Source organism: Sarcophilus harrisii, chromosome 1, assembly GCF_902635505.1.
Source record: "Sarcophilus harrisii chromosome 1, mSarHar1.11, whole genome shotgun sequence".
In the NCBI taxonomy this organism is placed as follows: domain Eukaryota; kingdom Metazoa; phylum Chordata; class Mammalia; order Dasyuromorphia; family Dasyuridae; genus Sarcophilus; species Sarcophilus harrisii.
In genome coordinates this window covers 656,027,835-656,099,923 of record NC_045426.1, presented here as the reverse complement: position 1 = coordinate 656,099,923, position 72,089 = coordinate 656,027,835, and the positions used below count along the sequence as shown (strand labels likewise).

The 72,089-nt window shown below is 37.9% G+C and overlaps 2 protein-coding genes across 7 annotated transcripts; one reads left to right on the top strand and one right to left on the bottom strand.

Annotated features, from left to right (window-relative positions):
- Nucleotides 1-19,116: 19,116 nt before the first annotated feature.
- LOC100931727 (zinc finger protein 260-like) lies at nt 19,117-35,247 on the bottom strand. Of its 3 annotated transcripts, none has more exons than XM_031947866.1 (6): nt 35,092-35,247; nt 32,851-33,260; nt 27,052-27,134; nt 25,448-25,574; nt 24,502-24,603; nt 19,117-23,741 (listed from the first exon to the last, which is right to left on the bottom strand). In XM_031947866.1, the coding sequence occupies exons 2-6, from the start codon at nt 33,206-33,208 to the stop codon at nt 21,577-21,579; spliced, it is 2,835 nt and encodes a 944-aa protein (XP_031803726.1). In that variant the 5' UTR covers nt 33,209-33,260; nt 35,092-35,247; the 3' UTR covers nt 19,117-21,576. The 3 variants fall into 3 exon arrangements, with proteins under 3 accessions (XP_031803726.1, XP_023352559.1, XP_023352560.1); XM_023496791.2 differs by having other exon boundaries at nt 32,851-33,257; XM_023496792.2 differs by lacking the exons at nt 32,851-33,260; nt 35,092-35,247 and having other exon boundaries at nt 25,448-25,570; nt 27,052-27,111.
- Nucleotides 35,248-35,258: 11 nt separating this feature from the next.
- On the top strand, nt 35,259-63,737 carry LOC100931464 (zinc finger protein 501). Of its 4 annotated transcripts, none has more exons than XM_031947869.1 (5): nt 35,259-35,341; nt 51,094-51,188; nt 57,412-57,538; nt 58,461-58,550; nt 59,188-63,737. In XM_031947869.1, the coding sequence occupies exons 2-5, from the start codon at nt 51,156-51,158 to the stop codon at nt 60,426-60,428; spliced, it is 1,491 nt and encodes a 496-aa protein (XP_031803729.1). In that variant the 5' UTR covers nt 35,259-35,341; nt 51,094-51,155; the 3' UTR covers nt 60,429-63,737. The 4 variants fall into 4 exon arrangements, with proteins under 4 accessions (XP_031803729.1, XP_031803728.1, XP_023352557.1 ...); XM_023496789.2 differs by lacking the exon at nt 35,259-35,341 and adding an exon at nt 37,933-37,988; XM_031947867.1 differs by lacking the exon at nt 35,259-35,341 and adding an exon at nt 39,265-40,087.
- Nucleotides 63,738-72,089: the final 8,352 nt, after the last annotated feature.

The window sequence follows — 72,089 nt, the reverse complement described above, 5'->3', positions numbered from 1 at the left end:
TTTTTTTTAAAAAACAGAAGTATTAGTATAAACACCTTTAATCAGGGGGTGATGGGATAGTACCTCCTAGCTTCACTTTAGCTCTCCCTTCTGACCTGAAATCCCAACCCTCCTGCAAGTGCCAGTCCCACTGCTTCTGCACTCTAGTCCAGGGCTAACTCTGTAGCACAGCTGGGTCCAACACTTTCAATCAGCTGAGGTTCCCTCAGTCTTCCCTCAAACCCCCACACCACACACAGTCCTGTAGGTGAAAGTTTCTGTGGTTCCTGCTGAAGCTCCAGCCAAGCCCAGCTACCCCAGGGATCCCTACTTGGTGTTTTTAAGGAACTAGTCTGGAGATGTTTAATCCCCAGACTGAGGTCTTTCTTGGATCTTCTGGGGTTGTATCAGGAGGACTTCATTTTGTCTCGAATCTTTTTGATTTTTCACCAGTCTAAGTTTGCCTGAGGCACAAATTTGTTCTATTTGTGAAGGAAATATGGAGAGCTTCAAATTTACTAATCTACTCCGCCATTCCCCAGAATCCTCCTCTTGAGACAAGATAAATCCTTTACAAATTCTCTCTGTTCCTTATGAAAGTAGCTTGTGACATAGTAGAGAGAGTGCTTGGCCTGGAGTCAAGAAAATCTGATATCAAATCTGGCCTTAGATACTTATTGGCTTTGATACATGGGACAAGTCATATAATTACTATTTGTTTCAGTTTCCTGTAAAATGATAATGATAATAATATCTACCTTCCAGAATTGTTTTGGAGCTAAAAAGTGTAACCCTAATACCTCATTTCTTTATCTCTGTCTTTTGCTACCACAAAGCAAAAGAAGTAAAACATAAATTTGGCTTTTAAAAAAAAATGCCTGGGGCATGCATAGCTAAGATGGCAGAGAGGAGACACATCTTCTGAGCTCTCCCCATATTCCTCAAATTAACAGCAAACTAAGCCTCTGGACTGGTTTTGGAGTGACAGAACCCACAAATATTTGAAGTATAACAAATTTCCAGAGAAAATAATTTGGAAGATCTTCAGAATAATTCTATTTCAATCAACACAGAGGGAGGTGGGCCTAGCACCAGCAGCCATTGGAAAACCTGAGCACAGGCAGAACAGAGATCCAGGGCAGTGTGGGCTCCATGCACTGGGGAATCTACTGGGAGGAATCTACAGCAGTGTTGACTACTCTGTCTTGTTTGCAAGCCAATAGATTAGCAGATCATCTGTAAGACATCCAACACAAATACAAAAGGCAAATAATGAGCCCTTAAACCCCAGATGGCCATGTCCACTCAGCACCAAAAGTTAGTCAGCACTTACCCAGTATAGCCACTGTTGCTTGTAGAAGAAGTTTGGACAATCTATCTTTTGTCCTAAAAGCAGACTTAAATCTTAAAAAAAAAAATGAGCAAAACAGCAAAAAGAACTCTGATAATAGTTTTTTAATGGAGAAAGAAAAGAACAGATTTCAAACCCTGATGACAATAAAGGCAGATCGTTTCTAGATGAAGCCCCAAAAGATGATATAAATTTATCCCCATCTCATAAAGTTCTCTTATGAAGAATTCAAAAATCTTAAAAGAGAGAAGAAAAATGGGGAAAAGAAATGAGAATTTTGCAAGAGAGTTTAGAACAGGAAACAGAGAAATTATCTGAAGAAAATTTACAAAACGGATTTAGCAAAATGAAAAAGGCATATAATTCCTTACAAAATACATTTGATAAAATGGGAAAAGAAAACAACTTCTTGAAAAACAGAATTTGTGAATTGGAAAAAAATTGGTAGAACAAAACAAATCATTTAAAAATTGGCCGTAAGGAGCTAAAAAAAAAAAAAAAAAAAAGGTAACTGAAGAAAATAACTCACTAAAAATTAGGACTGAACAGATGGAAATGAATGATTCAATGAGAAATCAAGAAGTAGTCAAAAAAAAAATGAAAAAATACAAGGAAATGTAAAATACCTTATTGGAAAAACAACTGACCTGGAAAATAGATCTAGGAGAGGCAATCTAAGGATTATTGGACTTCCTGAAAACCATGATTGAAAAAAAGAGCCTAGACATTATCTTTCAGGAAATCATCAAGGAAAACTACCTTGATGTCCTAGAATCAGAATGTAAAATAGTCATTGAAAGAATTCATTGATTACCTCCTGAAAGAGATCCCAAAAATGAAAACTCAAAGGAATATCAGCTGAATTTCAGAATTATTGAACCAAAGAAAAAATATTGCAAACAGCCAGAAAGAAAGAATACAAATATTGAGGAGCCACAATCAGGATTATCCAAGACCTAGCAGCTTTCACCTTAAAGGATTAAAGGTCCTGGAATCTGATATTCTGAAAGGCAAAGGAACATGGATTGGAGCCAAGAATTGACTCTCCAGCTAAATTGAGCATTATCTCTTCAGGGAAGAAGATGGACATTCAATGATACAGGTAAATTTCATTTATTTCTGATAAAAAGACCAGAGTTGAACAAAAAAAATTGATCTCCAAATACAGAACTCAAGAGAAGCATAAAAAGGTAAAAAGGAAAGAACTCTTGAGAATTTATCTCTGCTGTGGGTATATTTAGAAAGTGCAGGTATAATTTGATTTTACTATGACAATATAAAAAAGAAACTAGAGGTGAAAAGGGGATTGTATTGGAAAAAAAGAGGAAAATAGAAGTAAAATGAGGGAAATTACATATCACAAAGAGGCAAGGAAGACCTCTTATATTTGAAGGAAAGAAGGGAGGGGGATGAACATTTTGTGAATCTTTACTCTCATCAGATTTGGCTCAAAGAGAGAATATTAGACATATTTGGCTTCACAGAGAAACTTATCTTACCTTATAAGGAAGTGGGAGAGGAAAGGGGAAAGAAAAAGAGGAGGCTAATAGAAGGGAAAACAGAAATAGTAGGGGAAAGCTATAAAAAAAAGGGGGAGGGACTGTAAAGGGGGAAGGCTGTTGAGGGAGGTGGTAGTCAGAAGCAAAATTCTGGAGAGGAGGGAAAGGGGGTATTATGATATGGGAGCCATCTGCCAGTGGCTGCTGGAGGTCTAACTCAGACCTGTAGAATGGATCTCTTCATGTGAGAGGATAATGATGATACAAGGAGACTGAGAGGGAGTTGCTATTCTCTGACTTCTCCACTGAGAGGCAGTTCCATTATCTGACCTCTATTCCCTTCCCTCTTGCCTTCAATTTATTTCATTCCCAATCCACAAGTAACATCTTCCAAAGGCTGCTTTGCAACTCCTTCAAGTTTATGATTCACAGTTGTGGAGGCTCTCAGAGAACTGACCTGCCCCTTTACTTAGGCTTGGTCCTTAACAGGGGGAAAAGAAAGAGAAAAGCATAACTTGGGGTAAATAAGATGATGGGAAATACAGTATTAGTCATTTTAACTGTGAATGTGAATAGCATGAACTCTCCCATAAAACATAAGCAGATAGCAGACTGGATTAAAAGCCAGAATCCTACAATATGTTGTTTACAAGAAACACATTTAAAGCAGAGTAATACATTTAGAGTAATGGTAAAAAGCTGGAGCAAAATCTATTACGCTTCAGGTGAAGTAAAAAGTAAGCAGGGTATCGATTCTGATCTCAGATCAAGCAAAAGCAAAAATAGATCTAATTAAAAGAGATAAGGAGAGCACCAGCCCTGAAGTCAGGAGTATCTGAGTTCAAATCAGGCTTCAGACATTTAACACTTCCTGGCTGTGTGACCCTGGGCAAGTCACTTAACCCCAATTGCAAGAAAGAAAGAAAGAAAGAAAGATAAGGAAGGAAACTGTATCTTGCTAAAGGGTACCATAGATAATGAAGTAATATCAATACAAAACACGTATGCACCAAGGGATAGAGCATCCAAATTCTAAGAGGAGAAGTTAAGAGAACTGCAAGAAGAAATACACAGTAAAACTATACTAGTGGGGGATCTCAACCTTGTTCTCTCAGAACTAGACAAATTGAACCACAAAATGAATAACAAAAAAGTTAAGAAGATAAATAGAATTTTAGAAAACTTAGGTATTATAGATCTTTGGAGAAAATTGAATGGAGACAGAAAGTAATAAACTTTTTTCTCAGTGGTTCATGGAACCTATATAAAAATTGGACATATGTTAGGGTATAAATACCTCAAAATCAAATGCAAAATCAAAAAAGAAAGGCAGAGGTAGTAAATGCATTTTTTTTTCAGATCATGATGCAATAAAAGACCAGGGGAAAAACAGACCAAAAATTAATTGGAAACTAAATAATCTAATTCTAAAGAATGAATGGGTGAAACAACAAATCATAGACACAATAACTTCATCCAAGAGAATGACTGTAGCCTCCCAGTTAGAGATTAGTTACCAGTCATGCCTAATTCCCAGGCCTTCAGACAATCCCTGACCACTGTCTCGTTAAGTGGTTCTTTACCAATCTCACCCCAATCAGAGGTCTTCAGAGATCTCTGGCCACTGCCTCAAAGCATCCAAGGACAGCTGCATGCAAGCCCAAGAGCTTTATTCCACATGTTCATATCCTGCTCTCTCCTGCACTCTTATTGACCTCTTGCTGACTTCTAGTGAAGTCCCTTGAACTCCACCTACTTCCTGTTCCCCACTCCTTATATAGGGTGTATGAGGTCTCACACACATAGCCAATTAGAGAAGGAGACACCTCCCGTTGATGATGCGATCTCAATGTGACCAGAGCTTCCGCTCATGAGGCAGTCTACACTATTCACAGAAACCACATCCAGGGATCTCAGGCTTCAAGGCCTTTGTACTTCCTAATTACACTGTGGGAGTTTCCTCTTTGGACCCTTACAAATGACAACAATAAGACAACATATCAAAATCTGTGGGGTGCAGCCAAAGCAGTATTATTAGGGGAAATTTTATATCTCTGGACGCTTACTTGCATAAAATAGAGAAAGAGAAGAACCAATGAATTAGACTTGCAACTAAAAAAAGCTAGAAAAAGAACAAATTAAAAATCTCCAATTAAATACCAAATTTGAAATTCTGAAAACAAAAGGACAGATGAATAAAATTGAAAGTAAGAAAACAATTGAATTAATAAATAAAACTAAGAGTTGGTTTTATGAAAAGACCAACAATACAGATAAATCTTTAGTTAATTTGATTAGAAAAAGGAAAGAAGAAAATCAAATTGTTGGTTCTCAAAAATGAAAAGGGAGAACTTTCCACCAATGAAAAGGAAATTCAAGCAATAATTAGAAGTTATTTTGCTCAACTATATGTCAATAGATTTGATAACCTAAGTGAAATGGGAGGAATACCCACAAAAATATAGATTGCTTTGAAAATTAGAACTGGGCAATAGACCTATCTTTAATTGACACCCATAATTACTATATACAATCAGGAGACCAAGTTTTAAATGGCAGCCGCTGAAGTCCTTTTTCATAAGCATTCCTTAATGACCACTTGGCTTTCTGAGACAAGAAACTAACATAGCAATCTTGTAGATAGCTATGAAAGACCAAGAAATAACAAAATAGATTATAAAGAATGAGGAAACAGAACAGAATGTAAAACCTAAGAAAAATGACAGATCTGGAGAATAGATCAAGAAGAGAAAATATAACATTAATTGGACTGTCAGAAATTTCTGACCAAAAAGAATACCTTGATACAATGATGCAGGAAATAATCCAGGAAAATTGTCCTGGAGTCACAGAACATGAGGGAAAAGTAGAAATAGAAAAAATCCACCAATCACCACCTCAAAGAGATCCTTTGTAGAAAACATACACAAATATTACTACCAAATTTTGAAACTCCCAGATCAAAGAGAAAATTTTTCAAGAAACAAAGGAAAAACCCAATTCAAATACAAATGTATGGAGCTACAATTGGGATTGTATAGGACTTATCAGCAGTCACAATAAAAGACTGTAGGTCCTGGAATCACATCTACTGACAAGCAAAAGTACTAGGCTTGTGGCCAAAAATATATCCAGCAAAATTACCTATAATTTTGAATGAAAAAAAAAAAAAAGACTTTCAATGAACTAGCAGAATTTCAGGACTTTCTGAACTTAACAGAAAATTTAACATATAAGAGCTAATATCAAAGATCAATTTTAAGGAGCTTAACATGGACAAACTGTTTGAACATGGACAAATTGTTTTTTTTTTTACATAGGAAATATACACTGTATGTTTAAGATTCATGTCAACAATACAGTAGCTCAAAAGAAAGAGTAGCACAGCTAAGGTAAAAATAGTAATCATGTTATACAAATGAGGTGCAGAGGAAGAATAGACACAAAGGCATTAGAGTGGGGAGAAGGGCTTGTAGTTCTGAAAAACTCACATTGGGACATGTGACACTACACTAGACAACACTACATATAAATCATGAAGAATATAATACCTTCAAAAATCTATAAAGAAATAAGGGGGGAGGAATGGACAGATGGGGAAACAAAGGGAAGACAAGACAGGGATTCTTGGGTGAGGGGAGGTTAAGTAATAGCCAGGCAAGTTATGGAGCAGAATTTAATTGAAAGAGTCAGAAGGAATAGGAAAGACAAGTGTGTGTATGTAAGGTGTGTGTGGGACATGGCTTTTTGCTGGAGTCTATTCTCCCCATCATTCCCCCCTTAAATAAGTGGAACTCAAAATCTTTTGGAGCCCATGGCTAAAGAGCTTCCTGCTGAGAGTGGGCATACAGATGTTTCTGCCTTATGAGTCCCACCAGAAGGGGTAATGAATTCAAGGGTCCCGAAAGCTGAAAAAAGTAGTAAGCACTGGGTCCTGAGTCTTAGGGTTAGAAATAGGACAGTATCAGTATTACTCATTGTTCAAGGTGAATCAGCTAGAATCTAGAAGAAACATGTCTACTAGAAGTGGAAAATGAGAGGGACAATAAAAGAGTGTTTAGGTGGCCAAGGGTATGATGAGGTTAATGGCAGTCAGAGAGTTGTCAAAATCCCCCTATGTCGGCGCAGGTTTTTCATTAAAGAATTCATGAAACCATGAATTATTAATTGGCAAAAATGAAAGTTTATTGTTGGACAGGAAGCCAGTTTTGCTAAGAGACTTACTTCTATAGTGACAAATCCCTGTTAGGGAAATGGAGTCTGGCACTGAGAAGAGAATGCTTTCTCAGAGGGCAGAGAGTCTTTGCAGGAAGCTATGCCAAGGAAAGTCTACCTCCAAAAATATAGACTTCCCAGACTAACAGAGGAGGAAGTAAATTGCTTGAATAGTCCCATTTCAGAAAAAGAAATAGAACAGGCAATTAAACAACTCCCTAAGAAAAAATCCCCAGGACCAGATGGATTTACATGTGAATTTTACCAAACATTTAAAGAACAATTGGCCCCAATGCTATATAAATTATTTGATAAAATAGGGAATGAAGGAGTCCTACCAAATTCCTTCTATGACACAGACATGGTACTGATACCTAAACCAGGTAGGCTGAAAACAGAGAAAGAAAATTATAGACCAATCTCCCTAATGAATATTGATGCTAAAATCTTAAATAAGATATTAGCAAAAAGACTACAGAAAATCATCTCCAAGATAATACACTATGATCAAGTAGGATTTATACCAGGAATGCAGGGCTGGTTCAATATTAGGAAAACTATCAATATAATTGGCCATGTTAATAACCAAATTAACAAAAACCATATGATCATCTCAATAGATGCAGAAAAAGCATTTGATAAAATCCAACATCCATTCCTATTAAAAACACTTGAGAGTATAGGAATAAATGGACTTTTCCTTAAAATAATCAGCAGCATCTATTTAAAACCATCAGTAAGCATCATATGTAATGGAGACAAACTGCAACCATTCCCAATAAGATCTGGAGTGAAACAAGGTTGCCCACTATCACCGTTACTATTTAATATTGTATTAGAAACGCTAGCTATAGCAATAAGAGCTGAGAAAGAGATTAAAGGAATAAGAATAGGCAATGAGGAAGCCAAATTATCACTCTTTGCCGATGACATGATGGTATACTTAGAGAACCCCAGAGATTCTGCTAAAAAGTTATTAGAAATAATCCACAACTTTAGCAAAGTTGCTGGTTATAAAATAAACCCACATAAGTCATCAGCATTCTTATATATCACTAACAAAATCCAACAGTCAGAGTTACAAAGAGAAATTCCATTTAAAGTAACTACTGATAATATAAAATATTTAGGAATCTATCTGCCAAGGGAAAATCAGAAACTTTATGAGCAAAATTACAGACCACTTTTCACACAAATTAAGTCTGATCTAACCAATTGGAAAAATATTAAATGCTCTTGGATAGGGCGAGCAAATATAATAAAGATGACAATATTACCTAAACTAATCTATTTATTTAGCGCTATACCAATCAGACTCCCAAAAAACTATTTTAATGACCTAGAAAAAATAACAACAAAATTCATATGGAAAAACAAAAGGTCAAGAATTTCAAGGGAATTAATGAAAAAAAAATCAAATGAAGGTGGCTTAGCTGTACCAGATCTAAAATTATATTATAGAGCAGCAGTTACCAAAACTATTTGGTATTGGCTAAGGAATAGATTAGTTGATCAGTGGAATAGATTAGGTTCAAGGGATAAAACAGTCAACAAATATAGCAACCTAGTCTTTGACAAACCCAAAGATCCCAGCTTTTGGGATAAGAACTTACTGTTTGATAAAAATTGCTGGGAAAATTGGAAACTAATATGGCAGAAACTAGGCATTGATCCATACTTAACGCCGTACACCAAGATAAGGTCAAAATGGGTTCATGACCTAGGCATAAAGAATGAAATTATTAATAAATTAGAGGAACATAGGATAGTTTACCTCTCAGACCTGTGGAAGGGGAAGGTCTTTATGACCAAAGCAGAACTAGAGATCATTACTGATCACAAAATAGAAAATTTCGATTATACCAAACTGAAAAGTTTTTGTACAAACAAAACTAATGCAGACAAGATTAGAAGGGAAGCAATAAACTGGGAAAATATTTTTACAGTCAAAGGTTCTGATAAAGGCCTCATTTCCAAAATATATAGAGAATTAACTCTAATTTATAAAAAATCAAGCCATTCTCCAATTGAAAAATGGTCAAAGGATATGAACAGACAATTCTCAGATGAAGAAATTGAAACTATTTCTAGTCATATGAAAAGATGCTCCAAGTCATTATTAATCAGAGAAATGCAAATTAAGACAACTCTAAGATACCACTACACACCTGTCAGATTGGCTAAGATGACAGGAAAAAATAATGATGATTGTTGGAGGGGATGCGGGAAAACTGGGACATTGATGCATTGTTGGTGGAGTTGTGAACGAATCCAACCATTTTGGAGAGTAGTTTGGAACTATGCTCAAAAAGTTATCAAACTGTGCATACCCTTTGATCCAGCAGTGTTACTACTGGGATTATATCCCAAAGAGATTATAAAGAAGGGAAAGGGACCTGTATGTGCACGAATGTTTGTGGCAGCCCTTTTTGTAGTGGCTAGAAACTGGAAACTGAATGGATGTCCATCAGTTGGAGAATGGCTGAATAAATTGTGGTATATGAATATTATGGAATATTACTGTTCTGTAAGAAATGACCAACAGGATGATTTCAGAAAGGCCTGGAGAGACTTACACGAACTGATGCTGAGTGAAATGAGCAGGACCAGGAGATCATTATATACTTCAACAACAATACTATATGATGACCAGTTCTGATGGACCAGGCCATCCTCAGCAACGAGATCAACCAAATCATTTCCAATGGAGCAGTAATGAACTGAACCAGCTATGCCCAGAAAAAGAACTCTGGGAGATGACTAAAAACCATTACATTGAAATTCCCAATCCCTATATTTATGCCCACCTGCATTTTTGATTTCCTTCACAAGCTAATTGTACAATATTTCAGAGTCTGATTCTTTTTGTACAGCAAAATAACGTTTTGGTCATGTATACTTATTGTGTATCTAATTTATATTTTAATGTACTTAACATCTACTGGTTATCCTGCCATCTGGGGGGGGGGGTGGGGGGTAAGAGGTGAAAAAATGGAACAAGAGGTTTGGCAATTGTTAATGCTGTAAAGTTACCCATGCATATATCCTGTAAATAAAAGGCTATTAAAAAAAAAAAAAAAAAAAAAAGATAAATGGTCAAAGAATATGAACAGACAATTTTCAGATGAAGAAATTGAAACTATTTCTAGTCATATGAAAAGGTGCTCCAAGTCATTATTAATCAGAGAAATGCAAATTAAGACAACTCTAAGATACCACTACACACCTGTCAGATTGGCTAAGATAACAGGAAAAAATAATGATGATTGTTGGAGGGGATGCGGGAAAACTGGGACATTGATGCATTGTTGGTGGAGTTGTGAACGAATCCAACCATTTTGGAGAGTAGTTTGGAACTATGCTCAAAAAGTTATCAAACTGTGCATACCCTTTGATCCAGCAGTGTTACTACTGGGATTATATCCCAAAGAGATTATAAAGAAGGGAAAGGGACCTGTATGTGCACGAATGTTTGTGGCAGCCCTTTTTGTAGTGGCTAGAAACTGGAAACTGAATGGATGTCCATCAGTTGGAGAATGGCTGAATAAATTGTGGTATATGAATATTATGGAATATTACTGTTCTGTAAGAAATGACCAACAGGATGATTTCAGAAAGGCCTGGAGAGACTTACACGAACTGATGCTGAGTGAAATGAGCAGGACCAGGAGATCATTATATACTTCAACAACAATACTATATGATGACCAGTTTTGATGGACCAGGCCATCCTTAGCAACGAGATCAACCAAATCATTTCCAATGGAGCAGTAATGAACTGAACCATCTATGCCCAGAAAAAGAACTCTGGGAGATGACTAAAAACCATTACATTGAATTCCCAATCCCTATATTTATGCCCACCTGCATTTTTGATTTCCTTCACAAGCTAATTGTACAATATTTCAGAGTCTGATTCTTTTTGTACAGCAAAATAACGTTTTGGTCATGTATACTTATTGTGTATCTAATTTATATTTTAATGTACTTAACATCTACTGGTTATCCTGCCATCTGGGGGAGGGGGTGGGGGGTAAGAGGTGAAAAAATGGAACAAGAGGTTTGGCAATTGTTAATGCTGTAAAGTTACCCATGCATATATCCTGTAAATAAAAGGCTATTAAATTAAAAAAAAAAAAAAAAAGAAAACAGCAAAATATTGGGTACTTGAATTGTGCTTGTATTTTCTATTGACAATTTGCTCTAATTATAGAAATTTGCTAGAAAAGAAAAAGTAGGGACATGATTATGACAGTACCAACCCCAGCTCTGTTTTACTTCTGTCAACAACCAATCATGCAGTAACAATTCTACATCATATCCAGAAATAGGAATAATCAGCTGGGAAACTGAGCCAGAAGGATCCCATGATAAGTTTAAACCAAAGTTGTTCTCCAAGCTTTTCTCTAGATACAAACCTTGTCCTGTAATAGTTCAGGATCACATCCCTCTGAGTAGCTTGTGGCCTTTCTCTTGAATAGGTAGATGGCTATTGTCCTTTCTTGAAGAGGACCAGAGAGGTAATGCTGTGACTTGGAAGTGAATTGGATTTAAGTGAGAGAGGCTGGGCAAGGTAACCTGCCTCACTTTTCCCTCCAGAGCCATCAGGGTCCAGTGGCCAGATGGAGATTAAGATGACCGAAGATGGTCCTGGTGACCTGGGCTTTTTAAAGTTAAGGTCTTCAACAGAAAACAGTTTGACTGAGGCAGCACCCATTTAGTGATTAAGGCTAGGCAACAATAGAAGCAAAGAATCTCCTCTTTTACCTAGTTCTTCCCGCCTCCCTCCTCCTCCCCCCCCCCCCCAATCTAAATAAATAAGTCTGGGAGGGGAAGACTCTCAAGATTTCTGACCAAAGCAGAAATGATTGCTATTTACATTCAAAATTAGTCAGTAAGGACACAAACAATAACCATATGGGGTTTGACCTAGGGCCTATTGGTGGCCAATTAGAATCAAATTGGTTTTGGTTTAAGGCCTAGTCTTTAAGAAAGAAATCTAATCAGTAAACCCCACAATAACTTGGGAGGGCTCAGAGGTGCTGTAGAGAGAAAAAAATGGTTTTAAGAGCACCTGTAAGTAAGAATATGATACCCTATGTGGATAGAGGGAGAAAATGAAGGAAGGAAGGAAAGAAGGAAAAAGAGGGAGTCCCAAGAGATTTTATCTTAAAAGGCAAGTTTCAACAATCAGAGCTTTAAGTAGATTTAACTCTCAAGGATTCCATATTTTAAATAATTGGTATGGACTAGAACCTTACATTGATAACTATTAAGATATACATCATAGACAATTCACAACTTATCTTAATATCTAAGAAGATGATTTTAAGTTCAACATTACACAGATTATTTTTGCTAAACCTGGACTACTACTCCCAGAATCCTATTAAATAATGGGAACATCATTAAGATAACCCAATACAACCAATTAAATTAGCTTTATCAAATAACAAAGTTTACCAAGACTCACACACATGAGATTTCATTTAACATCTTTTACTTATTTTTCTTTTCTTCTTCTGAGGTTTAAACTCATCCTCATATAAAGACCAATCATTAAGAAATCACTTCTATATAATAAACAGATTTATAAATCCAAGTCAAGTTTATTGTTTAGGAATTTCATAACCTAAACTATCTTATTCCCAGGGTTGGTAACCTTGCTTACAAGATGGTTTAAAAGAATTTGGCAAATGTTTAAATTAAAGGGAATTGACAGATACCCCAGAGAAGGGGCTGAGCTTTCTTTTCTTACCTGCCAACATCATTTTTGTGTAGGGGTGCTATGGATTGTGTTCTTTGATACCTCCCCCATCCTATGAATGGAGGGAGGGGGAGAAGAAATAAGACCAATTCTGCTGTACATTCTCATACAATGAGACAAACTGTTCTGAATAAGTCTTTTAAACCTTATCACTTTCTTTTCACTTACCAATTAGATTTTAATATGAAAATAACTCCGAATTACTTAATGTAATAATCTTACAATTTTCACAAATGATGTGGAATTGTCTTTGTTGTAACATTCTCTTAATTTTAGGTAAAGGTGAAACGTGAAAAAAAAAAGCTGAAAATCCAATTTCCTAAATGGCAGTTACAAACCATTATAAAACAGGGTTAGCAGGACTGGATAAAATACCATAATAGACTTTAAACAAAATTCCCACCTTCTTTTAGTTCTTCAATTCATAACATTCAGATTGTTAGATGAAAGCCAAATCTGAGTTTCACAATGTCAGAAAGAGTCCATTCCTTATCAGTATTTATTGAGTCTTCTCACTCAATAGTATACTCAACTGATGGGATTTTTTCCTTTTCCCAAGCTATTGCAGCTCTAGAAATTTTCAGGAGGGTTTGGACTCCCCTTCTTTCCCCCCATTCCCTTAATTGTTTCCTTTTTCTTTTAGAGAAAAAACAAGATAATTTTTAACATTCAGATAAAACATTATGAAAATGGGTAGGAGTCTCATAATTTATAGTCAAGTTTCCCATTTTAACACATAATTTAAAAAGTGATTTTTAAATTGATTAGTTTAACTTTTTTTATTTTGTAACTTTAGTTTGTAAGACTTTCCTTTTTCTGCTCTTCTTTACCTTTTAGAACCTGGAATCATAGCCTCAAATGTAATCAATTCAGGATTTTGGTAATTTGTTTAACATACATATTAACACTGTAAAAGCTCTTTTTCTTTAATAATTAATATTGGTAAAAATTGAGATGTAGTATTAACTCTCACATTTTAAAAGGTAAAGAAGAAAACAAAGAAAAGCTGCATAGTGTTGAAAAAAATGTGTTGTATTTATTACATAGGTTTTTTAAAAGCAGTCTGAAATAGATGTTTATGGTTTTATATTGAACCTTCTCTTTATGTTCTGCTGTGTATATGAAAATGTGGAAATGCTAATTTTTCTCATTTTATATGTAAGTTTAAAATGAATAAAAAATAAGATAATTTAAACTTCAGTATAAGACACAACAAAGATTGTCTTTAAAATTATCTACATGAAAACAAATATTACAAATATTACCTACTTTAGTAGGTCTTTCCCTCCTTGAAACATGCAGAAACATTTCTGATCTACAACAGTTTTATTCTTTGAGTTTTATACTTTGACTCAATTTGTTGCAAAAAGGGCAATACTTTCAGTTTTTATTAGAATGTATATTATTGGGGAGCAGTAATGGGCAATCTGATATAACTTTTGAGTATCAGCTTTTGATTGTTACTGAAAATCCTTTTTAAAAATAAAGCTATGCTACTTTGATCAAGATCGTGATTCCTTATAATTCCAAAGAACCCAGGATGAAAAAAAATGCTATCTACTTCCAGAGAGAGAACTGATGCAGATTGAAACTTCCTTTTTTCTACCTTTATTTTTCTTGATTTTTTTCTTTTGCAACATGGCTAACATAGAAAAGTTTTTCATGACATCACATGCATAATCAACATCATATTGGTAGCCTTCTCAAGGGAGAGGGGGCAGGAGGGAAGGAGAGAATTTGGAACTCAAAAAAATTTTTAATGTAATTAGGAGATATTTAAATGTATTCAAGTTAAAAAGAAAAAAAATAAAGCTATGATATCTGTGGCATGTTGAGAATTGTGTGATGTAGGAATGAGGGCAACCATTTTTCTGGAATAGCTTATGAATAGTGTTGAAAATATCTTGGAGAATGGCTGGGTGGGTAAATAATTGCTCTATAACCATGGGTTATAGATGGCAACTAAATGGCACAGTGGATAGATCACCAGGTCTAGTTCACATATGGCCACAGACATTTACTAGCTGGGTAAGTACCTCAACTTGGTTTACCTCAATTTTCTTACCTGTAAAATGAACTGGAGAAAATTTTTTTAAATTAAAGCTTTTCATTTATAAAACATATGCATGGGTAATTTTTCAGTGTTGATCCTTTCAAAACCTTGTGTTCCAAAATTTCCTCTCCTTCCTCCCACTCGCTCCCCTAGATGACAGATAATCCAATACATCTTAAATATGTTAAAATATGTGTTAAATCCAATATATGTATACATATTTATATAGTTATCTTGCTGCACAGGAAAAATCATATCAAGAAGGAAAAAAATACTGAAAAAGAAATGCAAACAACAACAAAAAGAATGAAAATGCTATGTTGTGATCCACACTCAGTTCCCATGGTCCTTTCTCTAGGTGTAGATGGCTCTCTTCATCACAAGATTACTGCAACTGATCTGAATCACTTCATTGTTGGAAAGAGTCATGTTCATCAGAACTGATCATCATATAATCTTGTTGCCATGTACAATGATCTCCTGGTTCTGCTCATTTCACTTAGCATCAGTTCATATAAGTCCCTCTAGGCCTTTTTGAAATCATCCTGCTGATTGATTCTTATAGAATAATAATATTCCATAACATTCATATACCATAACTTATTCAGCCATTCTCCAATTGATGGGCATCCATTCAGTTTCCAGTTTGTAGCCATTACAAAGAGGGCTGACACAAACATTTTTGCACATGTGGATCCCTTTCCCTCCTTTAGATTTCTATGGGATATAAACCTCAGTAGGAACACTGCTGGATCAAAGGATATCCTCAGTTTGATAACTTTTTGAGCATAGTTCCAAATTGCTCTCCAGAATGGTTGGATCCATTCACAGTTCCACCAACAATGTACAATACATTCTTAAATCAAATTGTTTATGTAGACACCCCCTCGAACCCTTTCCCTAACATCTAAGGCTGGTCAGCGCTGTCCCTTACCTGGAATTTTCTCTCCTTTCATTTCTGCCTTCTCGTTTCCTTGGCTTTCATCAGGTTCCAATAAGGAGCATTTCCTGATTCTCCCCAAAATTAGTGCCTCTTTTGTTTCCAATTTATTCTATATATAGCTTGGTTTTTTTCCTGTATACAGTTCTTTGCCTGTTGTATTCTTCATTAGACTGTGAGGTCTTTGAGCAGGATTATATTTTCATTTTCTTTGTATCCTCAGCACTTAGAATAGTTTCTGACACACAGTAGGTGCCTAATAAATGTTTTTTGACTCAATGACTACTTAGAACCTCGACAGGAATGTGATATTGAAGAATTCTCAGAACCATGTTTCCTGGAGTCAGGAAGACATGAATTCATATATGGCCTCAAACGGAATCTGTGTAATGTTAGGCCAGTCATTTAACCTCTATCTCAGTTTCCTCAAATGTAAAATTGGACTAATAAATAGTACTTGACTCACAGGATTGTGTGGGAAAATCAAACAAAATATTTGTGAACTGTTTAGCATAGTGACTGGCACCTAGAAAGTATTTTTTAAAAAATGCTTGTCTCCTTGAGATAGATCTGTTGGTCAGAGTCTGCCAAGTAAGTTGTAATTTCATCAGCATAGAGAACACAAAGCAATAATTTCACCTAATGCATAGTATAACCATCTATGTATGACTTAATAGATAAATCCCAGAGAGATGATTAAGGCACATTAGAAGATGTGAATTACACTCACATACCTAGTGTCAGAAGTGACATTTACATCCAGTTCCTTTTGACTTCACATCCAGGAATCTGATGGCTCTATCCATTATACTACACTGATGGTTTGGTTCTGAAGTCCCTTGTTGCTTCAAATAACTAGGCTCCAGAAATTTAATAATTAGAAGTCAGCATAGTATAGCGAAAAGAATTTTTCATTGGGAATTAAAGGATCTACTTTTAAACCCTGGTTTTCATTTACTGGTTTTATGACATTGAGCAACTAAGTTCTATAAGCTTAAGTTTTCTCATGTATAAAATGAAGAGGTTGGAATAGTTTAGCTCTTAGGTCCTTTCCAGTTTTAAATTTATATTTTGGGCCCAGAGATAGAGTGTAATTATTTCATATTCCCAGATAAAAGGTCTGCTGAATATAGAAATAGAAATGGATATTTTTTGCCTGCTGTCATCTGAGCTTTGAGAACTAAGCTGAAGAGTTTCATTAATTATAATGTAAACAATTTTGTACTGCTCCCTCTGCCCTCTTAATAGTGTTAGGATCAGAGGGTTAAATAGAAAATCTGAACACCAAAGCAAGCAGTATAATATGTACCCTGAAATGAACTTTAATAAAACATTAATTTGATTAAGAGGCCAGGGAATCTGGTACAATATAATGATGGAGCTAAGAAAGTAGTAGGAACTAATTACCAGTTGGAATAGAAGCTAAAAAATATGGTACTTTTCAATTTTAATTTTCCTAAGAAGATGCTAAACTCAGGGTTTTCTAAGTTATTCAAAGAGTACAAATTCTATTGATGTTTGTGAGTCAAGGAAGCCCCAGTGATTCCACCCTAGTTTTGACTCTGGTTAGACTGCTTTCATTAGAGAACTGGAGGAACTGTGAAAAGATAGTAACCTGGCTGAGGCAGTTTTGGCATGTCTAGTAAGTCAGGAAGGACACCTGAGTGGGAGCTTGGAACCACTTCTATGTGTCTGGCAGTGTGGGACCCAGTCAGTCTCTCATCAGAGTAGGTACTGAAGTTCTTGGAGCAAAGAGGCAAAAGTGAATTAGTGTCAACTGAGTTAAAATGATTGTAATGGACTTCTAAAGTATATATCAAACTTTTGGGACTGGATCCCCAAAGGGGTACTGTAAAATTTAGTGCTCTACTTAGAAGTCCTGGAAGCACTTATATAAATAAATTGCTGCTGAATGAAGTGAGTAGAACTGGAACACTATACAGAATGACAGCAAGAGTGTGTGATGATCAACTATGATAGACTTAGCTCCTTCCAGCAATACAGTGATCCAAGACAATTCCTATAGATTTGTGATGGAAAATGCCATTGCATCCAGAAAGAGAACTATGGAGAATAAATGTGGAACAAAGCATACTATTTTCACTTTTTTATTTATTTGTTTTTTTCTTTTCTTTCTAATAGTTTTCCCCTTTTTGTTTTGATCTTTCTTTCACAACATGACCAATATGGAAATGTTTAAAATGATTATATATATAACCTATTTGCTTGCTGTCTTGGGGAGGGAGATAGGTATAGAAAGGAGAAAGAAAAAAATTTGAAATTCAGAATCTTACAAAAATAAATACTGAAAACTATCCTTACATGTAATTGGAAAAATAAAATACTATTTAGTAAAAAATAATGAATTTTTTTAAAATAGAAAAATTAAAAGGTCATGCCCTATCTATGTCTTATATGCTGGTATACATGAAAGATCCCTTAAATTCTTGATGATATATAAACTGAAAGCTCTCAGTCAGAGGTCCTGCCATTCTGCCCCCAGGAAAGATTAGGGTACAAAGAAAAATTTAAGTTTTAGTATTCTTCTTGGACATAATGACATTTAACACAATGATTTTTTTTAATGGCATGAGTTTATTAACAAAAGGTGAAATGATATGTAATGAAGGAGGTTGGAGATGGAGAAGCTAGTGTCCATCTAAACATGCTAGCACATAGGCATGACCTGTACACATATACACATAATCTTCATGATCTTACAAACTCATATATATATATATATATTTATACTTATAAATATATATATTTATGTTTATATATTTATATATATGTGTGTGTATAATTTACAAAAAAAAACAATCTATGTCATACACACAAAATCAACAAATCTCACAATTTACACTTGCACTAATTTTAATACACATACAATTTATATACACAAATCTACCTACAAAATCCACAATCTCCCCACTCAGACAAAATCAATTTAGTCAGAATCTATATACACTTATATTATATACATAAATAGTAATCTGCCATAAAAACTACACATATTTACAATCATATTGAAAAACTACAAACATATCTACATACACAAGTAGACATATGTTATCTAATCTGCTTGCTCAGTCACACAGTAAATGATGGAAGTGAGGCTCAAACTTTTTTCCTGATTCAATCTTGTGCTCTTAATGTACCAATCCAATTTCGTTTTTATAGATTGGGAAATTGAAGGAAAGAGAGGTAAATCAACTTGTTTTCCATTTATGAATCTAAATAGGTTGACAGTAATTGGAGAAAGAACCGCTCTCTCATATGTCCAACTATCTAGGCTAATCTGGCCAAGTTCTCTAATCTTAATTTTGAGATAAGTACCAATTGCTTTTCTTTTTTTTTTTTTCCAAATCACTTAGCTGGTTCAGATTTTTACTTGGTTCACTTTCTTCAAGTCAATATGGAAGGAAACCTCTGATTTAATATCTTAGTAATTTGATCTTACAGTGTTCAATATTTTATCAATGTCTTGGATAAAAGACTGGTCAGTATACTTATGAAATCTGTAAAGGACACAAAGTTAGAAGCGAAGTCTGGGTGACAGAATCAGGATTCAAAAAGATGCCAACAGATTAGAATCATAGGATAAATCAAGTAAGACTATATTTAACAGAGGTGAAAGGAAAGTCCTACCTACACTTGAGTTAAAAAGCATAGCTCCAGCTCTTCTCTTTCTCTGTGACCTTGAGTTGGGGTCACTCAACTTCTGGACCTATTTTTTTTTTTTTCCTTTGTAAACTCATAATGGTGGGTCAGATAATTTCCCTTTTATCTCTAAATTCTATGTATCTATTCCATACAAAGACTAAAAAGGCCAGTATGGTTTCCTGCTCTTCAGGAAGATAAAGCCCACCTTCCTAGGATCAGTTCCTAAGAGAAGTGTTTCCTGGAAACACGTTAATACATAAGGATCAATTTTAGCTAACAACCAGAGAAGACAGACAGAGGTGGAGGCTCTTTAAGGTACTAGGTTCTACCTGGATTCTCTTGCTCTATTCAAACAAAGTACCATTCCTCTTAATTTCTCAGAAACAAGGGAATGGGATAAGGGCAATCAGAATTACCAAGAGTTGGAAATCAACAGCACTGCCATACACAAATGTCAGACACTGATTTCTGATAGAAGGCATGGCTGGATTATGGATGTAATTTGCTAACCCATGATTGAGTCAAGGAATGGTAATTAGTTGCAAGCTATTCCTGAAAGCATGAAAATATTTGAAAAGGGGTAAAGGAAATTGTGCAAGAAATCTTTTTTTGTTATTCAAACCTGTGATTTCACAAATGTGAAGAGCTTCTGGTATAGAAAGTAGTATTAATAAGTTGCTTGGCAGCTCTGAGATTTGAGTGATTTATTCATTTTATATTGCCTAGTGTATAAGAGGCAGAATCTGAATCCAGGTTTTCCTGAATCCTAAGTCAACTTTCATTTATCACCATGATGTTTCTTAAGCAAAGTCATGGAGGTGGAAAATTATCTCTATCTAGGTAACTTGCTTAGACTTCAAACTCAACATGTCCCAAACTGAACTCATTATCTTTCTTGAAAAACTGTCCCTTAAGGAATTGTCATTTTAAATAACAACATTATTCTCCTGGTCTCACTTGGGATCAATTTTACTCTTCCTTCTCTCTCATTCACCAGCATCTAATCTGTTTTCAAGTTCTGTAGGTTCTATATTCCCAATAACTCTCATCCATTCTCTCCCATTGCAACAATCATAGTTCAGTTCCTCATCTCTTTTCCTCTGATTATTGTAATGATCTATCTAGTTTTTCTGTCTCCAATTTTTCATTTCTCCAATATATATTTCACATCAAATTCCAATTCAAACACTTGCTAGATGTATGAACCCTGAGTAAGACACTTTGGCCTATAGTTCCTCATCTCTAAAAGGAGAGGGTTGCACTTGATGGATTCTAAGATCCCTTCCAGCTCTAAAACTCTGATTTTACAATTTTATTAATGGATTTCTCTTACTATTCTTCCACTCAAAAACTTTCAGTGGTTATTTATTGCCTACTGAGTAAAGTTGGCACCTTGTTTCACAATTCTCTCTTTCAAATATTTCATCATCCAAGTTGTATTATTCACTGTTTCCCATTCTCATACTATCCTCTTCTGTTTTTGTCCAGGCCTTTCCAAAAGCTCCATTTACTTGATACTTCAATTGTTGAAGTCTTTTTTTTCTTCAAGAATTAATTCCATTCTATCTTCCCAACTTCCATGAAGACTTCCCTAAAACCCCAGAAGATTTTGTCATCTCTCCTCAAACTTTCCACTTTATATAGAGCTCTCCTTTGCACTCACTCTGCCTTACACTACTCTTATTTGCATTTAGCTTGTCCTTCATTCTATTCAATTATGAGCTTTTTGACAGTAGTTTTTCTTTGTATTGTCTGTGCCTAGAGTATATATCTATATAGACAAATGTGTCTTCTGCCATATATAATGGACAAATTTATCAACTTCAATCTAATTCTCAGAGACACTCTTTCTTCAATTTAGCTCCATTTGAAAGATGAAAACAAACAACAAAAAAACAAAAATCTAGGCATAAGAACACACAAAATGGTAAAGTCAGGGCATAAATTCAGGTCTCCTGACTCCATTGCCAATGTTCTTCCTATTACAAACCATTAAATTATAACAGGAGAACCCATCCATATCCACTGCACCAGTAATATTCTTTTCACCATTTATTCTCCTTAAATAAAGAAATATGTATAACTGAACATTTTCTGCATTATTCACATTCATAAAATCTTTTTTCCCAAATGAAGTCTCTCATGTCTTTTAAGGCTTTTGCTCAAGAAAAAGGATTTTCCACATTCATTGCATACGAAAGATTTTTTTCCCATATGAATGAATTGATGTTCAATAAGAGATGAGTTATGAGGGAAGATCTTCCCACATACTTTACATTCATAAGGTTTCTTCCTATCATGAATAAACTGATGATAAATAAGGCAAGAATTTCTACTGAAGGCTTTGCCACATTCATTACATGCATAATTGTTCCCTTCTGGATGCATTCGCTGGTGGTAAGACAGACCAGATTTCTGAATGAAGGCCTTCCTGCATTCATGACATTCATAGGGCTTCTCTCCAGTGTGAATTCTCTGATGTTTATTAAGTTGAGTTCTCTGACTGAAGGCCTTCCCACACTCCTTACACTCATAGGGTTTTTCTCCAGTATGAATTCTCTGATGTTGACTAAGGGATGATCTGTCACTGAAGGACTTCTCACATTTGCTACATTCATAAGGCTTCTCTCCTGTATGGATTCTTAGATGTTGAGTAAGATGGGTGCGCCTACAGAAGGCTTTCCCACATTCTGTACATTTATAGGGTTTTTCTCCAGTATGAATTCTCTGATGTTGAGTAAGTGATGAACTTCGGCTGAAAGCTTTCCCACATTCATGGCATCCATAGGGTTTTTCTCCAGTATGTATTCGGCAGTGTTCAATCAGGTGTGCTTCAATACTGAAGGCTTTTCCACATTCATTACACTTGTAGCCATTCTCTCCATGATGTATAACTTGATGGTGAATAAGGCTAGACCTCTGACTGAATGTCTTCCCACATTCATGACATTCATAGGGTCTCTCTCCAGTATGAATTCGCTCATGAACAGTAAGGTTTGTTTTCCGACTGAAGGCTTTCCTACATTCCTTACATTCAAAAGGCTTTTCTCCAGTATGAATTCTCTGATGGTTAATAAGGGATGAGCTATCCCGAAAGGCTTTCTCACATTCATTGCATTCATAAGGCTTCTCACCAGTATGAATTCTCCGATGTGGAGTGAGACGGGCTCTCTTACTAAAAGACTTTCCACAATCTGTACATTTATAGGGTTTTTCTCCAGTATGAATTCTTTGATGTTCAATTAGGGATGAGCTATCACTCAAGGCCTTCCCACATTCTTTACATTCATAGGGTTTTTCTCCAGTATGAAATCTTTCATGTCTATTAAGTTGTGTTCGGGTCCTGAAGGTTTTCCCACACTCATTACATTTATGAGGTTTCTCGCCTGTATGAATTTTCTGATGTTGAATAAGATATGGTTTGTGGCTAAATGCTTTTCCACATTCAGGGCATTCATAGGGCTTTTCTCCAGTATGCTTTTGGTGATGTTCAATGAGGCTTCCACCAGTATTGAAGGCCTTTCCACATTCGTTACATTTATATGGTCTTCCTCTATGATGAATTTTCTTGTGGTGAATAAGACCAGACCTCTGATTAAAGGACTTCCAACATTCATGACATTCATGAGATTTTTCCCCAGTGTGAATTCTCTGATGTATAGTAATGTTTGCTCTCTGATTGCATACTTTCCCATATTCTTTATAATCACAGTGTTTCTCTCCAGTATTAATTCTTTGTGGTTTTATAGGGAATAAACTGTGGCTAAAGTCCTTCACAAATTCATTGCATTCATAAGATTTCTCTCTAGCATTTATTTGATAATGTTCACTAAGTGCAACATTAATACTGAAGATTTTCCCACATTTCTCACATGGGCAGGATTTCTCTTTTCCACTTAGTGTCTGAGGCTGTGTAAGGGTTGTGTGATAACTGAAGAAATTCTCACATTCACTATGATTCCAATATTTTGTCTGTTTGCAGATGTCCCGATTGAAGGTTCTGTCAAATTCATTGCATTTATGGCCTTTCTGTGCAGTGAAATTTTTTTTGTTAGTCAGTTGTAGGAAATAATTTTCCTGGGAATAATGTTTTCTTTGAGTCTCTCCAATATTCTCCTTTTGGTTCAAAGATCTGCTCCCCTGTTTAAGAGCTTTTCCAAACATATAATCCTGGTAGAAAACTTCTCTGTTGAATGTCTCCACCAGTCTCTCTGGTTGACCTACTTCTTCATGATTTTGAGGTGATTTTGGGGTCTGGCACTTGGTCTCCAAGTCTGGAAAAAAATTAACAATCATAAGAATTCTCATGTTGGAATGAATAGAGGGAATGACTTCAGAAATTTACTCCAACCCTTATGGGAAGAAGTAATCCTTCATTTGTAATATGGAATTCATATGTCATTTGAATGGGAAAAGCTTTTAAAGATTATTTAATTCAAATGGTACGGATAGTTCCATGGTTGTTTAAATCAAATAGTGCCTAGAACAAGGCACAATACACAATTCTAATTGTAAGATTCTATGACTGGTAAGGGAGTACAAAGAAATTTAGCTTGCCTTTCCCAGTCATAAGAATAGGATTTTTATCCTACAAAGATTTCTGCAAGGGAATTTTGTCAGAAAGTCTCTTGCTAGTCTGGAGAAGGGCCAGAATGAGTTGCAGGTTTCCAAGAGTATTTTGGGATTTCTTTTACTTTTAAAAAAAAGTATCAGATATCACTGTTTCTGACTAAAGAGATTAGGATTTTACAAAGAGAAAACTGAGGCTCAGAGGATTTACCTAAGACCACGCAATGAATTACCTTGTGTATTCTGGTAGGGAAGAACTATTGGGGAAATATTTGTCTTTCTCCCCTGACACAAAAGTTACAGAATCTTAAATAAACACTATTCTTGATTTGGCGATGCCCAAATCCAAACTTTTGCACATCATGCATATCCAATATATTAAAAATGGTCACATTTCAATGAATAGGTAGGCTATCAATTGTAATGACTCATCTGTGAATGGAACATATTCACTGAATCAGGTACCTTCTAAGATCATTCCTTTTTCAGTTTCTTGAGGATAAGGCATCTGCAGTTCTTCCCCCTGCTCCAACCAAGAGATCATGACTGGTTTGGAATCCACAAGTCCTGTTTATAGGAAAAGAAACAAGAGAACCCTGTTTATGTAATAAATAGAAAATAAAAGGATTTAGGATTGTTTTTCAAAGCGGGGTGTGGAATGGTTCATGTGGCAGTGATACACAATGAAGAGAACTCTGCCCTCCATCTTAGAAAATCTGGGTTTGAGTCTGGTTTTGTTACCAACTCAACTTATTACCTAGATAAATCAAAGAATCATCCAGTCTTTAGAAAGTAGAAGGGTTAAGAATAGTTCATTCATTCAAACTTGCCCTGAAACATGAATTTCCCCTAACCATGTATCACAAATGATTAATCCACCTTCTATTTAGACTCAAAATAATAGGAAAGTTGAAATGGGCTCAGAGACCATAATCTCATATTTACAGCAGGCATAATGTAGTAGAATAGATATTGGACTGAGACACAGATTTGAGTACACTTGTATGACTTCTGTCCTTGGGCCTCAGCTTTCACATTAGATTAAATTATCTCAAAGTGCCTTTCTAATTCTAAGATTCTATAACTGGTATGGGAATATAAATAAATTTAGCTTGTCTTTCCCAGCCATAACGTTAGGATTTTCTATCATACAAAGATTTCTGCAATGGAATTTTGCCAGAAAGTCCCTTGCTGGCCTGAGGAAGGGCCAAAATGAGTTGCAGGTTTCCAAGAGTATTTTGGGACTCCTTTTACTTGATACCAAGGATCAGATTATCATTGTTTCTGACTAAAGAGATTAGAATTCCTGGAAGACTGAACTGCTTTGTCTAAGCATAGTGGAAGCCAAAAAGCATTTAATAACTGGTACCCTCAAAGGTAGACCTGATTTACAAGGGGAAAGTAACCTTACCGAGGGAGACCAGGTTCCTGTAGTTCTCCAACATCACATCCTTGTAGAGGTCCCTCTGAAGAGGGTCCAGGTGTTCCCATTCCTCTTGGGTGAAGTTCACAGTCACCTCCTTGAATGTCACTGCTTCCTGAAACACAGATTTCTGCTGGCTCAGGGGCCATCCCCCAATATGTCCTTAGTGGGTTAGGCTGGAGTTAATAGGACTCACCTGGGGCAAGGAAGGTGGATAAAATATAGTATGGCATAGTGGAAAGAGTGCTGGGGCTTGGAATCAGGAGACATTTGGTTTTGAATTCTACCTCTGATACATACTATATGTGTGACCATGGGCTAGTATTTAATCTCTCTGACTTAGTTGTAAAATGGTGGTGATAATATCTCAAATACCCATTTCATATTGTTTCAACTGAAATGAACTATTAAAGTGCTCTGCAAATCTCACAGCCTGATGTAAGCACCATTCATTATTATTATTTCTTCTGGATGGATTTCTGCTAGATCTAAAAGTGTTTAGAAGGGAAAAGTGACCTGAGGCAGATTATTATTGGCATCTCTTTCAAAATAATCAAGTTCTACCATTAACTTACTGGGTAAACTTTGGCAAGTCATTTGACTTACTCTGCCTTAGTTAACTCGATAAAATAAGGATGTTGAGCTAGAACCTTGAAATGCTCTCTCTAAAATGTAATGTTCTCTATTGAGGTCTTCTTGGGGTCTCTGGAGGCAGCCTTCGTTTCAGTTCAGTAATCACCACAAGAGGACCCAGGGGTTAAAGTGCAAATCCTTTATTGTCTCTTTCAAAGGCTTGTCTCCTTTCCTGGGGCCCAGTTAGCTTTCTTAGAGGCCTATGTCTCTCCTTGGTTCTGAGAGCTTGAGTTCCTGCCACCAGTCCTTTGCCTCTGCCAGCTTCTGCCTCGAGCTCTCTATGAATGTCCATCCTGGCTAAGGCTCCTAACTTATGCCTTACACTGAGTAAACACCAATCATCACTATGAAACCATTATTTGTTATAGGATTAAATCAATGATAAACTAGATTTAACCATGTCTCCTCAATTCCACTTAGTACCTTGTTTCAAGTTCTGGCTCATAACAGAACCTTTTCTTTCTTTGATAGAAATAGAAGCAGGGCTCAGAGCCACATTCTCAGACATCGAAGCAGGAAGTGTGAACCCAATTTTATCAGAGACCTTTGCTCAAAGAAGCTAATACACTAGAGTACTCTCTTGTCTTCTGTTCCCTTCTAACATCCCCAGACATACAATGTATAATATAAATTTTATATTCTAGACTTAGACTGGCTCTCAGAGATTATTTATTACAATATAATTATAAGAGTATTTTTACAAAGTATACTATATAGTCCAGAGAGAGAAAAGGTGTTACTCAAGAGGTCACACAGCCTTGAACTCTGATCTCCTGACTCCCAAGTTCTAGATTTTTTTTCACCAAAATATGCTGACTTCTATGGAGACATAGAGATTTGGGACTTGGGCTCTCATTGAGATTATGTTGGAAAAGAGACATTCAAGAATAAAGAAGGGAAACACATCCATACTTGAGGATCTGGGACATGCAAGCAAAATGATGGAGAACCCAACTTACCCAGGAAGTGACATACTTAGCAACCATTGCCTCTTCTTCTGTGTTCCACTTTGGGGGAAGGGATGACTTCAGAGACCATGGAGCTATTGGAGAGAAAAGTTATAATGAGGAAAAGCACTGTAGTCTTGTGCCTTCAGACTCCCAGGGCAGAAATCCCCTCAAACATGTTTGTAACCTTAGGCTCTTAAGAAATGTGACTTAGGATTTGGGTTCTGTCCCTGGAGTCATGAAATGGTTTATGGCATGAAAAATAGTGTATTATATATCACAATCTAATAGGAGAGACAAGACAGGGAAAGAAATTTCTGATTGCCTAGAAACCAGAATATGAAAAATACAGAGAAGTCAAATACAAATGAATTAGGAGAGAAACCCCATTCAAGGATATTAGGGTAGGCTTCCTAAAAATGGCAATATCCAAACAATGAAAAGAAAAAAAAAGAAATAAATGACTCCAACAGTTGGTAGATATTGAGGGAGAAGAGAAGGTATTCAATGCATATTGAGTGATGATAATAAAGATAGGAAGGTAGGAGAGAACAAGAAGGCATCTGGGATAATGAGTCTCCAGTCTAGGTTAAAGAGAACCTAAATATGTGTGTATGGGAGATGAGAGAAGGTGGGGAAATTGGGTGATGGCAATTAAGTGTGAGATTGCTGTAAAAGAAACTTGACATGACATTAGAAACCTGGCCTTTGGTGAGAGTTGTGGCATCCTAAAAAATACAAATGAGACATAAGGGAGAAATTAGAAGAATGGGAAATGGATTAGATAGTGACATTGGGTAAGAAGGCAGTTAGTATTGGGGAGAAGAAAATAAGCTCAGTTTGAGATATGCAGGTGAAGTTATATAGAAGGTGATGGAAAATGCACGCATGGAACATTAGGTAGAAGTTAATAGTAAAGATATAGATTTAAGGTTGTAATGGAATACATGGAAATGAATGAGTTAACCAAGGAAGAATAGAGAAATAGACCAAAACCTGAACTTTGCAAGATACTCACATTTAAAGAATTAGGAAGAGGATGAGTCATAGGGTGACAAATTTTTCAATGATAATGATGCAGGAATGGAAACATATTTAAAAAACACATATATCCTATATCAGATTGTTTGTTGTCTTGGGGAGGGGGAGATAAGGGAGAAAAAAACTGGAACTCAAAATCTTACAAAAATGAATGCTGAAAATTATCTTTACATGTAATTGGAAAAATAAAATACTATTGATAATGATTCAGGAAAGCTGTAGACTAAGGCAGGGAGAAGTGTCCGCAAACGATAGAGAAAATGAATGGTCATCAATGAAGTAGGATCTATTTGGTAATAGTTACAAAATATTAAAGAAGACCAATGGAAAGGACTAGACAAAGATAACAATTAAAAAAACTCAATATTCAATAGACCCCAAAACATAAAATACTTATGAAAGACTTCTTTATTTGATAAAAGTTGCAGGGATAATTAGAAAATGAACTTGCAGAAATTAGGCCTAGAACAGTATCTTAAACCATATTTCACAATAAATTCAAAATGGATATATGAAAATTAAAATAACAATACATAAAATTATAAGGTCATATATTTTTCAGAGGTATGAGTAGCAAATGATTCTTAATGAAACAAGAATCAGAGGGAGGAAAAAAGGATAAAGTAGACATTACAAGTACATGAAATTGAAAAGCTTTTGCAAAAACAAAATCAACACATCTAGAATAAGAAGGGAAAGAGTAAAATCTTAAAGGAAGCCAAGAAAAACAGGAAATAATGGTGAAAAGGCATTACAGGCATAGGAGACAGACACTTAAAAAGCACTGACCAAGAGATAACTTGTTTCATCTAAGGAACATCAAGGCCCCTGTCCTGGATTGTGAAGTATAGAGATGAAAGTAAAGTGTTAGAAGATTGGAAAGGTATTAAGGGGCTAGTCTGTGAAGACCAAAAAGGGGACTTTATATTTGATCCTAGAGGTAATAGGGAATTACTGGAGTTTAATGGGAAGGGATAACACAGCATATGTGTGCTTTAGAAAAATCACTTTATTAACAAAGTGAAGTGGATTAGAATAGGGAGAAACTTGAAACAGAAAGTTATTGCAATAGTCTAAGAAAGAGGTGATGATCGCCTGACATAGGACTGTGATTGTGTGACTGGAAAGAAGGGGACCTACAAAAGAGATGGTGAAGGTAGAAAAGACTTCACAACAGAATGACTATACAGGGTAAGTGCAAGAGGAGTTGAGAATAACATTTAGGTTGGAAGTCTGGGTGATTAGGAAGAGGATAGCAGAAAGTATCCTTGACAATAAGAAAAAAGATAGAAAGAGCTTTGGGGTGGGGAGAAAATCATGGATTTCTGCTTTGAAAATGTTGATTTTGAGATGCTTATAGGACATCCAGTTCAAGTTAGTCAAAAGGCAGCTGGTGATGGGAGACTAATTCACGGAAAAGACAAGGGCTGAATATACAGATCTAAATCTAGATATCTGATTATATAGATCTGCATAGAGATGATAATAGAATCCAGAGGAACTGATGAGATCATCAGGGAAGATAATACAGAAAAAAAAGAAAAAAAAGAGACCAGAACAGATTCTTGGAGGAGACTCTCTATGGGTAATGGAAATGACCTACATGAAGATAAAGATGAAACGAAATGGTCAGACAGTTACAAGGAGAATTAGGAGAGAAAAATGTCACAAAGACAGTATTCCTGAAAGTATTCAGAAGAGGGTGACCAACAAGAGAGTTTCATTTTGCGCTTCATAAATTTGCCAAGATGAAGGATGGGAATAATCAAATCTGAGGAGTTGTGGAAAGACAAATCCACTAACACATTGTTGGTGGAGCTGTAAATAAGTACAAGCACTTTATAAAGCAATTTGTAATTATGCAAACAAAATGGTCAAAATGTCAATATTTTAGGGCAGCTGGTAATGCAGGGATAGAGCACCTGCCCTGAAGTCAGGAGGACCTGAGTTCAAATCTGGCCTCAGACACTTAATACTTCCTATCTGTATGACCTTGGGCAAGTCACTTAACTCCAATTGCCTCAGCAAAATAACTAAATAAAATGTCAATATTTTTGTTTCTAAAGATTCTAATGTTAGGCATATATTCCAAGAAGTCCATTGACACAAAGAAAGACTCCATATACACTAAAATATGGACATCTATGTGACAGTGCATAGAGTGATAGGTCTAGTCGGGAGAATCTGAGTTCGAATCTGACCTCAGACACTTACTGAACTGTGTGACTCTGAGTAAGTCACTTAATTATGTTCATTTCAAGTTTTCTCACCCATAAAATGAGCTGGAGAAGGAAATGGCAAACCATCTCAGTATCTTGGCCAAGAAAAACCCAAACAGGATCATGAAGAGTTGAAAATGATTGAACAATAACAATAAAAACAACAAACCCTAAAATATTTAGAGTAGTATTTTTGTGGTAGGTGGCAAAGAATGAGAAACGAAGTAGAAGTGGATGAACATAGGATAGGGAAAGACAAATAAATTATACTATATAAATGTGATAGATTATTACTGTGCTGTAAGAAGAAAAGGATATGATGAATACAGGGAAGTATGGAATTTTATGTGAATTGATGCAAAGTGAAGTAAACGAAGCCAGTAAAACAATATACAAAAGGATCACAAAAATGCAAATAGAAAAAACTAACACTGTTTAGTAACAAGGATGTCATTAGTGACCTCCCAGAGAACTATTTCATATGTTTATGGCTTCTAAAGGGACTGAAGAAGCCATTTGGTCCAATTCTCACATTTTACAGGTAAGGAATCAGCCAATTGATCAGACTTTCTTCTTGGGGTGTTCTACAGCTTTTGGATAGGAGGTAAATGCTTAAAGTTAACTAGTGTGGAAGGTCAGGAGGATGGAAGATGAAATAATAGTCACTGTATTGAGAGCATTAATGAAGTGATTAATACTATAAAGTATGATTAAAGCCAGAATCACAGACTTGGAGCTAGAAGAAACTAGACAGATTATACAGCTTTCATTTAACAGAAAGGAAAAGCAAGGCCAATAAAGAAGTAGTTTCCTTTAGCACTTATATCAAGTCAATGGCAAAATCTAGCCTGGAATTCAAGTCACCTAACTTTGAGTCTAGGAATGTTTTCTTTCAATATTACTTTCACTACCCACAAAATGGCTAGATTTATCTTGTCGATAAAAACATTTAGGGTCCCCATATTTCCCAAAACATTAGGCACATTTCCTAAAATACATTTTTTCAGAAAGGTATACACATGAACACATTTAGGCCCTGAATATAGAGAAGCAACAATGTCTCCTGAATAAATAAACAAGCATTTATTAAGTCCCTACTGTGCTTTAGTCACTTGGGATACAAGTTCATAGAATGAAACAATCCCTATTGGCAAGGAGCTTCCATTCTAGACAAAAGCTTAAAATGGTAATATTTCATGTTTTAAATTCTGTATCTAAATCTTATTAATGTAAGACAGTTTCACAGATATAAAAAAAAATACAAGAAGTACACAGATACTGACATCTATACAAATCATATCAACATACAAAGACACACATTCACAAATACAAACTCATTAACAAATACAGTCATATAACTAAAAAAAAAATGTTGTAAAGATCTACACAAAGAATTGACAGCCCCGGGTCACAGAAAGATCAGAAGCCAAGAAGGCATCAGGGCATTCATCCTGGGGTCCTCATCCCTTCCTTCTTCCCTGAGTTCCCACCCTCTCATTAGGTAAAAGAACAACAAAAGAGAAAAGGAAAGGAAGAGTTGTAAGAAGATTGTATGTGTCTGGGGAAAAGGATGAAAGAGGTTATGAGGAATAGAAGCTAAAAGAAGAACACACAAGAGGGATACATAGAGTCCACTTTGCCCCTTCACCCAGAATAAAGACCTCTGCAAGTAAATTTCTTCTTTAAGACTTCTGAGAGGGACTGTTCTTTGGCCAGGATTATGGTATAAAACCCAAAAAAAGAAACTTCACACAATTATGCATGAAATAATCCAAGAATGTCCTTAAATGATAGAACATGAGAGGAAAGTAGAAATAGAAAAAAATCCACCAATTACCACCTGAAAAGAGATTATTTGTGGAAAACACATAGAAATATTATTGTCAAATTTCAAAACACCCAGAACAAATAGAAAATTTTGCAAGAAACAAGAAAAAACAAATTTAAATACGCTGAAGTTACAATTAGAATTGTACAGGACTTAGCAGAAGCCACAACAAATGACCTACAGATCCTAGAATCATATCTACCAAAAACCAAAAGAATTGGGCATGTGGTCAAAAATATATCCAGCAATATTATCCATAATATTAAATGAGAAAAAGTGGACATTCAATGAACTTATAGATTTTCAGCACTTTACTAACCAAATCCAAAATTAATAGAAAATTTAACATATAAGAATCAAAATCAAAGATCAATTTCAAGGAATTTAACATGGACAAATTTTTTGTTTTGTTTTTAACATGGGAAATGTATACCATGTGTTTCAGTGAGTCAGAGACAGTCAGAGATTCCTGATTTCATACAGTAGCCTTTTCAGGCCACCCTGAGGACCTCCAGCATAGGAGAGACTCTGCCTATTTTGCTGCATACAATACAGATGAATGGGAAGGTCTGCAAGATGCAGGAAGAGAACAGGTAAAATCTACCAAATCTTTTTGTTATTGAGCCTACCATATCCACAGGAGTGTGGAGATCTTCACCTTCCTTCATGGATTCCCCACCTAGAATGAGTATATTTTCCTTTTCCTATATTTGTAATTCTCACCTCTTTCCTGAAGAATATGAGTCTTATCCTCCACAGTGATTCCTCTCTGACATTCATCTGATCTCTGGACATTGCTGAAGTCTTGATCCTCTTGGACAGGAACTTCTTCAGCATCAGTGGTTCCTGGATTTTCTCCTCCTTGTTCTGCTATAGTTCTAAAAAGAGGTCCTGGGGAATGGGGTGCTTTCTCTTGGCTTCCCGGAGGCTTTCTCTTCCAATTCCATTCTATTCTCTTCTCCATTTCCATTCTAATTTCTGAGGAATCTGGTCTGACCTGTGGACCCAGGATGTGGGGCCTCCGTGGCAGTGGGTCTTGAACTGGAAGCTTTTCTGAGTTTCTAATGTGAGTCTGAACCATAGGAAGTCCTCTCTCAGAAGTCTCAGGCTGTGTCCTGGAGAACTGGAGGCTGCTATGAGGTAGAGAGAGGATGGAATCAACTTGAGGAGACCAATGACCAATGTTCTTAGAAGAAGGCTGAAACCCTGGAACAACAACCAAAAAAACCCAACTCCACAGGTAACATCGTACTGTGGAGTGGGAAAAGCCCTAGCCTGCTGCTTCTGACTTAGCTGGGCAGTATTAGGTAATATACTTTCTGGCCCACTGCATAAGAGGATTGGACTAGACAGCTTAGCTCTGTTTTTACAAAGCATTGTCACACTGGGTTAGTTTCTTCCCCTCTCTAAACCTCAGATTTCTCATCAGGTTGTATCTATATTCTAATAATTAGAGCAGTCCAAAGGTGAAATGTATTGCTTTGTTCCCCCTCACTAGATATCTTCAAACAAGCCCTTGTCAGGTATATTGTAGAGGGGTAACTTTCAAATAAAGATTGGATTATTATGGCTCTGAGGTCATTTCTGAATTTAAGATTCTAGTTTGAATTGTTGATTGACATTTGCATTAAAGATGTGACTATAGACTCAGAAATGTTAGGGCTGAAAAAGATCATGGAGATCACTTAAGACAATCTTCAGATGAGCAGAAGCAAGAGATCATTATATACGTCAACAACGATACTGTATGAAGCTGTATTCTGATGGAAGTGGATTTCTTTGACAAAGAGACCTAACTCAGTTTCAGTTGATCAATGATGGACAGAAGCAGCTACACCCAAAGAAAAAACACTGGGAAATGAATGTAAACTGTTTGCATTTTTGTTTTTCTTCCCGGGTTATTTTTACCTTGTGAATCTAATTCTCCCTGTGCAACAAGAAAACTGTTTGGATCTGCACACATACATTGTATCTAGGATATACTGCAACATATTTAACATATATAGGACTGCTTGCCATCTAGGGGAGGGAGTGGAGGGTGGGAGGGAAAAGTCGGAACAGAAGTGAGTGCAAGGGATAATGTTGTAAAAAATTACCCTGGCATGGGTTCTGGCAATAAAAAGTTATTATGATAAAAAAAATTAAATTAAAAAAAAGAAGAAGGCAATCTTCAGACAGGAGAAGTGATTTAATGTCTGAGGGACTTATAGGGAACTTTCTACAGGGAAAACTTCCACAGATGCAGATCGTCAAGTCTTTTCTAATATATTTTTTGAGGGTTGTCATGAGGGACTTAAATAGCTCATCCAAAGCCAGAGGCAGGCCTTGAACGTAAATTTATTCACCAAACGCTTGCCCTCCATTCACCATATCACATTGCCCCTCATTGCATTATAAAACATTGCATCAATTTATAGAGGTTGAACTCGGTTAAACTGAAGAATTGCAACCATCCTGTACCAGAAGTAGAAAAGTCCGTAAAGGAGGCGAGGGATTCTAGGACAGCAGTCTAACACTAATATCGGCAGGCAAACTGGCGTAACAAGGAAAAAATAAATAGAGTAAAATACTGCAGTAGGAGTCGGAAGACTTGGCGTCCAAACCCCCGTTCAGAACTTTCCGTAGACGCAGTTATTCCCCCCTCCTAAATGCACACCCCGGGAGAGGAGAGCGCTACCCCTGACCGGCGTGAGCAAAGGCATCGCTGACTCTCCCGGGGCTCGGCGCACCTCGGACGCTTCACCTGCAGAAAAGGAGACGGTCTGCGTAGGCAGAGGGCGTGCCCTCCCGCGGGAGCTTCCCACAGCCGCCTCCCGATCCCGCTTAGGGCACTGATTGCGGGAGATGTTGTTCAATTAGCACTCCCGCCCCTCCTCCAGTTCCTCTCCCTCCCCCTCCCAGAGCCGAGTTGCATCTCTCTAGCCCGCTCCCATTGCCCTCCGCTCCGTTTCCCGGACGACTCACCCGCGCCCACGCTCCCAGCTAGCGGGACAAAGCACCGGTCCATCAGTCAGGCCCAAGAGCAAGTACGCCTGCGCCAGGGGAGCTCTCGGACTACATTTCCCGAAAGCCTAGGAGATTGGTCGCGCCTGCGCCCTGCTCAGAAGGGTGGACGTGGAATTGTGGGAAATGGAATTCACTAGGAAGAATTCTGGGGGTGTGGGAAGGAACTGCGACTGCGCAGGCGCTCTGCCGGTCCATCCTTGGGGCTGAGGTGAGAGTGCGGGAGCAGTAGTTATTATTATTATTCGTTTCCTCTGCGTTTGAATCAGGCCGTCTCGGAAACAGATGGTTTTAAACAAAACTAAAAGGAGGTGGAGGGCTCATGTTTCTCAGTTTGACATTTAAAATCCATGACAATCAAATTTCTGCCAAACGTAGGTTTTCTGCTGGTAAAAATAGAGCACCCCAAAACTATGGGGGGGGGAGGGGCGAAGGGGGGAAAAGGGCAAGGAGGGAACAGGCATATATTAAGCACCTTCCACGGCTTACTATTACAATTATCTCATTGGAGTCTCACAAGCATCTTGGGGGGAGGGGCTATTGCTAGCCCCATTGTACAGCTGAGGAAACGAAGGCCGGCCCAGCATCCCGTCTGGGAAGCATCTGATTTAGGGTTCAAACTCATCTTGCTGATTCCAGGCCCATCGGGCCAGCAAACCGGCAATGGGGCTTTGTAGATGACAACTCTGGTTGGTGTTGTTTCCTTAAACTTTTGTTTTCCTGCAATTTTATATTGAAGTACAAAGGGTTATATTGGGGATGCTAGGAGAATTCCGACCCGAGTAAACAGTTTGGGAGGAAAAATAGACTTAACTTAGCTTTAGAGTACTCCGCCTTTCGTTGTTAGCCGGGTGTGGAGGTTTTGTCTTAGAGGGGGGGGTCAATCACTGAACTCTAGGAGATTGGAACTAAGGTGGCCAAGGAAGAGAAACTCCACATCTGGAAGAGTAGGAATCAGCAGCCAACGGGGAGCAGAGATCCAGCTGCCACCGACTACCAGAGCTCCTGCAGAACAACTCCTGGCAAGTGAGCAAGGTTGGAGATGCCCCGGTCATCGCCGAGCAAACTTAAGTGAGAGCAAAGCCATGATGTCGTGTCTATAACACTATACCCTCAAAAGCATGGGTTGTCCTTTCATGGGTGTGTCCTGCTCATGTTGTTGAGCGATTTTGGTCATGTCTGATTCTTTGTGACCCCATCTGGGATATTCTTGGCAAGGATACTGGAGTGGTTTGCCATTTCCTTCCCTATCTTATTTTACAGATGAGTAAACTGAGACAAACAGGGTTAAGTAACTTGTTCAGGGTTACATAACCAGTAAAATCAGATTTGAATTCAAGAGAATAAGTCTTCCTGATTTCAAATTCAATAATCCGTTCACCATGCCACCTAGCTGCCTTATTATGTATTCCATATATATATATATATAATTTTCCTTATGTATAATCTCTATGCAGGATCATTTCCCCCATGTCACCTCTCATATTTCTCAAGTGCAAAATTAGAGAATCTACCTCAAATATTCATAGGGACTATTTGTGTCCAACTTGTGGCAGAGCATCCTAAGCTCCTATTGATCTGACCAGTCATCATCAAACACACTAACTTGACTCAAACATAGTGATGTTATTTTGGTTCTCTTAGAGAATGAAGGACAACAATTATTTTCCGCATCAATAGAGCGTATATTTGTGGGAGAGTATGATTTAGGTTTGAGGGAAATGTTCTAAAATGCTATTTTATTAAATGCCTTTGAAGTATTTGTGTTCTCTGGTTGACTAGAGATAAAGGAAATACATCTGTGAGGACTTGAGGCCCCTTTTAGGTTTTTTGCATTTTTTTTCCCTTCCTAGCCTTTACATTCCAACTAAACTTCCATTTTCTCTCCCCCATACCTGGAGATTACTCTATCCTCAACTTAATATTTTAGATTCCTTAGCTTCCTCAAAACTTAGCTCACATAAAAGGCCTATTCTGAGTCCCCTATTACTAGCACTTCTAACCCACTTATTGCAAGGTGTGGACACAGTCATATAGACCCTCAGCCCTGATTATAGGGCTACCTACACACAAGACTGCACTGACTATAATGTCCACATCATAACAAACACATTACTTTGTTTCAGCCTACTCTTCTTCCTGAAAGTAAGGAAAGCCCTAAGCTAAGATCTGCTTCGTTTCTCATTTAAGCTGTTTCCCTATCTGGAATGCCCTAGTTTACCACCTCCACTTTGAAATCCCTAGCTCCCTGCAAGCTTCGATTGAAGTGTCAACTGCTTTAAGAGCTTTTGCCCCAATTGTTAGCGCTCCTTCCTTCCATTTCATTGCTTTCTATTTTCCCAATTATTTTATGTGTTATTTTCCCGTAGCAAAACTTTAAGTACCCTGAGAAGGGGTGCATTTTGACCTGCTATGTATGCATTGTATTTAGTGTAAATGAAATGACATTATTGCAGGTATTTGGAAATGAGAGCCGCAAAGACTTCTGGGAAATGGAGTCGGAGATTGGATTCCAGGTCAGGTAAAGTTGCAAGAGGAAGATGGGTTCCTCTTGCTGTTCAGGGCAGGATATGCAATAAGCGCTCAATTAATTAATCAGCGTCAGTTGCTTGAGCCATTAGGGAGAGCGCTGGCTCACAGTAATCTCTGGACTCCATTTCCCAGAACATTCTGATACGGTTCTGCTCACATCACCCGTACCAATCTCGTTTTCTAGAAGCCCTCCGCAAATGTCAGTTTGCTCTGGTCGTTTTAGAGCGCGATGGGTTCTGGGAATCATAGTTCAACGGCTTAGTCCGCACAGGCGCAGTAGTCCCTGGATCCAGAGCTCGGCTCTTTGTTCTTCTGGCGACTGGAAGGTGAGTCTTGTCCCAGATAAATGCTGACTCCCCTTGCTTGCTTGCTCCTAGTATCCCTCATCAGGAGTTACCGGCTTGGAGACGGAGATGGATCGGGAAGGTTTTGGAAGAGGCGGTTCCTCAGGGATGGGTGGGTGTGGAAGGGCATTCCCGGGGGTTAGGGGAGAGTTTGGGCAGGGGAGGTCTGACGTCAGCCCTCCCGCTGTGAAGAGACTTCGGAGAAGGGCGGAGCCTGCGGAGCTGGGAAGGCCTGACGTCAGAGATCGGGCAGGTCCTGGGAAGGGAGGCTGGACCCCGAGTTTCTCCTGAATGCTTGTCCGAACCTGGATGGGCGTTGGGAGCAGCTGCTTCAACGTCTGGGACTGGGTGTAAGCGCCCTATACCCATGTGACAGTGTGTCTTTGCCTGCATCATTTATCTGGAGTTCTGGGTTGGGTTCTAGGCGCCATATTTCATGAAGGGCGTTGATGAACTGGAGTTGGGTCCAAAGGAGGGCGGCCAGTATGGGGACGGAGATCGTGCCATCAGACAAGCAGTTTGTGGGAGTGGGAATATTTTGCCTTGAGAAGAAAAGGGAAATGGGTTAGAACAGGATAATTTGAGGAGTTGGCATTCAAAGCCCTTCCCAAGGTCCCCCCATCTTCTTACACCCCGCCGGGTTTTCGATCCAGCCTCCTTGTTTGTCCTCCAACAAGACACTCCACTTCTCCAGGCGTTTTCGCTGGCTGTGCCTCGATCCCTCTCCTTGCTGAGTCCATCTCGTGGCTTCCCTTGTTTCGTTCAAGTCCCAGCTAAAATCTTACCTTCTACAGGAAACCTTTTCTTATCCTCCTAAGACTAATACCTTCCTTATATTATTTCCTATTTATTTGTAAATAGCTTGTTTGTACAAAATTTTTTTTGCATCGTTTTTCTTCTTCATTAGAGCGCAGAAACTTTTTCCTATCTTACCCACAAGACTTGTCACTCGCCTTCTTTCTATTGATTATCTCCTACTTATCTGTAAAGAGCTTGTTTGTACATAGTTTTTTGCATCATCTATTTGAGGGCAAGAATTTTTTTCTTATCTTACCCTTAAGGTACTTAATAAATACTTATTGACTGATAATGTATACCAAAGCCTCTTAGGATCTTCAAGTTGCTTTCAAAACTTAGCTCATTACATCTACAATAGATTTTTTTACAGATGTCCACAGCTGCTGATAGCCACTCTCCCAATTATTTTGTATTTACTTTGCATATATTTTATATTCATTTATATATTATAAATAGTTTCCTAATCAATCCACAAGCATTTTCTAAGTGCTTACTATGTGGCAGTAATAGTGCTGGGCAATGGGGATACACTGCCCTTACAAAGCTCACACAATCTAATGGAATATAAACAATGTTCAAGAATAAAGATAATTGGAGGATTCAGTCAATAAACATTGATTAGAGCTTTTTCTGTTGTTGCTAAATGTTGGTGATACAAAAAGGCAAAAGACAATTCCTGCCCCCTAGGAGTTTACAATCCAACAGGGCAAGTCAACAGGCAAACAAATATATACAAAGCCAGAGATGTACAAGATAAATAGGAAATGGCTGACAGAGGGAAAGGATGAGAATTAAGAGGGATTAGGGAAGACATCCAGAGCAGAGAATGGAGACTATTCTAGGCATTGGGGGACAGTGGGGAAAAAATGCTGGAGATGGAGTGTCTTTAAGGAACAACTAGGAGACCCAAATCACTGGATGAAATAACTGGTGGGATGTAAGCTGTTAGAGGACTAAAAAAAATAAAGGTGGCTAGGTAATGGAGCCTTTGAATGCCAAAAACAACATAATCTTGGAAGGAAGATACAAACATTAAAGAAGGTTAGGAAAGGCTTCTTTTGGAAGGTGAGATTTTTTCTGGGACTTGAAGGAAGCCAGGGAAACCAGAAGACAGAGATAAGGAAGAAAATGCCTGTAGTTGGGAGATGTTCTTTCTCATGTGCAGAATAGCAAGGAGACCAGTGTTGCTGCATGGAAGAAGACAGGAGGTATGTGGAGAGGAGGAACAGGAACACTAGAAGAGGACCAAGTAAAAATCAGAAGATTTATATTTGATACTGGAGGTAATAAGAAGCCACATCAACATCTGAGTGGAGGCTGGACTGGATCAGTAGGGGAAAACTTAAGTCTGAGAGGCCCATAGGCTACTGCAGTAATCCAGGTGGGAGGTGATGAGGGCCTGCACTAGAAAAGTGGCCATGTCAGAGGAGAGGAAATATTGAGAAATAGTATCAAGGGAGAAACAACAAGACTTGGCAACAAATCGGTTATGAGGGGGTAAAATAAAAGAGTTGAGGATAGTACCCAATTATGAATTTACCTCTAGATGTTGTATATATTTTGAAGTAATTGAATAGAATTTCTTTCACTGTTGCCTCCTAAGCCTGATAAACCCTTGACATGATAAGCATTTTACAATGCTTGCCTGTTCATTCATTCTATCTATGCCCTCTATCTAGCTGTCTAGCTATTCATTCATGCATCTATCTCTATCTCCTTCCATCTGATTATTCTCAGAACTTTATAAATTTTATAAAAATATTGATATTTTTATAGATTTTGTATTTCTGTTACCTTACTCAAGTCATTAACCATTGATTAATTTTTCTGCTTCTCTGGGGTTTCCTAAGTAAAACATAATGTAATCAGCATATCATGATAATTTTATATATGTTTTATGTTTTTATGTATTATTGTTAACAATAATAATAACTAATATTTATATACTGCTTACAGTATGTTAAATATTGTGCTAAATGCTTTACAGTTACCTCATTTGATCCTCACAATTCAGTGGGATAGGTACTATTATTACACCCATTTTACAGATAAAGAAACAGAAAAATAGGTAAAATGACTTGCAGTCTGATATCAGCAGCATACAGCTAATAAATGTCTGAAGACATATTTAAATTTACATATTTCTGACTTCAAGCCCAGAGCTCTGCTCTTGGCACCACATAATACCCCTACTTACATGTTGTTTTTTTGATAGAATGTAAGCTTCTTGAGGACAAGATCTGTTTTATTTTGATATAACAACATTTGTTGAGATATAACAACTCTAGTACCTAACACATCAGCTATCAGGTAAATAAATCTTAGATAAATATGCCTGCTGATTTACTAGGGATTAGATGTATTCTGCTTGGACTCTGGGGTAGAACTCATATAGGACAATGTCATTTAGTGGGGAAAATAATTTCAGTTTTTTGGAGGGAGGATTTTCAGTAGTATTTTATTTTTTCAAATACACGTAAAGATAGTTTTCACCATTCATTTTTGTAAAATTTTTGTGTTCTAAATTTTTCTCCTTAATTCCTCTTCTCCCCAACATACCAAGCAGTTTGATATAGGTTAAATATGTACAGTCCTTTTAAGTATATTTCCATATTTGTCATGTTTTGTAAGAGTAATCAGACAAAAGAAAAAGAAATACAAGAAAGAAAAAAACAAATAAAAAAGTGAAAATACTGTGCTTCAATCCATGTTTAGTCTCCATAGCTTACTCTCTGGATGTGATTGGCAGAAAAAATTTCTAATATTTAGAATTGTCCAAAAGTGAAATAAAGTATCTCAGCTGATGGTGGGTTCCCTTTCCACAGAGTTCTTCAAACAAATGTTTATTACCTCTTAGAACCATTGATCTTGAATGACCATCAGAAGCCATTTCATCCAACCCCCTCATTTTATAGATGAGGAAATTGATGTCCAGAGGAGTTAAATATCTTAGCCAATGTCAGGTCTGTGTCAGAGGCAGTTTTTGGATTCAGGTCCCCTAACTCCAGAGTCAGTGCTCCTTCCCTTGTACCACCTGGAATCTTCTTCAGGTATGGATTAGACAAAGTGATCTCTGAGGTCTCTTTCAGCTCTGTGTATCTGAACTCATTTCAGGAACTTGATTTGTGCTGTTCAACTGGTCAAGGTCCCCAACCTGTTAAAGGAGGACAGGGGATTAGACCTGCTATTTCATTGGTATAAGGAATTCCTAGCTGAAGAATCTATACCATGGTAGGTTGGCACCTTCTCTGCAATTTATTCCATAAGAGGATAAATTATTTGTCCACAGTCATACAGCCAGGCAAGAATTAGAATCCAAGTCTCTTTGGCTTCAAGGATAGCTCTCTATCCACCATGCCATGTGGTCTTTGCTAAAAGAGATGACTTCTTTATTGAATCATAGGATTATAGTTCTAGGATTTCAGGACCAAACCCCTCATTTTGTAGATAAGGAACTGAGACCCAGAAAATCTAAGTGCCATCCCCAGATTGTAAACAGCAGAACTGGCATTCACACAAGATTTCAGACCCACATTCCCCATATTGTTTCTACCATATCACAGTTGTTTGTAATGTTCTTTGAACAAAACTTTTTTAGAAGTTTTACTGTAGCTTTTTGTTTTTACATCGCACAATTAGTCATTTGTATATCCTCTTCTTTTTTCTCTCTTATATCACCTGGAAGAAAAAAATAAACAAAAATAATCTCTACTGTCTACCCTTGCTACCTCTGTCAGGAGGAATGTAGCTATCTGATTCAGCTATTCAGAAAATGGCTTTCTTTTTAGTGCTGTATTTATATTGTTGCAGACGTTATGTATATTATTCTCCTGGTCCTGCTTATTTAACTGTGCATGATTTATGGAAATTTCCCATGTTTCTCTGAAATTTCATATTCATAAGATCATAGAACTAGATCTAGAAGGGACCCAAGGGGCTTATTGGAGGTACATAGATATCTATCCCAGGTCTCATAGTTTTAAGGATGAAGAGCCTGAGGCCTATGGATATTAATTTGCCAAAGGCCTTACTGGTAACCAAGCATGCATCAGAGACAGAATTTGAACTCAAGACCTCTGAATGTAGGAACAGTACTATTCATTGTTCTAACTGCACAAGTCTCCCATTATACTCCTATAACACAGTGTGTTCACCCCTTCTCCATTTAATGGCCTTCTACCACATTTCCAGTTCTTTACTTCCACAAATTAGTACACATTGAACATTTTAAAACTTGTAAAAATAAATATTTGTAAATGTCATTTGTTTTTTAAATCACTTAAAGTTCTCCCTGCGTCCCTTTTTCCTCTCCCAAAGAGCTAAAAATTAAAAAAAAAAAAAAGAGAGAGAAAGAAAAAAGAGCAAAATGTCAGCAAAGCTGATCAATATACTTAACAAATGACATTATTATCTATAATGTATCACATTTGTGCTTCTCCTGCTTTTGCAGAGGAGCAGGGGAAAGTGTCTTCTCATCTCTCTGAGCCTTTCTGGTTTTGAGCCCCTTGAGCTACATCTCTGTGCCTAGGATTGGTATCACCAGATCAACAGGAAGTACTAGCTTTTCTTACCACTAAACTAAAATTCTAAATTGTGTTCAAAAATAGTAGGACCACCTTACACCTTAACCAGAAGTATAGCAGTGTGCTTATCTTCCCATTGCTCACCCCCATACCTCAGATTTTTGTATCATCGTGGCCAGTTTTTGGGGAGTGATTTGCATTTCTCCTATTATTAGTGATCTAGAGCATACTTTCATGTGGTTGTTGATAATTTACAAGCATTATTAACCTGGTCAGGCTTCTACTACTCAATTGGCAGTGTACCATTTTGTATGTCTGTTGGCTGATATAATAAGGATACTGGATTTAGAATTTAAGTGCAAGGGTTTGAGTCTTACCTTTGCTTCTGACTTAGGACAAATCTCTCCATAGAATCTCACAGTCTCAGAGGTGAGAGAGATTTTAAAGTCGACCAAATTTGGCCTCAACCTGAAAAAGAATTTTTTCTACAACAACTTGGGATCTGTGAACTTTTTTATTTGAATCTTGATGGTAGTTCAGTTGGCTTTCTTTGTAGTCCTCTGCATTTCATCCTGTGTGTTTAATAAACCGTTCTGAGAAAGGGTCCATATGTTTCATCAGGTCCCCAGAGGGATCCATGGCACAAAAATGCACGAGAAACCTCGTTCTGCAACATGACAAGGAAAGGTCATACAGCTTTGGCCTAAAGATGCCCAGTAAGCGGTGGTGGTAAGGGGGCACAAACCCACTACCTCACAGAAAGTTATCCAGTCCAAATTTTAGTAATTAGTCGTTAGGAGGTCTTTTCCCTCACACCACACCTTGCTCTGCAGCTTTCACCACTTGCTTCTAGGGGTTGGGGGGAAGACCTGAGGTTGAATCTGGCTCAAACCGTTAGTAGCTCTGTGATCTGGGGCAAGTAACTTCACCTGTTTGCCCCTTGTTTCTCAACTGTAAAATGGGGCAATAGCAGTTCTGCTGCAATGTTGTGGCAAAGATCAAATGAAACTATTTGCATAAATTTGTATAAAGTGCATGACTCATAGTGAGCACTATGTAAATGCTTCTGCCCTCTGGAGCCAAACTGAGCTGGCTGATCCTCATTCACGTGAAATCCTTCAGATACTTGGAAAAGCTGTGTCAGCTGAGCCTTGGGCTAAATATGCTCAGCTCCTTCCCTCCTGTGGCAGGCCTGGCCGACCCTGTCATCCTGCTCTTCCTTCTGTGGATGTTCTTCAGTTTAATGGAGTGTTGTGCCCTAAAATGTTGTGCCCAGACCTGAATCCAATTCTAGTGATGTTGTCATTTACACACAAGTCTTCCCAGGCCTACTGGGATGGTCGGTCTTAGCCCTGACCTTCCAGGGCTTCCCTTTACTCATCTTCAAATGCTGTGGTGCTGTAAAAGATGTATTACTGAATCAAACTCATCTTGTGCTCGTTTGTACATCTAGGATGTTTGCCCGTCTCTGCAGGGTCCAGGTTTGGAATGGGTGTTGGTGCTGCTGGGCCCCTCCTGCTGACGCTGGCCTTTGGTGGTCTCTGTAGTGACTGGGCTTGGGGGCACCAGAGACAGGGAGATTGTTGGTGTGGGGGAGACAGCTGAGCACCAGGACAAAGATCCCAGTTAAAGTGATATTGTATTTGGTGTCCCCATCCTGCCTCTCCTCCCAGCATAAGCCCTGCAGGAAGGTGGAAGAAGATTGCCAGGGGAGCAAGACTGAAGCCAAGAAGATCCACCTCAAACATCCTGAGCTTCCCAGCAGAGACGGATGTAGGAGCAGATACTGGAGTTGTTGGGGCTGCCACAAGTTTGTTCGTCTTCTGTAGGAAACAGTTCTTGGGAATATCGGAACACTTTTGGGAAATGTCGAGGGCTGACTGTGGAGGACTTGGCTGAGGCTTTCTTGCTGGAGGAAAGATGAGAATTAGAGACAGGATGAGGTGGGTGTGAATCTGTCCAGTATGGCAGAGAAAAAGAGCAGAGGCCAGGATAGGTGAAAGAGCAATATGAAGAGCTGACGGACTCTTTCTCTTCCTAGTCCTTCCCCCACCAACACACATATCCTTGTATGTCCCAGCATGACCTGTGACTTCTGGCCTCTAGGTTGGGCCCCACAGTCATAAACATCCAGTTTTTGTCATGCTCAAGGTATGGAAACATCCTCTTTTTTCTTAATTAAACTGAGACAAGATTAATTTTTCAAGGGGTTTATTTGTGTTTAGAAACTAAGAAAAAAATTAACCTGTTTATGATCCAAATAGAAACATGGACTTTGTAGCTTCTTTGGATGCCAGGTTACATTGCTGAGTTTACCATTTGTTCAAACCTTAGGTCTTTCTCCCATGAATTGTCTCACCTCCAACTTGGGTGGTTGTTTTTTTTTTGTTTTGTTTTGTTTTTTAGCCAGAGGACATGATTTCATAGGGAAGTTAGGTGGTACAGTGGACAGAGTGATGTCTTGGAGTAAAGAGCCATCTTACTGAGTCAAATCTGGCCTCAGACACTTATTAGGTGTATGACCCTGGGTGAGTCACTTCACCCTGTTCACCTCCGTTTCCTCATGTGTAAAATGAGCTGGGGAAGGAAATTGCAAACTGCTAGTATCTTTGCCGAGAAAACCCCAAATGGGATCACGAAGAGTTGGACAAGACTGAAATGACCGAACAACGACGGCAACATGATTATATACCTTTCTTATTGAATTTCATTTCCTTCCATAGTCTTATTTTGATATCTCTTCATGGCATGGAGGTAACGTCAACTTTAATGGGGAATGCCATCCAGGAGAAAGGTTTGCTCTGCTGTCTGAGGATCAGCCTAATTAAGTATGGAGAGCCTCCCTAATGGGATATTAGTCACTTGGTGATGAATTCTTTGGTATCAGCAACCCATGAAGCAGATACAAAGGCTCTAGTTCTGTGCCACCCCTTCCTTCCCATTTTAAGAAAAGGTGGCAGAGAGTGCTAAGGATCACACCATTTGTAGACAAATTTATCTACAAATATGATAATTATTGGTATCCTGAGACCAGAAGGCATCTAAACAGAAGGATGGCTAGTAGTGTCCCTTGGGAGAGAGAATGAAAGTAGTGGTGGAGTTGGTTGACTTGTGCATGGTTTTATGGAACAATTTATCTTAACTGTGTAGCGCTAATGATGAGCATATTTGTAAGAGAGGGACCATCACAAAGATAGAACTTAAGTGCCAATATCTGTTGTAGAATATGAGAATGTAGAAAAAATTCTAATAACTTGGTAAGATCCTCCAAACCAAATCAAGCATATACTTGATATTGGTGATTTCAATGTGATGTGGGGCTCAGGTGAGGACAGGGGAAAAAAAAGCCACTGGAAAATAAGATTTGTGATTGAAACATGAAACAAGCTTGTAGATTACTCAGAAGTTTCATACCTATATATCATAAATACTTCTTTCAAAAGGTAGTCAAAAGGGCTAATTGGATATGGTGAACACCAAGCATACAGTGAAATGGACTATTTTATCAGGTAATATATAAATCAGTGGTATCAATTAAGCAATAACTATCATTAAATGCTAAAATCAGTACCAAATTAGAATAAAGGATAAATGTGAGAAGACAAAGATGGGATTTCCAATATGAATATTAAAAAACTGCTGACTCTGAAAAATGAGAAAAGAATAAAAGTAAAGACATGGAGTTTGATTATTTCTTAGAGAAGTTTAATAAATATAAAGTCAGTGCCAAAATATGGAGACTGAAAGAGCTCAGGACCTGCCTCAGCTGGGGAACATGCTTATCAAATGGATAGACATAAAAGCTAAAGGCCAAACCAGTTCCACTTCATTTACAAAAAGTTTTGCAAATGGCTAAAGATTATAAGCAATATTCTTGCAAGTGACATGGAATTTTAAGAGATGGATAACAATTTTGTGATGTAGTCAGACTATGCAGCCTAGGCTATTGAACTAAGTCTAAAGTGATGAAATAAAATAGGCAAAAATGTAAAACACACTTGGGTTCAAAAAAGTCATAACATATGGTGTCATAAATTTAGATTTGAAAAGGATTGTAGAGATTTCTTAATTCACTTTATATTTTACATGTGTGAGAATTGAAGCTCAACTTAACTTGCCTGGGGTCACACAAGGGGCAAGTGACAGTGCTGAGATTTGAACCCATGTCCTTTGACTCCAAATTCAACTCTTTGAGACTATATACTGCCTGTCAATATCCTGATTACAAGTGAGGGAGGCTTGCAAATTTGTGTTTTCTCTGAAAAAGATCTATAGGTTTTAGTGGACCACAAGTTCCATTTAAAACTTCAATTTACTGTCTTCTGCACTGTGCTGAGTATGCCCTCACTAAATTTGCTATATTTATGAAGAAGATACAAAGTTAAAGATCTGAGGGAAGAGGTTATTGATGAATTAGGACATTACAAAAGGATTTGTCACGGACAATGAGTTTGTCCTTGTATTGGAGAATAAAGAATGGGATATATTGCATTTTGGAAGTTGTATAATGCTCTCAGGGATCCTAAATTACTTGATTATATGAAAACCTATTATTCGACATCCCTAATTTCCTTGTGGTACTATAGGGAGTATAAATCATGGAATAATACTATCTTAAAGTAGAATAAAGTTTATTTGTGATCCAAAGTCTATTGTAAAAACGTGAAGAATATATTTCCAATATTTAAAAATTTATAATTAAATTATAAATTTCCAGTTTATGTTAACAGAGATGACTTATGTGAGAAAAGGGATTCATAAGGCTTCAAGGACATGCATGTTTGGAAAAGGACTGTCCACATGTTAAATGAAAGGTATAACAGACTTCTTTTCCTTTCCCTCTCCTTCCCAAGTATTGCATTGATATCCATGAAATATTAAAAACAAAATTTGAGGAAGGCCTGTAGCTTATTGACTAGTTCATCTATGTAGAAATTATAAGAAGACATGGATATAAAGGGGCAGGACAGTTTCGGTCTACATGGCAGGAGGAGCTCATTAGGAGATCATGGACCCATTGGAATGATTTATTAAGTTTGGCCTATTAGTCTTAACTTTCAAAACCTTTTGGTTCTCTAATCCAGTATTGGCCATCCTGCTCAATTTCATATCACCTGTAGATCTGATAAGCATGCTTTTTCTGCTTCCATCCAAGATGGTGGTTAAAAAATAGACAGGGTTTCCATTGTACTATAGTACTACAGTCTTTTAGGTTGACATTGCTCCATTAATCTCTGTTCTTTGAGTCCATTACTTTAATTATTAAAGCATCTTAAACACTAAAACCTTTCAGTTGATATGTCTCCATTTGTTCATAAGAATATCATAAAAGATTGTCAGGTATTTTGCTGTAATTCAGGTATTCTATGTTCACGGCATTGCCTGTTTGGATCTAGTCTACTTAGCCTATCAAAAAGGGAATAATTTTAGTCTGGTATGACTTATTGTAATCGCTTTCTGCCTTTTTTCTTTGTAAATGCACAGAGACAATCCTTTTTATAAGGTGAAGCAGCATCGTTTAATGGGCAGAGCTAAACAGTGCAGTGGAGAATAAGTTCAAATTTGGCTTCAGGATATTTATTTACTAGCTGTATGACCCTGGTCAAATCATTTAACCTCTGCCTCAGTTCCTCATCTGTAAAGTGGGATAATAATAGCGTTATCAGGATCAAATGAGACAATATTTATAAAATGCTTATGCCCTGTGCTAACCCTAATAGATCATCAGCTCTGAAGTCAGGAGGACCTGAGTTCAAATCTGGCCTCAGACACTTAACACTTCCTAGCTATGTGACCCTGGGCAACTGACATAATTCCAGTTGCCTCAGTAAAAAAGATTAGCACAGTGCTTGGCACAGTCCAGGGGTCCTCAAACTACAGCCCATGGGCCAGATGCAGCAGCTGAGGACGTTTATCCCCCTCACCCAGGGCTATGAAGTTTCTTTATTTAAAAGCCCACAAAACAAAGTTTTTGTTTTTACTATAGTCCGGCCATCCAACAGTCTGAGGGACAGTGAACTGGCCCCCTATTTAAAAAGTTTGAGGACCTCTGTAGTAGACATTTAAATGATTGATTCCTTCTATTGTTCCTTCTTCTCTAGAACTATAAGCTTTTAGTACTCTAGGCAACTTAAGACTTAAGTTATATGGTAGGTATCAGTCAGCATTGATAGAATTCTTTTTTTTTTTTATTGCTCTACTCTTGATGAAATCACAGGTCTGATGTAAAGGAATGTATTAATAGAATTTTCGTAGTAAGTAAATTCAAGCTTTTTAACCCATCCTCTGAAGATTCTGAATCCACTTAAAAAAAAAAAAAGGCATTTGTTAATTTCTGCTAATGTTGGATGCCATCTTTTAATCTTGTCCCAGATTTTCTGGACAACAGTTTAATTGGATGATGTTGATTATGTATTTTCTCATAAGACATGACATAAGTAGAAGAGCTGGTGGAGCCAGTTATCTTTTAAAAATCTGCTTTTGGCAAAAGCCCTTATTGCACTGACTCATCAGGTACCCTTGAGTAGAGTTTCTTGTTGATGCCCGCTCTCAACCCGCTCTCCTGTGAGAACAGAGGAGAGTGAAGACAGCTGGTATTGGTCAGATCGAGCTCTAGGATGGACTTGGACCTTAGCATTTCAATCACTTGCTTTTCCAGAGCGTCTTCCAGAATCACATTGGCCAATATAGAGCCCCGTGGGCATTCCCAACTCACCGTAATGAAAACAGGAGGGACAGTGACTGTCCTACATGACTCCCAGGGCAGGCTGATAGCAGTGGGGCGCACTGAGGGAGAAACAGGAAGATTTGCCAGCTTTATGAAGCAGACCTCTGAAGGCCAGGCTGGAGGCAGCATGTGCTGGCAGGTCAGGCCACCTGGAAACAGCCCAGCACCTGGAACCCAAGAGCATGGGCAATGGCAGTCCTTGTGCCACCATCCTGGGAAGCAAACCCTGCCAAGGTGCAGCCTGGCCACTGCTGCTGCAGGCTCTGCACAAAAAAATGCCATCTTGGCCCTGCCCAGTGGTTCGCTGTCAGACACTGACAGGAATTTTAGCAGTGGACATGGCATTAAAGAAGTCCTCCCATCTGCTTTGCTGTTACACCTAAGGACCATGGGATCTTTCCATCAGACTTCCAATGAAAATCTTCCCTCCACTGCAATGTGAACTGCTTGAGGGCAGGAACAATCTTCCTTTAATGGAAAAGTGTCCCCAGCACTTAGCCCAGTGCTTTGCACATGGTAAATGCTTAATACTTTTTTTTTTTTTTTACTCATTCTTTCATTCCCAATCTCACATGACCGCCCTGCTCACAGTGAGCTGTGCACATTACTACATGGTCTGGGTCATAGGTAGTGACGCTTCAAATCCATTTCCATGGACTTTGCATTCTCCCCGTGATGTCATTGAGCTGTTCCTTATGACTGGGGATATTGTCCCCATGAGCACAGAGAGACTGAATTACATGCCCTTTATCACATAGCACATAAAGGACATAGTTCTGAGTTCAGACTGTGTCCTAATTCCCAGATACAGGTCTGGGCAAAATCTTGAAACCTCAGGCCACAGAGATCGTGTAGGAGGTCTCCGGGAGGAATGTCCTTGACCTCTCTCTTTGGTTCTAAGAGAGCCACTTACTTCTGCACCCCTTTTGATCTCTTACTCTGTAGATCCTTCCTGGAGGTGTACAGACAATTTGTCCTGGTAAGTTTTGGGAGTCAAAAGGCAGATTTGGGGTCTCATGAATCCTTTCTCCTTCCCCAGCTCTGCTTTCTGAAGGTTCTGCTCTTTCCCAAGAAAGGAGTCTAGAAGAAGCAGCAGCAGTAATGACTTCTGGGTTTCTGGCAGCCAGGATGCAGGTGAGTTAGGGCTCTCTCTCTTTTGAAGTGATATTTTAGTTTTTCAGGATGACCCCATTTTCTTCCTTTGCTCATCATCCCTTCTTTCATGTAAGGTCTGTAGGTGTACCTGAGCAGTGATTACTTTTACCCAGAACCCTCACCCTCTCCTGTTGGATGTAGAGCTGGCATTTAAGCAGGGCAGGAAGCTTAAAAATCATTTGGATGCAACAACATATCTTGTGGTATATGGATTTTTTTTAATATTTTCATATTTTCCATATTCTAGTGGATTGGATTTCTGTGTATTATATATCCTGTGTATTTTATTTATGCATTTAAAAATATTATTCTAAAAAGGGTTCATTGTTGTTTGTACTTCATTCTCAAAGAAGACCATGACATCAGGGAAGTGCTACTATGACATGCAGATGAATTGGATTTAAGTCATAAATGCCACCTGACTAAACGTCCCTTCTCTGTACCAATGACTTAGTTTTACACACGAGGAAATCAAAAAGGAATCACAAATTTCAGAGACTGGTTGCATCTTATCTCTTATTTCTGATTAGTTGTTTTTTAGTCATGTCCAACTCTTTACAACCCATTTGGGATTTTCTTGGCAGGGATACTATAAAGTAGTTTGCCATTTCCTTCTCCAGCCAGTTTTATGATAGGGAAACTGAGACAAATAGGGTTAAGTGACTTGCCTAGGATCACCTATCTCCCATGAGTGTTATAAGGCTCAAATGAGATAATGTTTGTGAACTCCTTAATACTATTCCTGGAACATAGTAGGTTCTTAATTCTTCCTTCCTTCCTTCCTATTAACTACCCTCAACTGGGTGTATAATTTTTGGAATTTTATGTTTTTTCCCTCATTGTGGAAAATACGCTTGTCTGTAATGTAAAGAGATAATGGAAGAATCAAGAGAAGGAAAATAGAGGCTAGAAGTGGATATCAATTATATGGTAGTGGCAGAAGAGGAAGGATAGAGTAACTAATTGCTAGAACCAAGGAAAGTCTCAGTGCTTTGAGTCTGAAGTTCAGTAATTACTGATGTGTTAGAAAATGTGGGAGGCGAAAAGTCCAGTGTCATTAGAAGCTGGTTTTGTTCAGCTGATCCCAAAGCTCAGAACTGATCTCTCAAAGCCCCAGTATCCTCTAAAATTTGCACACAGAACATCGAAATACAATTCAACTCTTATTATCAGTTTTATCTAAGATCTACTGCTTGTAGTAACTCTTCACAAATAATCTTTTATTTTTCTCTGCTTGGCACTGAGACAAATGCTAAATAAGATAGGCTGCTCACATCAAATTTATTATTATTTTACTTTCCTTTTTGAGTGGCTTTAGTGGAATGATTGGGAGGGTCCAAGTCATTCTCTTTTCTTTTTTTTTTTTTGCTGAGGCAATTGGGGTTAAGTGACTTGCCCAGGGTCACACAGCTAGGAAGTGTTAAATGTCTGAGGCCATATTTTAACTCAGGTCTTCCTGATTCCAGGGCTGGTGCTCTATCTACTGTGTCACCTACCTGTCGCTCTTTCCTTTTATATGTAACAAGTTTTACAATAAAAATTATAATCCAGACAATTGTGTTAAATAAATATATGATTTCTCTTGCTTTCAATTTTTAAATTATTAAAAGTAGATAAGCCAGTTAAAAAAAACAAACAAACAAAAAAAAAACAAAATGTGGCACAAGATATAAATCTATACTTGTTTTTTTTTCCCATATAGCTATAAAATTTTCCAAAAATTTTTATTGAATGATTTTTTTTTGCTTTTTTGTTTACTATTTTTTAGTCATTGGGTTAATCAAGTCTGAATTCAGTTTAAGTACATCAGTTTATATATCTGGTTTCTCTGGTCATTCATGTTTTGAATATGATCTAATTTTTATGATGAACTCACTAAAATAACAAATAGTGATCCATTAAGCAATTAGTAAGTATTTATTTATTAAGTACCTTTTTGCCAAACAATACAAAGACGAAAGTGAAATAATCTTTGTCTTCAAGAAGCTAATAGTCTATCAGGGGAATCAAAATGTGTCCCTGTTGATATTGATATAAATATGCATTTATTACATATGTGTAATAGCTAATTAATAACTAAAAAACAATTTGAGCATAGGTGATTTGATGGTTAGGCATTCAAAAATAATGGACTCCCAGTTAGTCCAAAGACGCTGAATACAGAGTAAAGCAGATTTTTATACTAAAAAAAAAAAAATCTAGTTAATTATAATAAAAACAATTAACCAGGATACAAAATTAAGTAATTGGAAAAAAGTTTAGGGTCTTTCCAAGTTGGGAGGGGGAGTACATTTTAGTCTTCTGTTCATAAAATGAAAAAAAAAAATGTTGATTAACTATATCTGCATTTTTGAAGCAATATATGACTTATATGATCTGATTTCCCATGGATAAATAATAAAGGGGAATACATGTGGTAGCAAGATGGAGTTAAAGACAGAATCTGATTGGATCAAAGAGGATGTGTTAAGATTTTCTTCATTTTGTACAGGGTGTTCATTTTATCTTATATACTACATCAATATAGAGTAATCATATTTCTTATCTCTGGCAATATATAAAAGTAGTATATGGTAAGATAAAATGAAGACAAAATGCAGTTAGTTATTATATATGTTTGCGTGTATATAGTTACAAGTATGTATGTAGCTCCTGTATGGGATGCAGCCACTTTTCTTGCTCTCTCACCCCCTCTTTCCTTGAACCAGCAGGTCTGGAGTTTCTAAATCAGGACTACCATGTCATGACTACAATTCAGAATCTTTTAGGATCCTAGAGATAACCTTGTTGTAGAGGAGGATGTATTTTCACTACTTGCCTTTTCAATTCCTAAAATGTCACCTTTGTGCTTCCCATTTATACAAAATTAGTCATACCATTAACTCTTAAATATAAAATAATTACTTAATTCTAAGGTAAAGTCAAAAATAATGATAAAGTCACAGGTAATATAGAGCAATGCTGGAATGATTATGAATATATATGATACAAATATATAACAGTCCACCCATAAGCTTAGATTAATATACACAGTGTCTGTGAACACACAGAAACAAAGCAATGGGGCACATGAGTGGGGAAACCCTTGTATGCAGGGCAACTCTCCTGCAGGCCTTGATATCCTTGGTCTTCTCAGGAACAATCAGTTCAATTGAAAGCTGCCTCATCACTGTTCTGTTGGGCTCTTATCTTCTGTTCTTGAGCTGATGAAGCAGCGATCAACTTTTAAACTCAGAGTCGCCCATAACAAGGTGATGAAAAAGTGTTACACTGTTGTAGTGTCCAGTGGTTCCCATAGATCATAGAACCCAGAGTTCTTCAGCTTGGAATCTCTGGGCAGTCCATAAAAGCCCAACCAGTTTCTCACCCCATGCTTTAATTCTGTCACCTTTTATAACAGACAGCATAGAACTCATAGCCAAACTCAGCTTAGCTCTCCAAGCAATAAAGAGAAGGCCCTGCCAGCTACATTCAGTGGGATGCAGCCTTGGCCAGTAGGTTTTTTGTCTCATAACAAAGTAGCTGCAAAAGCTGTCTTTTTTCCCCATTCCTCCTTTCCAAAGCAGAGTGGGCAATAGAAAGCCACCAGGGTCCAAGAGTTTAGTTCACATCAGAATTCAGCTCTCTTTCCAAGCTTTCTTGCCAGCTTTAGAGCTAGGAAGATCTAGGTTCAAATCTATTTGGGAAACCTTCTGATTAGGCATGACCTTGGGCATATTACTTAAGAGCAACTTGTAAAATCTATGAGATGTGGAGAAGGTGCCAACTTGCATTGGTAAAGAGGATTTCCTCACAAGGGAAAGCTCTTTACTGGTGAGATTATAGGTATATTCTGATCCCTATGTAAACATATAAGATAGCGCAATATAGCTACATTTCAAAGATTTGTGATTTCATCATTGACCAATTCCTTTCTCTCTTAGTAGATGTTATCATGAGAGTTCTTATGAGCAACAAAGATAATAGCAACAACAGGGATGGAAAAGCAACATCCTAGCAAGGTAGTAGATGATAGCAAAAATCTGTAGAGATTTTTCTTGCTGTGAGATACTTAAAGTGAAAACAATCTTTGCTTCCACTTCATTAGAATGGAAAGAATTAGTGAGAAGTTGATAGTTCAAAGAGTCACAGAACCTCAGAATTAAAAGAGTTCTGAGCCCATGCAGTACAACCCATATCTAAACAAGCATCCCCTGCTGACCATTCCCTTCCTTTCAATGAGAAGAGGTGAATCTTCCAGAGAAGAAGGTAGCAGATAGAGGGGAGGTTCTAGGAGAGGTAAGTTTTGTCATGGTGAGGAATTACAGGGGGGATGGCACAAAGATCCAGGATGAAGTTTCCTTCAGTAGATCGGGGGTTCCCTGGGGTGTTAACAGTACAAAGGATGGTGGGAGAAGCGAGTGTACATCAGATAGGGCCTCTGTTATAACTGGCTCAATAGCTGTGTACAGTCTCTCATTCCCATTTCCTTGGACTTTGAGAAAAATCTAATTAGTTTTCCTTTCTCTCTTAACTTTTCTAATCTAACTTGTCCTTCAAATTTCTCCCAGATTCATCTTTCTTGTGATATTATCTTATTCCTGCTTGAAAAACCTTCATTAGCTCCCTATTCCTTACCCTAATGGCTTTCTACTGCATGCTGTACTTTGAAAAGGGAGAAAGGGAAGAGAATGGGTATGTATATATAGAGAAAGCACCTATGATGTTCCAGGCACTGTGATAATTCATTTTGTAAATATTATTTCATCCTCACAACAAGCTTTGGGAAGGTAGATGCATGAAGAAACTGAGGCAAAGGCCTTTTTTTTTTTTAAATTTAATTTAATTTATTTATTATAACTTTTTATTGACAGAGCCCATGCCTGGGTAATTTTTTTTACAACATTATCCCTTGCACTCACTTCTGTTCTGACTTTTCCCCTCCCTCCCTTCACCCCCTCCCCCAGATGACAAGCAGTCCTATACAAGTTAAATATGTCACAGTGTATCCTAGATACAATATATGTGTGCAGAACCGAACAGTTCTCTTGTTGCACAGGAAGAATTGGATTCATAAAGTAAAAATAACCTGGGAAGAAAGACAAAAATGCAAGCAGTTTACATTCATTTCCCAGTGTTTTTTCTTTGGGTGTATCTGCTTTTGTCCATCCTTGATCAATTGAAACTGAGTTAGATCTCTTTGTCGAAGAAATCCACTTCCATCAGAATACATTGAGGCAAAGGTCTTAACCCAGGTCTCACAGCAAGAAAATATCTGAGACGGGATTTGAATTTGAGTCATCTTGAGTCCAGACCCAGAGCAGATCCACTGTACCATCAGCTGCCTCTAAGAGTTCTAACTCCATAACTTGTTATTCAGTCCATAATTTGGCATAATCCTCCCTTTCTACCTCAATCTCACAGTTTGCCTCACATTGTACTGCTTACTTGACTTTGTAATGACCTTCCTATTCCTAATTCTGCCTATTGAAATCCTGCTCATCCATTAAGGCTCAGAAATATATCTCCTCTCTCATTTACCCTTTACCCTCCAGTTAGTGTGGGTCTTTCCCTACCTTTGACCTCCAGAGTACTTGTTTTACTTTCCTTTTACATGTTTATTATCTTTCTTTGTATTACAATTATTTAGATATGTCTTTACTTGATCCTCCCTGCCCCCCAGTTGTGACTATATAAGGACAGAGGCCATTTTATTTAGTTCTTGTTTTCCATCTAATATCTGGCATAGCACTTGGAAATAACTATGGAGACCTGGAATGAGTGAATCAGTTTTGGAAGAGAGAAGATCTGACATTGATTTCAGGTTCTATTACTCACTAGCCCAGTTTGGCCTTGGCCAAGTTGGGGAACTTCTCTGGTCTTGGTTTCCTCATCTGTGAAGAGACTGGGCTAAGCTAGTTGATCCCTGGTGCAGGGTCGCTTCTGGCTCTAAATTCTAGGATTGTAAATAATTATATTAATGGTGTGATTTGGGAGTAGAAAGGAAAGTGCTTGAGGGAGTTTTTAGAATTTAATTTGTGACCAGATTCTTGAGCAATAGATGAAATCTTATCTATCCTTGTACCCTCAGGATCTAATAGAAAATGAGGCTTACAGCATATGGGAACAACTCCCTCTACCGTGCTCGTATCCATTTCATATCTCCCCTGGGTCCTCATTCTGGACTGTCCCAGACTAAGCAGCACCGTGCTTGGTGTTTCAGGAGTCGGTGACATTCAAAGACGTGGCTGTGGACTTCACCCAGGAGGAATGGAAGCAGCTAGACCCTGCCCAGAGGGACTTATACCGGGATGTGATGCTGGAGAATTACAGAAACCTGGTCTCTCTGGGTAAGGACTCACCCTCAGCATTTGCCTACTGGGGTGATTGACGAGTTGTAATTTGAGGTATTTACCGGGTTTGGGCTTGAGGTTCAGAAATACTCAGCAGGAATTTGGCATGTGGGGAAATCCAGCATGGTGTGGTTCATAGACCTGGGTTCACATGCCATCTCAGAAGCTTTCTGGCTGTGTGAACTCAGACAAGCCACTAACCTCTGCCTGCACTTGATAATCTCTGAGACCTCTTCTAGATCCGAATTATGAACCTGTAGTTGTGTAGTGAGTGAGACTATGATCTTGTCAAGAAGCACAGATTTTCAGTTTCAAAAGATCTTAGAAATCATCTAGTCCAACCTGTACCTGAACAAGAATCCCTTTACATCATACTTGACCAGTGGCCATCCAATCTTTGCTGGAAGGCCCTCCAGTGAGGTGGAGCCCACTAGTTTCCTGAACAGTCAGGAAAAGGTGCTTGTGTTCCCTGTTGGCAAATGTAAGGTCTTTGTTTTTTATAGCTGGATATCACATCTTCATTATGCTGCCCCTGAGGAGACTATACATTCTCTTAATCTTGCTCAATTAGTCTCCCCTAACATCCTAGTACAATCTCTGGAGACATAAAATCTCTGCCTTTTAGCAGGCAGCATGTCATATGAATCATTGTCTTTCTGAGCTCAGATCAATTCTGGATCCTATTATCCTTCTATTTCCCAGTACTAGTACAGTGACTGGAATACTGAAATCTCATAAAAAAATTCTTGTTACATTAAATTGAATGTAATTTGACCCTTCAAAGATCCACTCTCAGAGTTGTATCATCCTTTGGGATTTCTTAGTAAATCTTCTTTTCTCTCAAGAGAAATGGGATAGGATTGAATTCTCACATGGCTCTCTGTCCCCAAAACTTTCTCATTTCTTTTTCCATAAACAGGACTTCCAGTTTTTAAACCAGATGTGATCTCTCAGCTGGAGAGAGGAGAAGCGCCATGGACTCCAGAAGTCCCAAGAAGCACTTGTTCAGGTGAGACAGTGAAAATCAGGGAATAATTGATAAGAAATAGTTCATCTGACCATTTAGTGGGAAGCATCTTGGAAGTGTTGAATGGGCAGTTCTCAGAAGCTCATAAACCTGGGGAGAAAACTGTGGCTGCCCACCATATTTCTCATGCACCTTCATCTTTCATTTAAATATATCACTTTTCTACTTTAGTTTCTTTACTCATGTTTTCTTCTAGTCCAAGATAAAACTTACTTTCTTCCCCCCCTACTTTTTTTTTTTTTTTAAAGAAAAACAGCTTGATAATGTAAGTTTCATAATTTTCTCAGGGTTTGACATTAGATTTATACATCTGTCATTTACAGAAATAACCTGCTTTCCTTTTCTAAAAAGGGTAGACATTTTCCTAAAGATTACCAACTCTGCTTTTCCAGTGATATCAACAAGTTCTCTCAGTGTAATTTAATAATAGGCAGCTCTGTGTGCTGATTTCTATCTTCCCTCTTATTTTGGACTCCAGTTGTTTTTAAATAATGCTTGTTTTACCCTTCTTAAATTATGACCCTTCTTGATTTAGAACTTTAGAAACTAGAATGTCTCATTAAGCAATTTATTTTCTCAGAGAGAATAGAAGCCATTGATATTTTTCTTTTTGTTTCAGGTTCCTTTAGTCAGGAGACTAAATGGGAAAACAAAGACTCAACTCCAAAACCTGGTTTTTGTATAGGAGAACCATCTAAGGAACTTCAGCTCCCACAAAATGGATACTGGGATTTCAAATTGGGATCATCTTGGGAATATGATATTAGATTAGAGGGGGATTCAGACAACCAGGAAGGACCGCCTAGACAAATGGTATTCATTCCCAGAAAAGGTTCTAGTAAGGTGAATGTTAATGAAGGTAATGCTTATGGTTTCAATCTAGGGTCAATTCTTGATCCACAACAGCTGTTTGCTACAGGGAAAAGTCTACATCAATGTGATATGCTTGAAAAAAGCTTCAAACAGTTTTCAGAACTGATTAAGTGGAATAGAATTTCTTTAGGGAAAAAGCTTTTAAAGTATAATAAATGTAGGAAATCTACAGATTACCACTTAGATTTGGTTCAATATGATGGAGTACATATTGGAGAGAAACTTTATGAATGTAATGAATGTGGGAAAGCCTTCAACTGGATTACACACCTTACTGAACATCAGAGAATCCATACTTTAGAGAAGCCCTATAAATGTAATGAATGTGGGAAAGCGTTCAGCAAACACTCTTACCTTAATCAACATCAGAATGTTCATACTGGAAAGAAACCTCATAAATGTAATGAATGTGGGAAAAACTTCAGTCAGAGGGGACACCTCACTGAACATCAGAGAATTCATTCTGGAGAGAAACCTTACAAGTGTAACGAATGTGGGAAGGCCTTTGGCCAGAAGGCACATCTTACTGAACATCTGAGAATTCATACTGGTGAGAAACCTTATCAGTGCAGTCAATGTAGAAAAGCTTTTAGCCAGAACTCATCTCTTATTCTACATCGGAGAATTCATACTGGAGAGAGACCTTTTGAGTGTAGTGAATGTGGAAAAGCCTTCAGCCAAAAGGGACATCTTACCCAACATAGGAGAATTCACACTGGAGAAAAACTCTTTGAATGCAGTGAATGTGGGAAATCTTTCAGCCATGGATCGTCCTTTACTTATCATCAGAGAATTCACACTGGTGAGAAACCATATGAATGTAACGAATGTGGGAAAGCCTTTAGCCAGAATTCATCCCTCACTCTACATTATAGAATTCATACTGGAGAGAAACCCTTCGAATGTAATGAATGTGGAAAAGCCTTTAGGCAGAGGGGAAATCTTACTGAACATATGAGAACTCATTTGGGAGGAAAATCCCTTTAGTGTTCTGAGGGTGAGAAAGCCTTCAGTCACGAAGTGAGAAGTTACTGAGCTCTGGAGAAGTCACACCTGTGAAGAACCTCAGTGAAATGATTGAATGAGGGTCATCGGCATCAGCTATCAGTCCATTCCTAACCTCCGATAATTCATACTAAAGAGAGAGCCCTGTGAACGTGTCAACCATGGGAAAACCATGGGATCACGCATCAGAGACTGCATGCTGGAGCTTACCTCCGTGTAGGGATGCTACAAGGAAAACTTGAAGACTTAGTAGGAGATAGGGACTGGATCTGTGATTTCATTGGTATGATGAGCGCCTGAATGAGTTCGCTCCTCGACTCGTACAAGTCAGCCCCTCCTCTGCAACTCACAGTGTTTGCTGGTTTCCTGGGGCCCTGCAAGGTTGGGGGGCTCGCCTGGGGTCACAAAGCCAGTGTGTATCTGGGGGGGACCAGAATCCAGGTTGTCCTGGTTTCCAGCCAGCATTCATCTTTACACTACACCACACAGGGAGGGTAAAGATCTATGGTTTGTGACCATCTATAATTTGTTGGTCATCCATCTTTTCTGTCTCCTCTCTTCTGTTAGCCACATTACTTGCCATTGGGTAACTGCAGAGTCAACTGTGGTGAACCCAGCATGTAGGCTAGTTCAAGAGCTGCAGTCATGCCTAAACTATTAGAGTATTCTTTAGTGAACTGGTTTAACTTGTAATAACTTGTTAGAACAGAAGAGAAATAACCTCAGCTGGCTTCCCTGCTTGGGGGGTGTCTTTGTATGTGTTCACATTTGTGTTTGTATGTATGTGTGTATATGTGTGGGGAGAAGTTGCTTAGAGACTGCTTATATGGGAGATGAAAATATTTTTCCCGGGCCTACATGGGTCTGGTTTAATTGTCCTGCCCTGAAGCATCTAGAGTCAGAACTGGGAAGGCCTTTAAATTAGATCACTGTTACCAGTGGTAATTAAGAATGGGGCTGAGAACAAGGGAGGGTCTTGTATACTACTTCCTGAAGCTAGAAGAGATGGAAGTTTCAAGGAGAAACTGGTATGAGAGAGAATCTATGAGCTTTAAGCATAACTAATAGGATCTGTGTTTAGGAGTTATTGGAATGACCCTGGGTCTGCAGTTAATCTGCATGTGTTCAAGGCCACTCTAAATGATGTCAAGGCATAGATTATTAGGTTCAGTTTTTGGTGGGCACAAGATTTTTATTAGTCACCTGTACACGGGGTTCTGGTGCCTGATAGGCTTTGATGGGCTTGCAAATCTGCAGCAGAAGCAAAGCCTTATTAGAGAATTTTATTCTGCTATCCACTTGCTCTCCCTCTTGATTTTTCCTTAAGTTCCTCCCTAACAATTTTCTATATTCCCACCCAATCACCCATCCCCATGTGCTCCATTACAGCCTTGTACTTTTTGGTTCATCTTGAAATAAAGCACAATGTCTTGATCTTAGAAATAGTCCCCATGCCCAAATAACACCTTTGCTCCATTTTCCCTTTTTTTCTTATACCTCTGAATATCCAGGGCAATAGTAGTAGTAATAATCGATGTTTGTCTTGCTCTCAAATGTTCAGAGAGCTTTGCACACATCATCTCACATGAGCCTCACAACACCACCACAATAGCACTCTAGCTCCCAGTACGTAGATCCCCACCCCCTCAGCAGTAATCAAAATACAAAAAAAAGCCATCACATCATTCCACCTTGGGTTTGCAACTCCATAATAAAGCGGGCCAGGAGCAAGAGGCAAAACCAGTCTCTGGAAGTGAATGTTACTTTAATCCTGAGCACTAGAGGTCTTCTTTGAATCCCACCCCTGCTATTTATGACCTTGGCTAGGATACTTTACCTTAATAGGCCTCAGTTTCCCCTTAAGTAATATGAGGGGGTTGGTATAGCTGGACTCAAGCTCCCTTCCAGCTCTAAATCTATGATTTTATGAAGCTTTTCCCTTTTATTCTGTCAGCCCTTCAGGTAAATTGGAGGGGAGAAAGGTACTGGGATCATCTCTCAGCAGATTTCAGGAAAAACCCTTGGAGGGGAAGGATCCAAAGTGCGGTTAGCATGTCTCTTGTGTCTATGGCATATATGTGCTGACTGGGACTCGCCAGGCTTATGTATTCCTCCCCAAGAACCCTTGGGGAATCTTCAAATCTCACTCTGTATAGTCCTCCCCTTTCTACCAGATAGATACATTACGCCTCTTCAGAAGAGATCTTGCCTATCTTCCTAAAGATGCTTCACTTGCTAATAATTTTCTTTGCCTTTTCAGCTGCTTGATCTCTGCTTTTTTTTCCCTCTCATTTCTATATACTTCCCATTTAGTAGTCCTGATTGCACGAGGCTTCGTTATTCTACTTTCCTTTTCCCATATAGTTCATAATTTGTGCAAATTTTTTTTTAGATGGGGAAAATGACTACCCTGACTAGTCTCGATACATTATCTTCAACAAGATAATGACCACTTAATTTTATTTTTCTTTCTCCATCACTTGAAACAAACCTTGGCTGCTGTAGCTGCCATTAAACTTCACCCCCATTTCTCCAGGATGCATGGGGTCTTGACTCCCCCCTCCTTGGAGCAGATCTTTCTCTGCTGCAACCAGGTTGGAGTGATGGGGTCCATGAAGCCTGCCTTCACTGCTCATAATACTATTATGAGATTCTCCTCACCCCTTGGGTAGACTCAACTGTAGCCAGTCTTCTATCTGGTGTCTCTTTCTGAAATAACATTGCCAATCTGTCCTTCCTTCAATTGCTTTGACCTTTCTCATGCACAAATCTGACCAAAATAATGACCTGGGCAAAAAGCATCCTTGGCTTTCCATTATCTCTACAAGATTCAGAACTCTTCAGTCTGACTCCTTCATTTCCAGCCATATTTCCTGCTACTTAACCTTTGCATAGAAAGTTATTACCAGATTTTTCCTACTGACGGTCCCAAATGATGTCCGTTCTTTCACACCTCTGGGCATTTTTCTGTAGACTGCTCTGCATGCCTAAGACACCCTCTGTAGCCTTTTTAAAATGCCTTTTCCTTAAAGGCCTTGATGGGGTGCCATCACCTAATCTATCACAAAAAGGGGCAGGAGTAACTCCCCCCCTCCACCCCATCTGAAAGTGGCCTCTTGGCCTCTGCCTGGATCCTGCCTTTGCCCTCACCACATTCTACCTTATATATTAATATACATGTTGTCTTAGCCCCTTTATATTGTAAATTCGTCGCATGCCGTTTTTCCATTTTTGTATTCCCAGTTCCTTGCACAAGGCTTTGTAAACATAATAAATTGTTCTTGAATTATTCTTGATTATTCAGATTTCTTTCTGACGGGTCATGAGGTGAGTGTGTGACCTCTATCCTACAAGGCCAATTGACATAAGCCCGAAGCTTATCAAAGGAAGTCTGGGTTATTTTTTGCTGGTGGGGGGAGGGTACTTTTTTGCTTCACTAATATGGCACATTCCTTTTTATTTATAGTACATATCATGGGGGCATGTGTGTGCATACCTATGCCTCCAAATAAATTAATTGAAATGACATGACTTCAGTCACATAAAGGTACAGAATAATTGTCAGCATTTCTATGTAACAAAAGTCAGGGGAGAATGATGGAATGAAAAACACTAAAATAACTGCATGATGCACAAAACTGGGAATGAACTGATGACAATTTCAAGACTTCCAAAGTGATTGCAAAACTACTCAACAAAAATATAAGAATTAGTGGGATATTAACAATACTTATGGTTGGGATGCACTAATATAAAAATGAAAATATTTCAAGACTTCCAAAGTGATTACAAATTAACAAAAATATTACAATTGATGGGATATTAATTGTTCATGGTTGGAATGAACCAATACAAAAATGAAAATATTTCCTAAATAGATTTTGTTGTGTACTATCAAACTACTTTGTAGAAGTACAAAAAATTTATTTGGAGAAGGAATGTTTAGAATCAAGGGAAATGGGTGGGGGGGAAGAGAATAATTTCTAGATTGAAAACTTAAACAGTAATCTTAAAAACTTCAAATCAGTGGAACATCCTAGATAATTATCAGGGGAAAAAAGACTTGAATTGCCCATTTTAGCCCTTTTGAAAAATAATTTGGGGATTATAGAAAAGTTCCTCATCTTATCCATAGAATCAAATAGCTGGGCACAAATCTTACCCCAAATAGATAAAAGACTTTTGTGATATGGGAGCCACCTGCCAGTGGCTGCTGGGGATCCAACTCACACCAGCAGAATGGATCCCTTCATGTGAGAGGTTTTGATACAAGGAGACTGAGAGGCAGTTGCTGTTCTCTGACCTGACCACTCTGAAGCCATTGTGTTGTCTGACCTCTCTTCTCTTGCCTCTGCCTCCAATTTATTTGTCCCAATCCACAAGCAGCACCTGTGTCAGCAAAGGCTCCTTTGCAAATCCTTCAGATGTTATGATCCACAGCTGTGGAGGCTCTTGGAATTGACCTGTTCCTTAACAAAAGACCAATAGATACACATACAAATAAACCTAGCATCATAGATCTGGAGCTGAAATGACCCATGAGGCTGTCTAGTCCAACACTCATTTCAATTGTGGAGCAGGCCTATGATTTTGTTATTCTTGGTGGCTCCTGGTGAAGGACTTTTATCAAAGCAAATGAGCATCTTTACAATTGCTATTCTTATAGAATTGTCTGAAGAATTAAGTAATTTGCCCAGAATCACACAGTGTGTGACAAGGGTAGAATCTGAACCCAGGTGTGTGTATATATATGAACAATATCCAGTTACCTCTTCTCCCCTCATTTTATATAAAAGGAAATTCACCTTCCCAGAAAAGTTAAGTGACTTGTCAGATATCACATAGGCAGCCAGTTCCACCCTTCACATCCTACTAACCCTCAGAAGCAAACTACAGTGAGCTGTAAAACTGGCCAAATCCTTCCCTTTCCTTCTCCCCCTTCTTCCAGCCAGTAGAAGGCCTAAGAGGAAGGGGAAACATTCAAGCAATCACAAATCTCAAAGTTTACCAGTTGTGGATTTTTACAGTTTTGTGTTAGTACCCTAAAAGTTCCCTTAGTGTCTTAATAAATTACATGGTCATTAAGGAATAAAGTAAATCATTGCTTCCTGTGAATGTGGGGATATGAATAAGACAGGAAGTTTCCAAATATTGAGGGCAAAGATGCGAGGTTTTCCTACTCTGCCTTGATTGTTTCTCTCCCCATTTCCTCCCCTCACTCCCACTCATCACCAAAATGGGATGTAGCATATAGCTTGGCCACCAGAGGGTGATCTGACCATAAAAATAGCCTGATTCCACTTTCCTCTCTCTTTTAAGCCTACTAGAAGCTTGCTGACTTCCATTCTCAGCCTTATTGAAGGTCTACCCTGTGCTAGACCCTGCGCCAAGATCTGGGGATACAAAGGAAAATAAGATAGTTCTTACTCTCAAGGAGCTCATTCTAAAGCAGGGAAGCAACATATACAAACAAGCAATAGTATTGATCAGATAAATTGGGAATAATCTTGGAGCGAAGGCAGGAGCATGAAGAGGGCCTTCAAGACAGCCTTCTTGTATTATATTTTAACTGAAACTTGAAGCCAGGAATGGAGATGGAGTAGGAAGGGAAAAAAGGGGGAGTGGAAAAAGCATTCCAGACTTAGGAGACAGCCAGTGGAAAAGCTAGCAAAGAAATTCACATCACTTCTTGTCGTGAGGGATGCAGGGAGAATGTAAAAGGCTTTGAAATCCAAAAAGAGGATTTTATACTTGATCCTGGAATTAATAGGAAATTATGGAGTTTACTGAATAAGAGATGATTTGGTCAGATTTGTGATTAAGGAAGATCAATTTGACAGCTGAGTGGAGAATGTACTGGAGTGGAGAAAGACTTGAGGCAAGAAGATCCATTAACAGGTTAGATGTGATGACCTGCATCAGGACAAAAAAAGTGTCAGAGATGATAATTGGGAGTAGACCTGAGATGAACTTGGCTATTGATCAAATATGGGGGATGAGAAAGTTGACAGTTGATTCTTAGTTTTTAAGAATGGGTGACTGGAAGGAATCTAACTCGAGGTACATAGTTACATGTTTGTATACATATGATTCTTTAGCAAAGAAATCATTGTTCTGATCCCTTACACACACACACACACACACACACACACACATACACACACACGCACAAGAGGCTGAGAGCTTCTGGAAGACCACTATGAAAGAGTGGAAATAGGCCACGTGTATGTTTTTTAGAGCACTATCTAGTAACCAAATTATATACTACAGTCCACACTGATTAATTAATGATGATATATCTTGAGCTCTAAATAAGGGTTTTAATTAATGTATAAATATGTATTCCTATATTGGATTTACATATATTTTTACCATGTTTAACATAAATTGAATTACTTGCCATCTAGGAGAGGGGATGGGAGGAAAGGGAAGAAATTGGAACATAAGGTTTTGCAAGTGTCAGTGGTGAAAAATTATCTTTGCATGTGTTTTGAAAATAAAAAGCTTCAATTAAAAAAGAGTTTTAATTAAATTCTCCCCCCACCCTAAAAAAAGATACTTTGAGTTATTGGGCAGAGAATGGATAGAAAGGTTGTTGATGGAGATAAATCCTTAAATTGTGATATGGATCAGTTACATGGTTCCTGACTTTTTCACACATGAAAACACTTTCTGATACCAAAGGAATTTTATCAGCTTCATGTTTAATCCTGCCTGATGGATTTATGATTGGAGAATTCAACGCTATCTTTTGTACATTTTGTTTATTCCAAGACAAAAATATGCCTGTAATATCAACAGCCCTTCCAGAATGAATATGCTATCTGCATATAGCTCACTGCTTGAGTTGAAAGTCCATGTGTGACTTCATTTCCTCAAATCAAGATAAAGCGGAGTGGCAGTGACATGAAATACACGTTTTACTCTCTCTACATAGTGGAATATGTGCCCTTTCTATTTGTACACCATCGATAAATTCTGCTTAAGCAATGTAGTATGATATTTTGTCTATATTCCTTGGAATTCTGGACCTAATAAAAGTTGTCTGTCAATTGAATTGTTGCTTGGAGAAATGGAGACCAGATTGGGATGGAGATGGAGGTTCAATAATCTGTGCAAGGTATTACATATGGATCTTGATGATTGTAATGGTTGAAGCGATAGAGAAAAATAGATAGTATGTAGGAATCAACTTTCAGGGCCTGATATTAAGATAAGACATGAGAGTTCAGGACCCCAAGATTATACCATTGACAAGACCAGGCTGATGGATATGTTGAGTACTGAAAATAGGTATAATAGTGGTATTATTTCTAGAAAGACTTTTGATGCAAAATTTCTGGAATCTGTTTTATTCTTTTACCTTTCCTGAATGTTCCTATCTGACCTCAATAGGATCATATAGAACTTGGGGATAAAGAAGTATCCTAGTAACCCAAATGGCAAAGATCTTTGCAATCACCATGGTCTTTCCCTCAGTGTGCTGATAAATGAGAAGTGGGGAGATCCCTCCTGAAGAATATCATATGATATATGACAAACTTGACTTTTTTTGAAGGTGTCAGAGCTGGGAAGCCTATATAGCTCAGGACATAGCAGAAGGCAAGAGTAGACAGCTCTTTAAATTCAATGATATTGTGACCAGGCAGGCTCAAAGTGTGGGTCTGTCAGGGAAGGAAGTTTCCCAGATAGATCCTACTGAGAATCACTTGTATCATAGAGCAAATAAGAATAAAGGAATTGGATATTTTAGATTGAACTCATTCTTTGATTCTGCTTTGTTTGGGCCAGTAATTGTTTTGGCCAAAAATAGAGGAAATTACAGTGAAAAAACTGCAAATATCTTAAGGAGTGAGTCTAGAAGATTGGGCTGCTATTAAAAAAAATAAGTAGCAAAACAAAACAAAACAAATGGAGATTAGCAGAATGTAACACAGCTTGATCTTGACTCTGATTATGGGGGTGTTGGTCTTCACAAAAATCTCAAGAACTGTGAAGAGAATGAAGGAAAGAGCTATAATAGAGTAAATCTCATTTAAGGTCAATTCCTTCTCTCTATTTTTCCTCTCTGGGGAATATAGATAGAGAATCACTCAAAGATAATATCCTATCTTCATTTAAAAGGCCCCCAAAGAACAAGACCATGGTAATAAAAAAGGGTCCTGAAGGATGGGAGGGAATGTGGGGGCCAGGAGATGCTTGTATTTCCACAGGAGAAAACCTTCAGCAGTGGATCCCGACCAGACATCTCAACGTTGTCCAAAGAACTGAAGGGGAAAGAAGGAAGAAGAGACGGCCATCCAAAAGGAGAAGAAAATGTGTCCTCAAGACAACTAGATAGATGTTTTCTGTATATACAGGTTTGTGTTACACACAATCAGGATTGGCAACACAGGCCAAAAGGTGGGTGATGGACCCATCATGGCCTAGAATTGTCTCATGGGGAGTGGGGTATCATGTGACACAAGCTGGACATACAGGGGATCCCCTGTCATAGCCACACCTTCATCTGCGGGAGGGTTGCAGCGGTGTGTCTACATAATGGATCATCAGGTTGGCCCCTTATAAAGCACAAGCTTCCATGGGACACATTTTTGTCCCTCAATAATTAGGCCAGCAGTTTAGCACATGGAAAAACATCTTGGGATCTGGTTCTTAGACAAATGGCAAGAGAATTGAATACCAGTTTTATACTAAAACCAGGGAGGGAAATATGCATTTTTGTTGGGAGATTGTAACTGTTACCAAAGAAACATTAGATTTTTACAATGTTACTTGTTAGAATTGTATGCTGAGTTTTACAATGTTACTTGTTAGAATTGTATACTGAAATTGAAAATCACACTGTATTTGTGATCACTGGAGCTCCCAAATCAATGCTTCCTGTCAAAAGTGAAAAACAGATCTTAATCCTATTACAAAAAAGAGAAGTAACATTGGAAATAGGAGCACAAACAGAGTTATTGAAACTCCAGGCTCAATTACAATATGAATCCAGATAAAATTGCTGAAAAAAATCAAACATTGGTTTGATAATACCTCCTTCATGGTGGTTAAAATTAGAATCATGGATTTCCCATATGTGTTGTTATGTTGTTACTGCTTTGTTGTTGCCCTGTAATATTAGGATGCTTTTATAGATCTTTCTCCACCATCTTTTCAGAGGTTGCAGTTCCAGAAAGGACCTTTTATCTAAAAGATAAAAAGGGGGAATTGCAAGACTATGGGATTCTGCTAAAAGGGAGTACCAAAGCCACCTCGACTTTTGGTGCACAATAAGTTTTCTGCCACGTTGCAGAAACGCTCTTGTTGAGCAAGGAGGATTGGTTTGTGATTGTGGGAACAAGTGTAAGCCGAGGGTCACAGCAGGTGGCTACGTGAACAAGGATGCCTGAACAGGGCCTCTTGCCTGCGAGTGAGCTGCTGAATTGCTGGATTGGCTCTCCTTCCATTGGTAGATACCATCCATACAAAATGCCCACAAGCTGCTTCTCTTAATGGTGATTGGGGATTGTCTACTCTTCAGGCATTGATCACACTTGCAAAAATGTATATTAACAAGGCTGTACGGCATAATAAACTGGAGCTCTTTTCACAACCTGTGAGTCTCCCTCCTCATTCATCTCACCTCTGAGATCAAAGGGCTCATATGCCATGAGATCTTAAAAGACAGCCTCAACAATTTCTAATACAATGAATGATCAAATTAATGTTAGGCATTAATTTTATACACATTATAAATCACACAACTGGGATAACTTGGTTTAAAATCATACAGCTAATAAATTTACTGATCCTTATGATATGATAAATTCTAAGAGGAACATATTTCACTTAAAATGAGATCAGATTACAAATCAGATCAAATTACACCTGGACCTCTCTTCCAAATGTTATCCTACAGAATCTCAAATTTATAATTTCATTTATTTAGTATTATGTTTTACACAAGAGCTTTTTATTCTAAATATTTCATATTATGAGATTCACTATTTCTAGATAATCTAGTGTCAAACATTTGAAAAGTGACAGTAATCTATACCCCCTTTATCACACATAGGTACACTTAACTTATCCAATTTCTCCTAACTCATTATTGTCTATATTACCAAAAAAGTTGTAAAATATTCAGTATTACTACAGTTTTTAATCTTTCTACAAAGTCAAAGATCCTCAAACTTTCTTCAACATGCTAAAAATGTTGGGATTCCAGAATACTGGAAACCAAAAGTGTATTCAAGTGACTGGCTGGTATTTCAAGGTGTTTCAAAAAAAAATCTATAACTCAGACCTTCTCCAAATCAAGAGGCAAAGATTTTATTAGTCTGTTAATAGTGTTTAACAGTTTGCTAATTAGTCCTTGCTAATAGCAAGGAAATTGGGGGACAGAAGTTTTTATAAGGGAAAAATATTCTCCAGGTCTGGCATCATATCTTCACTTTCTGATTAGATATAGTAACTATGGAGTTATGATGGTTTTGTCAGTGTTCAGAATTCAACCAGCGGTTCCAACCAAGATCTTGGGACTATAGTAAAGGTCCGATTAAAAACAAAATATCCAATTAAGATAGTTAGTACTCTTCCTTACTTGCCTCTGGGAGTAGTTTGGACTATAAAATTCATATTGTTTCCATAATGCCACTATCAAGGGCTTCCCCAGCTTTCAAAGATCTGGGGTTTTCTCCTCTACCCTCATGGAGAGCATCTTTTCATTTTTTAAAAAATATCTTTCTTTCTTATAGTTAACCATCTTGTCTATCTTCCATATTTGCCCTCAAGCCATCATTTCTCTTTCCAAATCCATTACTGACTACAATGAGGGAGAAGGTTCAATAGATAGGAATTACCAAGAAACCTGCACTAGATTCTCAAAGGAAGGGACTTTATTATCATAAAAGCAGAATAGAACCAAGCAATAGCTGTGAACTTCTTGGTCTAAGGAATTATCTTGTAATGAGTGTTTATTTCTCCTCCCAGTAGAGGTTACTCTTCAATCATTGATTGGGACTTAAAATTAGCAAGGCCTGCTGGGGACCCAGATTTGGCAACTGTACCCTATATACCGCACCTCAAATCCCCTGAACCTGGATGGTCAGTGCATCCTGCTTTTCTGTTCTCTGTGGTCAACTGTCCATGGGAAATTAACAAAGGCCCTGCTGGGACTCACTCCAAAACTACCCAATTTTCCTTTACATTTCAACCATATCTCTAATTGTCAATTAGACAATGGTAATCAAGTGTATTCAAGACAATTGATTCTACAGAATATTTCCTTCATGACTTTGGCACTTCCCTAGTGGTCTAGTGGCAAGAATCTGGTGCTTTCACCGCCGTGGCCCGTGTTCAGTTCCCACTCAGGGAACCATAAATATGATGCTGTTTGAGTGGTCTAGATTAGTGGCTATAAGAGAATTGTTAAGAATCCCCTTTAAATTGGCTGCAGATTTTAGGAGTAGAAGAATTCACTCATTCCCAAATTATAAGTTGCAAAATTAAAGTTTATTGTTGGATAGAAATCAGTTTACCCAGAGACTGACTTCTATAGTGGCAGATCTATGGGAAAATGGAGTTTTGCACTGAGAGAATGCAGTTCTCAGTGGACAGAAAGTCCTAGCAGCTGAGTGAGCTAGCGAGGTACATCTG

Bases quoted from the DNA above. Each gene is read 5' to 3' on its own strand.
- LOC100931464 (XM_031947867.1), top strand. From the start codon at position 40,015: ATGTGGAGAGGAGGAACAGGAACACTAGAAGAGGACCAAGTAAAAATC. The intron at 40,088-51,093 runs GTAATAAGAAGC...CTCCTTCCCCAG, and splicing joins ATTTATATTTGATACTGGAG to CTCTGCTTTCTGAAGGTTCT. The intron at 58,551-59,187 runs GTGAGACAGTGA...TTTTTGTTTCAG, and splicing joins CCCAAGAAGCACTTGTTCAG to GTTCCTTTAGTCAGGAGACT.
- LOC100931727 (XM_031947866.1), bottom strand. From the start codon at position 33,208: ATGGTTCAGACTCACATTAGAAACTCAGAAAAGCTTCCAGTTCAAGAC. The intron at 27,135-32,850 runs GTGAGAATTACA...TCTCTCCAATAG, and splicing joins TCATATTCTTCAGGAAAGAG to CTCCATGGTCTCTGAAGTCA. The intron at 24,604-25,447 runs GTAAGGTTACTT...TCCTATAAACAG, and splicing joins CAGGAACCTGGTCTCCCTCG to GACTTGTGGATTCCAAACCA.